Source organism: Nannobrachium achirus (assembly GCF_963921795.1).
Source record: "Nannobrachium achirus genome assembly, chromosome: 5".
Taxonomy (NCBI): Eukaryota; Metazoa; Chordata; class Actinopteri; order Myctophiformes; family Myctophidae; genus Nannobrachium; species Nannobrachium achirus.
In genome coordinates, this window is record NC_137814.1 from 58574345 (window position 1) to 58646433 (window position 72089).

The 72089-nt window shown below is 44.1% G+C and overlaps 5 protein-coding genes across 5 annotated transcripts in view; 3 read left to right on the plus strand and 2 right to left on the minus strand.

Annotated features, from left to right (window-relative positions):
* Window positions 1-10117: 10117 nt before the first annotated feature.
* Window positions 10118-19033, minus strand: LOC308285215 (E3 ubiquitin-protein ligase TRIM65-like; the record flags this gene model as incomplete). The annotated part of the gene is made up of 3 exons (XM_080725933.1): window positions 10118-11546; window positions 14336-15576; window positions 18812-19033. 3 exons carry the CDS (start codon window positions 19031-19033, stop codon window positions 10118-10120), a joined length of 2892 nt encoding a protein of 963 aa, XP_080582059.1.
* Window positions 17498-18574, minus strand: LOC308286114 (protein arginine N-methyltransferase 1-like; the record flags this gene model as incomplete). Its single annotated transcript, XM_080727071.1, has 1 exon — window positions 17498-18574. The coding sequence occupies one exon, from the start codon at window positions 18572-18574 to the stop codon at window positions 17498-17500; it is 1077 nt and encodes a 358-aa protein (XP_080583197.1).
* Window positions 19034-20917: 1884 nt separating the features above from the next.
* LOC308285524 (protein phosphatase 1A-like) lies at window positions 20918-21967 on the plus strand (the record flags this gene model as incomplete). Its single annotated transcript, XM_080726306.1, has 1 exon — window positions 20918-21967. One exon carries the CDS (start codon window positions 20918-20920, stop codon window positions 21965-21967), a length of 1050 nt encoding a protein of 349 aa, XP_080582432.1.
* A 6148-nt stretch (window positions 21968-28115) lies between these two features.
* LOC308285216 (solute carrier family 25 member 35-like) lies at window positions 28116-29003 on the plus strand (the record flags this gene model as incomplete). The annotated part of the gene is made up of 1 exon (XM_080725934.1): window positions 28116-29003. The coding sequence occupies one exon, from the start codon at window positions 28116-28118 to the stop codon at window positions 29001-29003; it is 888 nt and encodes a 295-aa protein (XP_080582060.1).
* Window positions 29004-71307: 42304 nt separating this feature from the next.
* The window catches only part of tmeff1a (transmembrane protein with EGF-like and two follistatin-like domains 1a), a gene marked incomplete at both ends in the record, with an annotated part of 134576 nt that continues 133794 nt past the window's right edge, over window positions 71308-72089 (plus strand). Inside the window, one exon of the mRNA XM_080725935.1 lies at window positions 71308-71452. Coding sequence (XP_080582061.1) covers window positions 71308-71452 — 145 coding nt within the window. The remainder of the gene's footprint in view (window positions 71453-72089) is intronic.

Genomic DNA, 72089 nt, shown 5'->3' on the forward strand with positions numbered 1-72089 from the left:
GTCCCGGGCCGGACCAATCAGCGGCAGCTATGGGCGGGCTCTGAGCGGCTCTGAGCCAATAGAGTCTGATTGCAGACCACGTGGAAACCCAGGAGGCGGATTCTGGGTGCAACGTCATGCAGACAGGCCAATATGAGTGGTTGGAGTTGGCACGGCCATATCCAATCACCTGCTTTAGAATTTGAAAAAATGGCCCGCCCCTTACATCGGTTGTGCTGGACCGAGCCCAGATGGTAAAGCAGAGCGTTATGCAGGCATACGCAATGCTGCAAACCATCTGGCGAAAGTCAGGTTACCAGTTGAGGCATCACGTTGAGGCATTACGTTTAGTTTGACTCAGTTCCACGGATAAACATACTGTACAGTTCCCCAGTTAATTTCATGCAAGCTCACAGTGCCTCGCGTTGTGAGCTTGATGTTTGCCTCTCTTATATTATTTAGCAATTTGGCCAATGTTGCATTTGTGTACGTGTGTGTGTTTGTGTGTGCGTGCGTGCGTGCGTGTGTGTGCGCGTGTGTGCGTGCATGTACGTGCACGAAGTGTGAGTGTAAAAGGTATGAATGTGAAGCACTTTGGATAAAGGAGCTGGGTGAGGAGCTCTAGACATTTGCAGAGGATATACATGGAGAGATGTCACATTTGAAACGATCTGACCTTATTTCTCTAACCATACCCTCATTGAACCTATAGCGTTTGTGGGGAGAACATTTGTCAAGCATAACAATATCGCGGTGCAACGTGTTGTGATCGGCTATTATCGCCAAATAGATTGGGAAAAGGAGTGGATTAAGTATAGAGCCCTGGAGGGTCTAGTACTGTAAGTATGGATTTAAGAGGTTCAAAGAGTTTAATTAAAAGGATCAAAAGAAAATCATTATCTATTAATTACACTGGAAACTACCGGATGGAAAATAATTTATAGTAAGTAAGTAAGTAAGTAAGAGTTGTAATTTTGGGCAAAGCTGAGATGATAAATGCTTCACCTCTGTGTACTCATATACTGTCTTCAAATAATACTGAAATATGGTGAAATAAATATTGTGATCAAATCACGTGACGGCATCAGGGTGGTGAGTTTCTCATGACTTCTTCTCTGGACTGGTCTTTCATAAAGCGTCGCTGTCAGGTGGAAACCTTGCATGTCCAATACCATTATATTTCAGGAAGTGGGGGAAAAAAGTACCTTTATTCCAAATGGATCTAATGCATGTTATGCCCTGTGCAACTTCAAAGCCAAACAGAAACGTCATTTGTATATCGTCGTTATCGGGTGGAAACCTAGTATGTCAATAACCGTTCTTTTTGTATTTATCATTTTTAAAATGATCTAAACTAGTGAAAACAGCTGATCTACAAGCATACAACGCCTTGCGTTGTGAGGCGTTGTGTGCTTGTAGATCAGCTGTTTTATGCCATTTTCACTGTCTTGTATGGTGAAGCAGGGCTTTACTTACGAAAGGAACGTATACAAATTTGAAACCGTAGATACGAGGTGTCTGCCCGACAGTGACAATATGCTCCAGCGTTCAGCGACAAAAACACAATTAAACCGTTAATCGCAATTATTTGTGTGGCAATTAATCGTCAAGTAAAATGTCATAATGGTGACAGCCCTAACTGTACTCTGATCAAAAGTAGGACGTTCAGTTAACGGGGAACACACAAAGAGCCAGACAGCAACGTGTTGTTTAGCACAAAACACTTTGAATCCAGGCTGGTGGCGTCATGCCCTACTGGCTGACCAATCGGGCAGCAAGAAGGGTTATTGCCAAAAAGGGAAAAAAAAGGAAAAGAAAGGAAAAAGAGAGAGAGAGAAAAAAAAGGAGGATTTTTTCCTCGTGGCTGGTTCACCTATACACAAGGTCAAACTATCGGTCAGTCTGTCTGTCTGCATTTCTGTGTGTGTGTGTGTGTGTGTGTGTGTGTGTGTGTGTGTGTGTGTGTGTGTGTGAAATGGTTGTGTGTGTTCACGTACATACAGTATATATGCATGCATGCGATGCGAGTGTGCGTGTGTGTGTGTGTGTGCGTGTGTGTGTGAGTGTCTGTGTGTGTGCGTGTGTGTGTGTGTGGGCTGTAAGTGGTGAAGGTGCCCGCTGCATATCACTTCTTCCTGCCTCTGACGGGCTTATGGGTAAAAATGAACATACAAAACGTCTGAGCTCAGGTCTGCATGTTTGGCCTTAAAGGAGTAGTTCACCCCCAAAATGACTTATTTTTTATTGATTACTCATGCCATGGAGACTTGAGTTCAATAATATTTTGGTTGTATTTGTCGAATTCCTAAGACAAAAAATCTATTATAGTAAATGTACCCCCATTGATTCCGGATAGGGACCCAAATGCATTCGGTTCCCCATCCGGAATCAATGGGGGTAGATTTATTGTAATCACATTATTGTCTTAGGAATGCGACAAAAAACTAAAATATTACTGAACTCAAGTCTCCATGGCATGAGTAATCAATAGAACATTTTTCATTTTGGGGGTGAACTACTCCTTTAATCCCCCCTCCTACGCGCACGCACGCACGCACGCACGCACGCACGCGAGCACACACACACACGCACACACACATACTGACAAACCCCCACCGCAAGAGGGGCTGGGTCCTTTCCAATGTGCGTCAGAACCAGATGGAGAAGGAGGGACCCCCCCAAATTGATAATTATGTATTTGGCAGCAGAATCCCATCTAAAAATATGTTGACACCCATACAAGTTGTGTGTTAAAATCTGTCAAAGATATTCCAAATGTTTCACATTATTCAAGATTTTGTTTTATTTTAAATAGCAGTATATTTTGGAGTAGATTTATATTATTAATACCAAACCTACATTAATTGATAATTTGTGGACTGAAGTAATATTATACTGTAGATAAATGTACCCAGCTGTCATGTATTGTCAGGTTCGTACCTTTATTGTGTAGTGATGTCCTAGTGTGTCCTGTTTTACCTAACTGTTACCTGTCTTGTTACACATCACTGATTAGTAGGGGTGTAACGATATAGTAACTGCATCGAAATATCGTTTTTAATTAAAGAAATCGAGGTATATCGAAAATGAAAACAGCCAAAATCGAATTGTATCGTTTGATTTTGTATCGTATCAAATCGGTAGTGCAAAGAATCGATTGTATCGATACTACCTACTTGGGCATTATATTTAGCATTTTTAAGAAGAAAAAATGAAAAAGAGGGGTTTAATTACTTTTCCTTTCCATATAGCTACACTGGTCTATTGATAAATGTGTGTAATCTCTGGATCTCTGGGTTCATGTCAAGGTGCAGGTTTGTCCATATGTGTTCAAATACAATGTCCATGTATTTGCCAGATAAATCACTGTGTTTACTTATTTATATCCATAATAATACATGTTTCCCTTAAAAACCTGCACTATCCACACTTTTCACACAGATTTAATGTCTTTGCTAAATTGTTACTATATTTCGATTTTAAAGCGTTGAATCGAATCGTATCGTATCGCCATGAATGAACCAATATCGTCCATGTATCGTATCGTCAACCATGTATCGTGATATGTATCGAATCGCTATTAAAATGTATCGTTACACCCCTACTGATTAGTCATGTTTACAACCTGTGTATTGTTAGTCTTTCAGCCAATCATGTCTAGTCAGTGTCTATTTAAACCTCCCTGTGTTCAGTGTTCCCTTGTTGGGTTATAGTCAGTGTTACTGTGTTCCTGCCTTTGTTTAGCCTGCTGTAAGCCTTGTGAGTGTGTCTTAATTTCCCCTAGTTTAGTATTTCCCAGTATAGTTAGTGTCCCAGTCTACTTCCCTGTGTTTGCTGTTTAATGTTAATAAATACTGGACTTGATCTTCCTGCCTGCCGTGATCTGCTTCTGGGTCCTCCACTTCTGCCTCACACCGACACCAGCAGCACATAAAGTAATTAAAACCATGTTTTAAAAATCATGTTGTGCTACAGTAGACTGTGCTATACTGTCCATTAGCACCTCTTCCACCAAAGAGATCACTGTTCTCTGGCAGAAATCTTGTATATCCATTTACTTTTTAAAATCTTTATCCCATGATTTTTGTTACCCATTTTTTCACCCAGTGCCAATTGTGGGCCTATAAATCCTGCTACTCTCCCTCTGCCAACCTGGGGAGAGCAACAGACTGAGCGTGTGCTTCCTTCTATGCATGAGGAGTACAAGCCACTTCTTTTCACCTGACAGGGGGGAGTTTCCCCAGTAGGACATAGCGCGTGGAAGGAACATGTTATTCCAGCCAGTTCCTTTGCCCACCATCAGGCGCCCCGGCTTGCCAGGGGGAGGCAGTATATAGAGACCAGGATTACTACATTTTTGTGAGGGTATCTACTCTAGGGGACACGGGCAGAACATGCAAACTCCACACAGAAATGCCCTTTTGCCAACCCCACCTAGGATATGGGCGCTGATGACGCGGAGGAGAGAACACGCCCACAACATCCCCAGTGGGAATCAAACGTCTAGCTGTGAGGCACATATTTTAACTTTTTAAGATTTTTTTTTTTCTATACATAAATGAATGGCCTTCTTTGTTGTACAAGAGGGTTACACGATACACAAAAGTAGTGAAAATAGCCGATCTACAAGCTTGTATCCTTTATTCTGGAATAGACACAAGTTCTGTTTTAGTAGCCTACAACGGTGAGGTTTTTGGGGTGGTGACACCAGCTCACCATGCAGCCTCTCACCGTCCGTACGTTAGAAATTCATGAGCTTCATGTCTTTCTCACGTGAAAGAAAAAAATGAGCACTGTCAACTGGCTGCTGTTATACAGATGCATACTTTTCAAGCAGACTGGTTGGTTCTTAACTCATGTTGTTTCAACTTTAAGGACTGCATTTCTCCTTGTGTGACACTCAACACAGGATTTAAGAATCCCAGGGCTTAATTAGTACCACAACCAATCATTATTATAATATTGGTGGACGGTGGTATAAGAGCAGCAACAGCATTAATTAATTCTTTTTCTAGTTGTTTTTATATCGCACTGACCTTTGGACACTGTATTAGGTTGTGTTAGTCGTTTTGAGTATTTTTGCTTGTGTTTGACAGGGTGAGATACAGGGTTATACTACTGTACTATATTGATAGTTGTGCCTAAGGACACTTTATGTATATATATTATTATTCGTTCCCTTTCTTGACGTACTTTGCTCTTACTGTACTCTGTTCTTGTTTGGTTTTTTTAATCTTTTTTCTTACTTCTCTGTAACTTTGTAAATAACCTTATACTGCGTGCTGCCTCTGGGAAACTGATTTTCTCCCCTGGGATAATAAAGGTATCTATCTATCTATCTATCTATCTAATACAGTATATCTGAACTGACGCTGGAGTAGCAGGAACGCCGCCGCCGCCCCCGCAATGCTGTGACCCTTGGCTTTGGTACCCCAGTAGGCATAATTCGGCCCTTGGGGAAAACTAATAGGGGAACCCTGCTTTAAAGTATCAATGCTGTCAGAATGTACTGACTGAAAGTGCCATGAATCCAGATCCTGTCCTCATACACGTACACAGACTCCTATCACTGTCAGGGTGTTCTGAAGGTCAGACTGTCTGTCTGACAGCCAGCTGCTGCTGCTGCCAAGATGTTTACCCTGAGGGCTGAGGGCAACACCAGGCCAAGGCATCGTGCACTGAAAGCTTCATAAAACTGCTTCTTTTTCTTTTCTTGTAAAATTTAGAGAAGACAATAATTTTGACCCCTTTTATCCTCCACAATTTTAGTCATTATACCAAACGATTCCTCCCCACAACGTTTTACTGGGGTTAGGTAGGGTTAGAGAATTTCATATCAAACATATAATTTTCCAAAAGTCTGTCTGTCTGTCTGAGTGTCTGAAACTCAGTGGCTGCATGGAGCAATTGATCTGAAATCGCATCACCATTAGCATAACTGTGGATGGGGGGGGGGGGGTCAGGCCCTGTTACAGATGTTGTCCAAAAATCAGTACACAGTATCTCATTAAATGAAACGGGTATTTCTTACATTGATGCTCCTACATTTTATCATGTAAGCACCAGTTAAAGTTACTTTCCATCCCTCATATACTGTGTGCACAGTGCACACCCCATAACCCACACACTGCACATCATTTCAGAGCTCATATCTTTGAACGGGTAAGGGCTAGTAAATTATAAATAGGGAATGTGTGCTTTCGCCTTCTTGTCTTTAAAGAAGAATCTGTAATTATGCTTTAGGTTGATTAAAATATTCTGGACATCGTAACAATGCTGCGCACCCACATTTCCTTTTTTTGTTCTTTTGGGGAGTGACATGCAGCAAAGGCCGTCGGGATTGGAACTCGAACCCGCGTCAAGCTCTTAGGCTACACAGGAGCCAAGGTGCCTGGACTGCTGCACCAGCAGCCCATCAGGCCCCCCACGCACATTTCTGTGTTGTTACTATAGAGCACAATTATGTTAAGACTCGAACAAAGCCATCCAGGATGGCAGTGAATCATGAACATGAGACCTTTTCTATGAAAACAAAGGGTATTTATTAAATGTAGTATATCAAATAATGTAATATTAAAATAATGTTTTCACATAGGATCAAAGGTTGTATGGTCATAAACCACCTCCGCTGTGATGCTCTATACATACTATAATAAGCATGCAGACACACGCAAACACACACACACACACACACACACACACACACACACACACACACACACACACACACACATACACACATACACACAAACACAAACACAGGGGCGGCAGTGGCTCAGAGGTAGAGTTGCCGTCTTAGATCTATGTAAAGCGCCTTGGATAAATGCACTATGAATGGACCATTTACCACACACACACACACACACACAAACACACGACAACTGATCGACCCGCTGTGTTGGTTCAAAAGATCAAAGCTTACTAACGCAACTTGTATTGATCTGACCTCTGACCTCATACACGTTATCACTGCTGAGTCACCGGAAAACTCTTCATTCACTGAACAGCATAAGGTGCCCTCCACACTACAGGCGGTTGCCGTCGGGGCTGCCGTTAGGATCAGCGGTGGCCGCACCGTGGTGAGACACAAAAGACACTCGTTCAGTGATTAAACGCTGCGCGGTATTTCACAAAGATGAACACAATCCATCTCTCACCGCCCGCGTACGCATGCACAAACGAGCGCGCTCGCGGGGGATTTCACGGGGCCGCGCCCGCTCGCCTCGCCGCCCCAAAACTTCGCTGCACGGCTGAAAAAGCCGCCCGGCGCCCGCCTCCCATTGAAAATGAATTGCTAGGAGGCGGTGACCGCGCCTAGTGTGGAACCCCCTTATGTCATCATAAAACATAATAGAAACCTCTTAATTCACTGAAGAGTATGTCATCATCACACATAATAGAAACCTCTTCATTCACTGAACAGAACATCAAGCAGGGACGTGCAGAGAATGTTTGAGAGGCAGGGGCTGAATTTCTAAAATGGCCCCAAGCTCACAACGCGCCGCGGTTAGAGGTTGGCGATTTTCAGTGCGTGATACCACACTGAACTAAGCATTATCAAGTGAATACCGGAGATGTGGCGTAACGCCATGGATTTCTACACAGAGAGGGCAATTCTTTCAGCATAAGATGCTGAAAGTGTGTTTGTTGGTTATAGGATGAGACATTCACAGGTTAGGTTTAGAGGTAAGGGAAAAAAAATAGCTGTTGAAAGCTTGAGTTGTGAGCTTGTAGATCTGGCATTTTCCGGCTATTGTTCGGCTATTTCTCAGCAACTCTTAAAGAGTCTGTTTGGTTTCATTTTACGCTGTCTAGAGTCCATTTGGTTAGCAACTCTCCATCATTTAGCCGGGGACCACCTGTAACCCCCTCAAGGACCACTGGCGGTCCCCAGACCAACTGTTTGATGAAAACCACTGCTATACAGGAGACTGAACTTCCAATGTCACAACTTTATCGTTCTGTCTAATGTCACGTTTAACGAGCTGACATTTTCGATTGCTACATTAAACTGATTAACGTGGCATTTATGTATTTTTTTATGGTTGGTAAATTTTATGAACTTACATGTCTTATTCATTTTTTTCTTCTTTTACAGTGCATCGGCCACAAGGGCAAGCGATGCACAGGGTCTTGTGCACGCATGTGTGTGTGTGTGTGTGTGTGTGTGTGTGTGTGTGTGTGTGTGTGTGTGTGTGTGTGTGTGTGTGTGTGTGTGTGTGTGTGTGTGTGTGTGTGTGTGTGTGTGTGTGTGTGTGTGTGTGTGTGTGTGTTTGTGCGCGTGCCCGCTGTGCGCTGTGGGGTTGGGGTTGCTTGTTCCTGGGTTATTAAACGTTATTACAGTCATTTGTCTATGTCAACTGTACTGTATAAAATGTACTGTATAAAATGGCTCCCTCGCCACTGAACTGCAGTTTTCAATAGAACAATATTATTGGATATTTATTTATACAGTAGTGTAAAGTACATTCGCTCAAGTAAAGAAGTGCAATTTCAAGGTATTTTTTATTTTTTTTACTAAACTTGAGTATTTCCTTTAAAAAAACACTTGAACCTCAGGGGGGTCCAGGGGAAAAATCTGCCTAAAATGCATGCCCAAATTGGAACAGTTGTGGACACAAAACTACAATGATTGTGGCTACTCTTGACCCACCAAATGTACCCTGAAAATTCACAAATGCATTGTAGAACATCACATTTCTCTTGGCAAATTGTAATGCTGTGATCACTTACTAGGGAAAAGAGGATTGAAAAAGACCTCCGCCTATGGAAAATTTGCATTCTGAATAGTGAAAAAGACTCAAGACCTCATTGGAGACATATATAGTGAGAGTAGTGCTGTAATATTAATAATGTAAAAGTATAGGGTGAAAAATGATAAAGACGTGTAGAAATAATGTGTAATAATAATGTAATATGAGTAATGCATGGATGAAAAATACAATGGCAGCTGATTATATGTGCTGTAGGGCCCCTGTAGCAGAATCAACATTGAAATTGTAATTTGATTTTGTCTCAATTGATTTATTGACCAATAACTGAACAAAAACAGTTGTGTTCAGTCTCAGAGGCCAGTTTTACTTTCAACTCGAATAGACTCATTTGACAGCTTTAGTTAGTTACATCGTAGATTTAGATCAGTGGTTTTCAACCAGTGGTCCGGGGACCACCAGTGGTCCCTGGGGGGTTCCAGGTGGTCCGCAGCTAAATGATGGAGAGTCGATAACCACATGAGCCCTTATTGATCTTTAACTCTTGAGAGCTGTACGGGTTCATTTGGTTTCATTTTATGCTCCTGAGTTAAATTATTGTTAAACATTGTCATTACTTACACAATTAGAGAAGGTAGAATAATTTTATATTTTGATCAACGTTTGCCTGTTTTATCTCTCCTATGGTACCACATCAATACCGCATGAAATGGAACTGTTGACAAAATCTTATCCAACGACAACAAAAATATTTTTTTAATCCGAGGCACCCCTACATTATAATTTTCACTCCCAGCACCTTATATTTATAGCATATCGTCGTTGTCGGATGGAAACCTTGTATGTCCAAAACCGTTCGTTTTGTATTTATCATCTATATAATGTACTAAACTAGTGAAAACAGCAGATCTACAAGCACACAACGCCTCGCATCGCGAGGCGTTGCGTGCTTGTAGATCGGCTGTTTTCACTAGTTTTGTGCGATAGAGGTTTCTGCCTGACAGTGACGATATTTTTGTGATTATGTTGCGAGGAAAACATTGAGATAACAGCCATTTTGGTTAGAACTGACTGAAAATAACTTTGTACTAAATATTTTTTCAAGTGTCCAAATAAATTCCAAATATTATCAAATGATTTCGCGGCACCCCTGGACTGCCGTCGCGGCACCCCAGGGTGCCCCGTCACCCACTTTGAAAACCCCTGCCATACACACACATAAAGAACGCTGCTCCTCATTGGCTAAGGGCCCTGCTTTTGTACTGTCGGTCATTTGTTTTAGGAGAATAAAGTCCTAATAAAGTTTTGGTATAACATACTGGTCTCACCTTTCAGCGAGCCCAAAGATGTCATGTGGGCGTTGTTGGGTGTTGAAGCTGAGCGTGTTGTCCTTGAGAAGAAAACCAACAAAAAAATGGACATTCAAATTATTGTGGAGTCATGAGACGAAGAAACCCAAAGTCACACACCTCAGCGGTGCTATCGTAGCCTAACCAAAACCCAGCATAGAGGGTCTGGGTGAACGTGGTGTGGACTCTGTGGAGGAGAGTCATGGTGTCAGAGACACTGTACCAGGACAGAGTCCCTGCGCTGTGATCCAGGTACACTCCCACCCTGGAGGACACGCGACCTTGGATTTTAACATCAACGCCTCTGTGTCTGAAAACGTAACATCCATTACAACACAGCGAAGACCAAGATTTGTCGTTGTATCCAAACCTGCTCATGTCGTTGCTCGTGCCGTTTCTGCTGATGTCCTTATATGAGACCGCTATGTCGACGTGGTGCCCGCTCCACTCCACCTCCCAGTAGCAGCGTCCCGTCAGGGACTGGCTGCTAAGAACCTGATGGAATGCGGAGAATCTCTCCGGGTGGCGAGGATACGAGTGCGGTTTGTTCATCCACGTTACCTTCCTGTTCCGCTGAGACAGGGACAGGTATTCGTGCGCCGTGTTTGGATCCAGCGTGATTGGACACGAATACTGCAAGAACTCAGCTCTGGTCTTGGGCTCCGGCAGTGCCGACAGCAAAACGTCAATTGTGTTCACTTTCTCCGAGACGTTTTCCCCTTCCTCTTTGAGAATCCCCTCCAGTTTATCCCTCATCCTGGACACGATCACGGGCACATCTTCAAAGTATCTCAGAGGACGCGCGTTGCTGCCGAGCGGGTGACGTGTGGATTCGCCGGTCCTGGAGAGGCAGGCGGTGGAAGGCAGAAAGTGGACGTGATCCTCTATGTTGGAGAGTTTCTCCTGCCTCCTTCTCAGGTCGGTGACCTCCTGCTCCACGCACCTCCTAAGTTCCTCGGCGCGACTCACTTTGCGCTTCTGCTGGTCTCTGATCAGCTCCCGCACCTCGGACCGCCTTCTCTCAATGGAGCCGATGAGCTCGGTGAAGATGGTGTCGCTGTGGTCCACCGCTCTGTCAGCGCAGTGGTTGATGGACCCGACCTCCTGGTGAAGTACCCTCACGTCTTTCTCCCTCTCCTGGATTCTCTGCTGGATGCAGATGTTTTCCTGGAGCTCATTGGAGGCTTTGACCAGCTTGTGGTTCTTGAAGGCAGGAGACTGATAGTGGGGCTCCAGGTGAGTGCCACAGTAAGAGACCAGACACTGAAGACAGGTCTTCACGGATTTCTGTTTTCTCCCGGTGCAGAAATCACAGGCCACGTCTGGGGGTCCAGCATAGCAGTGATCAGGAGAAGGAACTTGTAGCTCTGTCGTCTTCAAGCTCTCCACCACCTCAGCCAACATGTTGTTTTTGGTCAGAACAGGTCTTGGGTTGAACGTCTGTCTGCACTGTGGACAGCTGAATCTCCCTCTTTGATCATCCTGATCCCAGTATCCCTCAATACACCTACTGCAGTAGTTGTGTCCACAGGGAATGCTCACTGGATCCTTCAGTAGATCCAGACAGATAGAACAACAGAAATGTTCCTGGTCCAGTTGAACCCCTTGCTGTGCCATCTTACAGATCACTTTGTCTGATAATAAACCTTTAATAATTGAAACTTAGAAAAGTTCATTGAAATGTTATAGGCAGGCATAACTTATACTTAGTTTTTTGATGATTCACCTTAAAGGGCAATTTGGTTGTGATGACATTGCTTGATGGTGTCATTAAGTCGTATCCTTCCATGTATTACGTCTAAAACTCTGCATCAACCAATTATTTTGACTAAACATACGTCATGTCCTAGTATGAGCGAATTGGGCAAGCAAATCAACGTCGCGTGATTCCCTTGTTTGGCCCGGAAATAATCACACCTAGTATGAAGTCAGTGGTGCTATTTATGAGTTCATAAGCATCCCGCTAGCCAATCACATCATGTCCTGCAAAGCTTGGCTAATGGGACCCTGGGCGTACAACAACCTTTGAGCCAAGATATAGGCCATATCAGCCCGTGCTGCACTTCGGACTTGCTTTCAGCATCATCCCTGAAACGCGCTGGGATGGTTTCTGTGTCTATCTGTGGAAGCAGAGGGAGTGTCTTAGCATGCATGCTCTGACACATGTTTACTCAAATATGTAACTACCGTTAGTGGGAATCGAACCCGGGCCTTAGTGATCGTAGCCATGCTACCCTACCGACTGAGCTAGCCAGCTGCCGACCAAACAACCTTTTATTTGTGTTTTTATCTTTGACAATGTGGATACTAACGCAACGTGGACACTACCGCAGTACAGTCCCTTTGAGCCGCATTCGGACGCAAAAGCAGTCCCCTGGTCAAAATGTACTATTCTGTCCATAACGGCACATAACTCGGTGACTGCGCGAAGTCGGGTGATGCGCCGGTCGCACCGTTCGTCACGGCGACTTGCTCGCTACCACTCGCTCGGCGGTGACTCACAGGGCTCATCGGTGCCTGAGACGGCACGCCTCCGCCGTGGATAGTGGCGTGAGCAGGAGCGTCGGGTGGCTGGTAAACCCTACGGTTTTGAATCCCACTAGGGGAACGTTTTTTTTTCTCTTAGACCACTGGGCATACCCGAAGCGTCCCCTACTTGAAGCAGTAGGCATACCTGTGGCGTCCCCTACTTGAAGCAGCAGGGTACTTGACTGGGCGTCAGGTATCTGACACCTTGGGGGTGAGAATGTGTTGGCCATATCTAGGCCACACTTCAGTTTGCTTTAGGGTAGAGACATTTTTTAACAAAATAAGAAGTGAACTAATTAAGTGTGTAAATGTTCTCAATATGCTGGCAAGTATACAAGCCCTTTTCAGACTGGAGACTTGCAAGCATACATAAATGACGGGCATCTAGTACGGATGCCCCCGAGTGCCTTCCTAGGAAGGTCCTCGATGCATACACTGGGAGGAGACCCCGTGGCAGACCAAAGACCAGATGGAAGGATTATATCTCCAAACTGGCTTGGGAACGCCTCGGTATACTCCCTGAGGGAGTGGAGGAAGTTGCTCTGGATAAAGAAATCTGGAAGTCTCAGTTGGAACTGCTACCCCCGCGACCCGATTCCGGATAAGCGGTTGAAGATGGATGGATGGATGAAATATCCAGGAAGACACGCCCAAGCAGTGTTTTGATATAAAGGAATTATACTACAAAAGTGAGCTATTGTGTTTCAGCAAGCATGATGATTTCCTCTATGTTCTATAATAATTGATATCCTAAAATGTTCTATATGCATTCCTATATATAATTTAGATTCTATGAATTCCACAAATCCTTGTGTGTCTATGTCTGTCTGTGCTTCGCTTTTGTTTAAATATGCCCCTAAATGGAAACTCCAAACATGGAGTTCATAAACTTTCGTCAAGATAAAGCACTTCATTTAAATTATATTGCATTCATTTTGGCGGCGTGAGTCTCTGTTGCTGTGATGCTCTGAGATTACTATCTGAGATCACTAGCCTAAGACAGAGATATAATGAACCTTTGAACATTGAACCCTTCAAGGTTATATGTTACAGGATACTGACATAACATCATACAATCCCCAGAATCATAATCTAACACTGAAGAACTAAATGCCACAAGGATGAGGCTGAGAAGTGGAGAGAGTTTGATCACTGTCAAGTACCGTGACCTATGCTTTTGTATGAAGAGTGTAGAGTGAACTGCATGTATCAGGGCGGTAAGAATGCCCTGCTACAAACTTGTATATATTATATATTGTGTTAACCGTGATAAAATAATCAAAAAGTGTTGCTACTTGAACGATAGAAGGTTCAAGGAGGTCTCTATTGTTATGACCTGGGTACAGGAAGGAACATAAAGGTACAAATTATTTGTTTTCTTTCAGATCCTCCGACATTGTAGCAGCATTAGTATTTTATTTTCATCAGCGTAGCAGTTTATTCGTTTTTATCGTAACATGATATTGGTCCGACCACCTAAACCTAACCTTAACCGTAAACTGGTGAAATTCCAACCCGCCAACGCTGGTCAATGCTAACCCGCCGACACATGTTAACCTGGTCGGACCAACGGGAGGTCTAACCAAGACTCCGTCCCCGTTTTTAGAAGCGGAGAATGTTGTCATTGAGGGATCAAAAAAAAGAAAAACACCTAATCATAAAGAAATTATCGTGGAGTAGAGACGAACAAAAGTCCCGAAGAACTAAAGTCCCAAAGTCCGATCTGCTTGACGTCATCGCAACTCAACGGTGCTGTCATAACCCAACCAAAACCCGGCATAGACGGTCTGGGTGAACGTGGTCCGGACACTGTGGAGGAGGGTCATGGGGTCGGAGACGCTGTAGAAGGACAGAGTACCGGCGCTCTGATCCAGGTACACGGCCGCTCTGGAGGACACGCGGCCCGGGATTATAGTATTAACGTTTCTGTGGTTGAACACATAATATCCTTTACAACACCGCAAAGACCAGGACTTGTCGTTGTGTCCAAATCTGCTGTCGTTATTTACCGCCGTCCTGCTGATCTCTCTATATGAGAGCGCTATGTCGACGCTGAAGCCCCCCCACTCCACCTCCCAGTAGCAGCGTCCGGTCAGACCTTCCTTAGAAAGAACCTGGTGAAACGTAATGAACCTCTCTGGGTGATGAGAATACGATTGTGGTTTGTTCATCCATGTTACCTTTTTGTTCTCTTTAGACAGAGACAGGTGCTGATGTACTGTGTTTGGATCCAGCGTGATCGGACACGAATATTGTAAGAACTCAGCTCTGGTCTTGGGTTCAGCCGTTTCTGTCAGTAAAACGGCCACTCTGTTCACTGTCTCCGAGATGTTTGTCCCTTCCTCTTTGAGAATGACCTCTAGTTTGTCCCTCATCTTTGATACAAAGACGCTCACGTTCTCAAAGTATTTCGCATCACTGCTGACTTTGTGCGCAGAATCGTTGATCTTCGAGAAGGACCTTAAACTGTGTAAAAACTTGGTCTGTTCCTCGGTGTACGAGAGCTTCTCCAACTCGGCGAGTCTCTTCTTCAGGTCGGTGACCTCCTGCTCCATTTGCTTCCTCTGTTCTTCTGCACAACTCACTTCACGTTTCTGCTGGTCTCGGATAAGCTCCCTCACCCCAGATCGTCTTCGCTCGATGGAAGAGCTGAGCTCAGTAAAGACGGCCTCACTGTCCTTCACTGCTCTGTCGGCGCAGCGATTTATGGAATCGACCTCCTCGCGAAGCACCTTCACGTCTGTCTCTCTCTCCTGGATTGACTGCACGATGAAGATGTTTTCCTGGATCTCTTTGGATGCCGTGACCAGCTTGTGGTTCTTAAAAGCAGGAGACTGATAGTGAGGCCGGAGGTGAGCGTCGCAGTAAGAGACCAGGCACTGAAGACACGTCTTCACAGCTTTCTCTTTTCTCCCAGTGCAGAAATCACAGGCCACGTCTCCAGGTCCAGCATTGCAGTGATCCAAAGGACCAACTTGGAGCCCTGTCTTTTTCAGGCTCTCCACCACCTCATCCAGTACATTATTCGTCTTCAGAACAGGTCTTGAGCTGAATGTCTGGCAGCACTGCGGACAGCTAAAAATCATTTTTAGATCCTCCCTATTCCAGTGTTTCTCAATGCACTTACGGCAGTAGTTGTGACCACAAGGAACAGTCACTGGATCCTTCAGGAGATCTAGACAGATGGAACAAGAGAAATGCTCCTGGTCCAGTTCTATTGCTTGCTGCGCCATATTCTGCAGCGGACTGTGTGGCAAAATGTGTTACTGAACAACTCTCATCAAAACACAAATGTTCATTACATGCTCAATGACATTTTGTTTATTTGAAGATTCACTTTAAGGAACAATTTGCTTGTGATGATATCACATGTGACGTCATTGCATGATAATGTCATTAAAGTCCAATACACCCTCTGAAGGAAGGTGTCGGAAAACGAAACCGTTCGGACAGGCTTTTGGAACCGTCTGATATGACGTAAATTTGCAGTTACTAGCGGTTGTACAGAACAACCGATCCAGCTGTCCGATATAGAGTTATAGCTGATCCTCACAGGCTCACACCGCCGATTTATGGGCGGCCACACAGTAGCTGAATGGTTAGTGAGCCTGCCCTGGAACTCCAGAGGTCCCAGGTACGATTCCAGCTCTCAGCAATGTGTTGAAGTGGTTGACAACATTTTATTTCACAAGATTTCTTGTTACTTAGGGGAGGCCATGGGGCTGGCTGTCTGTCGTCTTCTCCCCCTTACTGACATCGGCTTAAGCAGGGTTTGAACCACTCACCTTCTGCATGAAGGGCATATGCATTACCACTACACCAACGTTGCGCCCCAAGCACTCAGCTGGGTGAAGCTTAAAACTGAAATTCCCCCATGGGATAAGATAGGTATGTAAAATAAATGTAAAGCTTTGTCAGAGTACCCGTCTATCCGTGTCCCCTTTATGTCCATACGGTATATGGAGATCTCTGTATCTGTCAGTCCTTAGCTCTTTTATACCCCCATATCCATATGGTTTGTTTGTGGTTATGTCGTCGTAGTTACGTGGCCGGGTTTGTTTATGTTGTTGTAGGGGCTGTGACATCAGAGCTCAGCAAGGATTTTGTCAATTTTGATGGACTCCATCGAGCACTGCTCTCTTCACTCTAGGTGTGTTTTTTTTTAATGTATGCGTTTATTGCGACCATAGATAACATTTAGTATGAAAACCTGCAGATCATGTCCATACAACATATGACATCACTAGACAAACATGATGCTACGCACACACATTTTACTATGGCAAACCGCTGAGGAAAAAGGCTACAGACACACGCACAGCCACTTATAGGAGCGGTTTGCACCGCTCAAAAAATATGAATAATACAAAAGTGGAAAAAAAGAAAATGCTGAATGATGAACCAACTGTCCGCAGCCCTCCTCTGAGTCACACCATTTCATCATAAGCATTCGTGAGGACCAATTATATGAAGATAGGTTGAACATGGGCGAAGTCTTACTATAAATACTTAAATACCGTGAACCAGTGTTCACTGTTTCTCAAAGTTGGGTTCAGGGACCACCAGGGGTCCAAATGGACCCTTATGGGACTGAAACTCTGAGGGCCCTATCTTGGGCCTAAACATTTTATTATTTTGAAAAACATTTTAAAATGTATGGCCTACTTGTGTTGTTATTTATATCAGGTCGCACTTGGCGCAAACACAAACAGTTACGCAACCGAACACAGTACTTGCAGTACTTACAGTACTTGCGCACAAACAACAGACACCAATTCACCAATGACATTCTGGACAAACATTTGACGTGGGACAAACAGACAAAACCAGATGTCGGCACCGCTCAAAAATAACACAATATGGGGGTCCACAGCCTGATGCAAATCAAACTGGGTTTACTTGAAATCCAGAGGGTTCTGGATCACTGCACTAGCGCATCCTGTATTCGGAGGTCTTGGACACCTCGCAAAGCCGGCCCTTGAAGTCGATGTCTATGGCGAAGTCCAGGTCCCTGTTGTTCTTGACGTTCGGCTTCACGCCGAAGGTGCCAAAGATCTCCTCCCCGGCCCTGACCGGCAGGTAGTCGTCCAGGTAGAAGACCGTCTGCTTCCAGTGGGTGTAGGGCGACTCGGGCCCTGTGGAGAAGCCCGTCCTCTTGTGGCAGAGCGTGAACTCCACGTTGAAGTAGGCGACCAGGGCGTGCACGTAGTCGCTCCGCTTCGCCCGCAGGCGGAACGGCGCGGCGAACGACAGCTCGTCGGCGGTCACGGTGTAGACGTCCACCTCCTTGACGAGGCACGTGCCGCTCACCAGCTGCTTGGGGTCCACCACGTCCACCAGGGGCTCACGGATGGCCGTCTCCTTGATGCAGGACATGTCGAAGCCGTACACGTTCTCCCACCAGCCAAACTTGTAGTCCCGGTACTGACGGTCCTCCACGGCCGCCACGTAGAGCGAGGCCCTGTCGGGGAAGATGGTGCCGCCCGGCTTGAGCCACTTGTCGCGGGCGTAGATGACCGTGTTGAGCATGGACTCGTAGAAGAGGCAGTAGCCCATCCACTCGGAGACGATGACGTCGACGCTGTCCACGGGCAGCTCCACCTCCTCCACCTTGCCCTTGACGATGGTCACCACGTCGTCCAGCTGGTTGGCCCGAACGATCCTGGCGGCGTAGTCCGAGATGCTGCTGCACTCCACGCCGATGACCCGCTTGGCACCGGCCCTGGCGGCAAACATGCAAAGGATGCCCGTGCCACTGCCCACGTCCAGCACCACCTTGTCCCTGAACAGGTGTTTGTTGTGGAACATGGCGTTGCGGTAGGTCAGCGTGCGCACCTCGTCCTTCAGCATCTCCTCATGGATGCCGAAGTGAGCGTAGGAGTCGAAGTAGTAGTCCTTGGAGGTCATGTCCTCTGCGGCGGCGGCGGAGGGCTTGGCCGAGCTCTCCCCGTGGGGAGCCTTGTGTGCCGACAGCGGACATGTGCCCGGCGTTGTCGTCTCCGCCATTCCGGCGGTCCGGTGTGTGTGCTGCGCGTGTGCCGGCTGGTGTGTCTTCTTGAAGGCGGGACATTGATATTGAGGCTGGAGGTGAGCGTCGCAGTACGACACCTGACACTGAAGACAAGTCTCTGCGGATTTCCGTTTTTTTCGGGTGCAGACGTCGCAGGCCACGTCTCCGGGTCCAGCGTGGCAGTGATCGGGAGGGACAGCTTGGGGTCCCTTTCCCCTCAGGCTCTCCACCACCTCGGCCAACATGCTGTTGTTCTTCAGAACGGGCCTGGGGTTAAAGGTCTCTCTGCACTGTGGACAGCTGTATTGGCCTCTTTGGTCATCCTGATCCCAGTATCCCTCGATACAACTACTGCAGTAGTTGTGTCCACAGGGAACGCTCACCGGATCCTCCAGTAGATCCAGACAGATAGAACAACAGAACTTCTCCCGGGCCAGTTGAACCTGTTGTGCCATACCTCAGCTGATCGTTGGGTTGTTGTTGTTAACTAATTGTCATCAACTTACATCGAATCAGCTACAGGCAGGCCTAAATTATGTTTTGTTAATTTCACGATTCACTTTAAGGACAATTCACTTGTGGTAATGACTTTGTGACGTCATCGCGCAATGATGTCAATAAGTTAAATTGTGTCCTGGGCTGCCACCTAGGCTGCTAATCCTGTGTCATTCACTCCCAATCGCTCTCTTCCCATTTCCTGTCAGACTACTTACTGTTCACCATCAATAAAGGCATAAAAGCCCCCAAAATATTGTAAAAAAAGGGTAAATTGCACTATAATAACGTCCATAATCTACGTGTACATACAGTATATGTCCTTCCGTCAGTATCACGATACCGTACAAAATGTATATTAAAATTGCCTTGTGGATGGGTTGAAGGTTGTACGATGGGTGGGAATTACAAACATCCGTATTTGATTGGCCTACAGATGTCACAAACATAACATGCTGATTTGATTGGCCAAGCTTCACCAGATCAGTAGTGCTGCGTACAGCGCACTGAACGTCTAGTATGAAAAAAGGTAGGCCTATATGAAAAATCACACCCCATGTGAAGTGAGTGGTGGTTGTGCTTGCATAACGTCTTCAGACTAGGATTTGAGTCTAGGATGTACAGGCTATGCTACACACACACGTTTTACTATGGCAAAACGCTGAGGAAAAAGGCTACAGACACACACACAGCCACTCTATGGAGCGGTTTACCACCGCTCAAAAAGGTGAGTTACAATACAATATGAAACAATAGTCCATGTGAAAACGGCAAATATACCTTGCACAAACCTATTTGTGCAACTTGAAGTAGGACAATGACCCCTTCTTTAGGATGTTCAGTCAGCAAATTATAAGAAACACCATGGTAGCAATTCTTCATTTAAGCCTTTGGGGTATTGGGACTGTAAGCAATGCTTTCACAAAGCTTGTCTCTGTACAGTGCTCTGTCTCTGTCACCAGTGCTGTGTAAAGGCCACCTCTATATGCTGGAAGCTCGAGGATAAAACACTCATCATGTGCTTCTATATCAATGTGTCTCGCCACTGGGGACTTCTCATCCTTGTTTCTGATGTTAACTTTTATGTACGATATCCTCGTAGAAACGCAAATAGATAAGAATGCTTGGGAGTGTAATTAAGTTCACTCAGTGCTCCACCCATAACAATGCTTCTACATAATCTGTAATTGTGTAGACCGTTGGTAAGCAATGTAGGTGTTTAACAATAATTTAAGTCATGAGAGCGTAAAAAGAAACAGATTTTACGCTCTCAAGAAGAGTTAAATATCTATAAGGGTCCATTTGGTTACCAACTCTCCATTATCCACCTGGAACCATTAAGGACCACTGGTGGAAAATTAAGGTGAACAGACAGAGATTGCTCTAGATGGGTCTTCAACAGTTGGTTTGGGCCTGCTTTCAAATGTGTGTGTTATGTGGTTAAAATAATTAACAAACCACCCCCGATATTTTGGCAGGTATATGTGACTGATTTGACAATTTCTGGAACATAGTTCTTATATGATGCGATCATTCCCCTATGGTATTTTCAAGAGAAATAACTACGCTGTGACGCAGTGATGTCAGACTTCGGTGCTCTATATAAAGAGACATCCCATATTCCACTATACAAACTCCACGGATCTGCACTTGTCTCCTGTGGAGACACCTTTAAGATCCTCTATTTCATAGTAGTCTTGTACATCTACTGTCCCTGTTCGGGCCCCCCAGGCATGATGATGCCCATATCGAGCAAATTCCGCTCTCCGTTTTTGGACCGGCCAAAGACGGAGAAGCTGAAGGCTCACGGCGAAGGCAACAACCTGCACTACGGCGTGTGCAGCATGCAGGGCTGGAGGTCCGAGATGGAGGACGCGCACGCGGCCGCCATCGGCCTGCCCCACGGCCTCGACCGCTGGTCTTTCTTCGCCGTCTACGACGGCCACGGCGGCTCCCTGGCGGCCACGTACTGCAGCGAGCACCTGCTGGAGCACATCGCCGGCGACCCGGACTTTCAGGACGCCCTGAGAGAGGAGGGGGAGACGACCTCCGTGGAGAGGGTGAAGGAGGGGATCCGCGCCGGCTTCCTGCGCTTCGACGAACACATGCGCGCCGCCTCGGAGAAGAAGCACAGCACGGTGGACCGCAGCGGCTCCACAGCCGTGGCCGTGCTGGTCTCCCCCGGCCACGTCTACTTCATCAACTGCGGCGACTCGCGGGGCCTCCTGGCGCGGGCCGGGAGCGTGCACTTCCACACGCAGGACCACAAGCCCAGCAACCCGCTGGAGAAGAAGAGGATCCAGAAGGCCCGCGGCTCGGCCACGTTCCAGCGGGTCAACGCGTCCCTGGCCGTGTCCCGGGCCCTGGGCGACTTCCACTTCAAGTGCGCGCCGGGGAAGGAGCCCGCCGAGCAGCTGGTCTCGCCGGAGCCCGAGGTGAATGCACTGGAGAGGTCTGTGGTGGACGACGAGTTTGTGGTGATGGCCGGCGACGGCGTCTGGGACGTCATGGCCAACGAGGAGCTGTGCCAGTTCGTCAGGGCCAGGCTGGAGGTGACGAGCGACCTCGAGAGGGTGTGCGGCGAGATCGTCGACACCTGCCTGTACAAGGGGAGTCAGGACAACATGACTGTGGCGCTGATCCGCTTCTCGGGGGCGCCGATGGTTTGCCCCGTGGCCGTGAAGCGCGAGGCGGAGCTGGATAAACACCTGGAGAGAAGGGTAGCAGAGATCCTGAAGCGACAAGAGGACCAAGGGGACGAAGGGGATCTGGTCTACGTGATGCAGACGCTGGCGTCCGAGAGCGTCCCCAACCTCCCTCCTGGAGGAGGGCTGGCGAGCAAGCGAAGCGTTATTGAATCGGCGTACAACAAACTGAACCCCATACAGAAGTGATAAGTCGGACTCAACATCCACAGATGACAATTGGTAACACAAAGAACAACATTCTCTGCCGCCTAAGGCTGGGAGGCCCTCTTAAATTGCACCCGTGCACGGTAACACAGAGGGGGCAAGGGAGCTGCAAATATAGCCTGAGCACAGGCTATTACAATAATAAACTAGAAAGATAAGTGATACAGTAAGCTAACTGTCATGTGAAGCTCGACCAATTGATTCCCTATTGATTCCCACTCCCATTGATTCCCTATTGATTCCCTATTCTAGCCATTTCCAATGGCAGCGGAAAAGCTACCCTAGAGGTCTCTAAACAGTTACCCTAGAAGTCTATAAGGTTTCCCTAGGACTAGGCCCTGTTAGGCAACCACACTAACTAGAAATACCGTTCCTACGAAACAGTGTGGGATCGCTGCTCCCTCATTGGCTAAAGGCCCTGCCTTTGTACTGTCGCACAGTTTTTTGAGGTGAATAACCTTAGTATATAAGATTTGAGAGAACATAATATGCTTTCAGCGAGCCCACAAATCTTTACTACATGAAGATTTGGGAGAACATACTACAAACGATTTCATGTGGGTGTTGTTGTTATTTATATCAGGTTGCACTTGTTGGTGGTGATGTCACCAAGAACACTACTCCCACATTGGCTAAAGGCCCTGCTTTTGTACTGTCGTTCATTTTTGTTAGGAGATTAATCTTGACATATAAGGTTTTGGTATAACCAGTGTTGGGTGTAGCGGTGTTACAACTAACGTGTTATAACTAACGGCGCTACGTAACAGTGTTAGCCTTTGCTGTAACGGAGTAACCTAACGACTCAACGAGTTACTTTTACAATTTAGCAGGATCGTTATAAGTTACATTTTCAAAAAATAACGGTGTTTTGGTGTTTTGGTGGCGAGCGGCAACAAGGGGGGACTACCTGTGCTCGTGTCTTGTTTACATATCATTTACAGTCGTGCATGGCAGGGCTTGAGAGACAGAGATGTTGCGTTTTAGTAAGGCTGTGGAAGTATTCACACTATTTGGGGATTTACTGGTGAAAGCAAGGAGGTTCAACGTCAATGCAAATCGCCATGGTGAAGTCCAGCAGTCCACTACACTCCGGTAGGCTGTTTTATGTTTACCAAACGTCCTCGCAACAGAATCTTGTTTTGGCCCGATTTGGAAGTTAATTGATAAAAGAGCTGTAGTGGATATTGTCTATTGTGTATATCATTCTTGTTTTTAACAGCAGAGTTCATTAATATGGGCCATAGATAAGGCCACCCAATGACGTTAGGCAGTAATGCAATGTAACCAACTCGCGCAAGGATTTGAAAATGTGTTTTAATTGTCGGTAACGGAAAAGGTAGCTCGCTAAGTTACTTTTCTCATTGGGTAGTGGAGTAACATAACGGATTAGTTTTTCAAGAGTTACTTCAAAATGCAACGATACCCAACACTGGGTATAACATACTGGTCTCGCCTTTCAGCGAGCCCACAATCGCCTTTCAGTGAGCCCACGTGTTGTTGTTATTTATATCAGGTCGCACTTGTTGGTGATGATGTCACCAAGAATGCTGCTCCCTCATTGGCTAAAGGCCATGCTTTTGTACTGTCGGACATTTTTTTGAGGAGAATAAACTTGACCTATAAAGTTTTGGTATAACATACTGGTCTCGCATTTCAGCGAGCCCACGACTAGAAAGGTGCAATTCTGGAAAACGCGAGGATGATGGTACACAAAATAACTGACGCGAGTCGCGAGGAATCTCCTTGTGTTTACATGTAACCTTAAATTCAGCTATTGTCCCCAAGCATGTTATTATAATAATTTCGCGAGCGCTTAATTTTTTATGCAACCATTCATTTATCAACCACTTTCAACGTGGCATATCCCCTATTTTTGGGGATGTCATTATAGGTGAACATTTTCAACGCATAGGTTGCTTAACACCTACAGGAGTTAATCAGATAATTAATCAGATATCAGATAATGGTCTATTGATATGCATGCAGGCTCGTCCCTTTATTAAATCAATCTGCTGTGAAACTAAACGTTGTGGAGGTGTGAACTTGGGGGTCGATGCACACCTGTGCTGTGCGCGTGAGAGGCGCGACACTGGTCAGAAAAGATACGGGACGCCATGTAGGGGCGTGACAGGACCAATGCAACACTCGGAGATCTGCGAGGCCCCTCGTTGCGAAGGTGGCAGAGCAAGGTCCTTTTTGCATGGTAACGCGACAGGAAACAGGAAAAGGATTGGCCAAGCGACGCGCTGAGAGCTTTTCTGCTATTTTAGAGTGTGGTAGCAATATACTGTCAATATATATATGTATTATTGTGTATTTGTCAATCTTATTATATGCTAGCTCACCATTTTCCACAACAATTTAACTTTAAAGACTTGACAGCAGATGTTCATCTTAACTGCTCTGACGGATGCTTACTCCTACCTCGCCAGTCAGCATAATCTATATAGTCATCTATAGTCATAATATATGGAAGACTTCTGTAAACACCAAACTTTCCTAATGTATGACTCTGTCCACTAACCACGTCTCCAGTTTTTTGTGTTCTCTTGTTTATATAAAGAGGGCACAGGCTTGCAATCCGGAGCTGCATGTGCATGTTGCAGCCTCCAAGAGCTCTTGTTTTTTTGTATAATAAATTCATTGTTTCATTCCACTCTACCCTTATTGGAATATCATTTTATACTGAAGTAAGGTTTATAATTTCCATCATTAGAGGCTATGGCAGGGCGTATGGTAAGTTATTTCTTGCCACCCGCTATGTGACTATGTCTTTCTGAAATTACGCCTCCGACAGGGGAGCGTTTCGCTGTTACTATGTGTCATCTGTTCGATACCCAACTCTAACCCTTACCCTAACCCTAACCTCCGTGGGGTGAGTCGCTAACCCTTCCGACGCTCCTTTGTCGAATGGACGGTCGGCCGAAAGAGCGATATTTCCCCCTCCGACAGTGGCATACACACAGATGACTTCTCCTCAGCAGCCGTCAGCAGATATCTGTTTAGTTTTAGTCTTTTGAATGATGTTCCATGTAGTTTTATAGTCACATTTTAGTCATTTGAAATGTTTTAGGCTTAGTCTAGTTGACTAAATATCATCAGAGTTGATTTTGGCGACTAAATCAATGACGAAAAATGTTTGTCGACTGTGTTTTTTTCACTGACGAAAACTAAATTAAAAACTAAGCTGCGATGACTTAAACTAAGACTAAATATATTGACAATTTTGTCAACAAAATAAAAACTAGACTAAAAGGTTAGGGAGGGACTAGTGGAGAAGAGAGTCATTTTATGTTTGGTTGCTCTCAGGTGTTGCGTGCTGAAAATAGCAGATCTACAAGCTCACAATGTGTCGCAGCACGACACATTGTGATCTGCTATTTTCAGCACGCAACCAAGTTTTAAATCAGTCATTACAATGCCATCAAGGCCTGCCAAAATATATTTTAGTTGACTAAATAAACTGTAGATTTAGTCGCCTATAAAATCTTATGATATTTAGTCGACTAAATTTAGACAAAAACTAATACTTTTCAAGCGACTAAATTATGACTAAAACTAAATGACATTTTATTCAAAAGACTATGACTAAAACTAAATCAAAATTTGCAGTCAAAAACAACACTGAATATCATATGGTTTTAGTCAACTAAATCTGAGTAAGATGTATGCATGTTGGCAGGTCGCGATGGCATCGCCTGATTTATACTGCATGGCAAGAATAGCAGATCTACAAGCTCTCAAACACATTGTTTTTCCGATGCATGACTCAAGCACACAGCCAAGCATAAAATGACTTGTCTTTTAGTTCTACTGGATCTCTACTTCACTGGTCACTCCCTAACATTTTAGTCTAGTTACGTGTGCCTGCAGAGCGTGCAAATACTGCGCTCGGCTGCATAATATGTAGGTTGGTAGGTATGTAGCTGTGTGTGTTTAAGCCCGAAGCCCAGGAACCAGCATTTCTTGCAATATATAGGCCTGAAGTTGTTAATGTATGTTTTGTAATAATAATCAATCTACAAAGTAACTAGTGACTAAAGTTTTCAGCTAATTGTATTGGAGTAAAATTGTACATGAGTACACTTGAGTAAATGCACTTAGTTACTCTCCCCCACTGGGTTCAAGACAGAGTGCAGCTTGAAGTGGTCGGGACAGAAAGCATGTGGTCGTACGCTGCAGTCAACCAGAGTAAACACTGTTATTGTGTTTGTTGCTCACGAGTCCAATTGATTCGTTACGGTGGATTTCTTTTCTTCTTTTTTTTGCAGTGTAAAACGGGGTTGATGAGAGACATGAGGTGATTAACGAGGGCACGCACACGCACACACACACACACACACACACACACACACACACACACACACACACACACACACACACACACACACACAGACAGAGCCCTCCAGCAATGATGTGGATTATTGCGAATCTGGCAGTGTGTGTGTGTGTGTGTGTGTGTGTGTGTGTGTGTGTGTGTGTGTGTGCGTGTGTGCGTGTGTGCGTGCGTGCGTGCGTGCGTGCGTGCGTGCGTGCGTGCGTGCGTGTGTGTACAGATGGAGAGGTGAATTAGTGCTATGAAGATGGATAAGACATTATGTCCTTCTCACCCCTCCCCCTCCCTCTCCAACACCCTCTCTGTCTGTCTGTCTCTTCAGTTACGTACCCCCTTTTTTCCCCATTCAATTCAATGGGGAAAATTAATTCACAAATTGTGGCCATATATGGGGATCTCTGTGTCAGTCCTTGTCCCTTTTATGCCCATATATGGAGATCCCTGATGTCATCAATATTAAGCCCAGAATCTTGGAATGCCCATATATGGAACATACTGGTTCAATCGGCATTTTCCCATTCGAGTCAATGGTGAAAAATTAGCTAGGTCTACCAGTATCAGCATGGGTGTCTCGTGTGGTCTATATGATGTCAAACATTGATGTCAGTCATCTCCATATTTGAGAAAGGTTTTTGCATTTTCCGATTCAAGTCAATGGAGAAAATGAATTCACAAATAAATTGGTTGTTGGTATTGATTTGTAAATTGTGTACCATTTTTGTATAGTGTCAAATGAATGAAGAGATGACATTTTAATCGTGTTTGTTTTCACTCTGCATGTTCCATAACAAAACCTTTGTTTGTTCTCACCTTATTAAAACATTTAACAACTGATCCATCATGTTCTGCCATGATGACACCAAACTAATATCTCTGTTTACACTTTAGTAAACAATAGGCTATATGCACCGTAGCCATATTGGAGAGAAGTTGGGTCGCTTCTCACTTCCTTCAAAGGTGTTACCAATGATACTAATCAAGGCTCTGTTCCATTTCATGTAGTACAGTGGTTCTCAAACCTGTTGATTTCAAGGACCCCCAGAACTCTGAGTTACACACCATTTTAAGAGGTCATTTAGAACCCCAAGGAACCACTTTGAAGCCCACTGGTGTAGCAGAGTGTTTCCAGTGAGCCAACATACAACATACACCCTGACTCTGTTTGACCTGAATGGAACAGAGCCTTCATTAGTATCTATCTTTTCTTGGTGTCTCTCTACTGCCACAACAGGACCAGTCACGTGCACACATAGACATCAAAGGGGGCTTGAGCCCCTGTCCTTTTATCCGTCTGTAAAAAGTGCCCTCTCCAGACCATGAATGTTGTTTTTACTATGGTGACAGAAATGGAAAATGCCCCCCTTTTCATGCCACATACCTGAGGGCAGCATTAAAGATTGTTGTTGCGACCGTATGTCCCTTCTTGGCTGTAAAGTGCTTGGCTGTGACATCTCACTGATGTCACGATAAGTCAGCTATGTCCATATGGAGTTCTACATTAGACTGATGTCAGCACCAGATGTCTTTGCTGGCTCCATACATGGAGTTAAAGATCGTCCTGGTCCAAATATGGAGATGCGTATGACATCACGCCATCCTATCATCTCAGATTATTATGTATATATCCAGTCAATTTATGTTTTGTCAGAGAGACAACCATTGAACCTATACTTTGTCTTGTCTTATTTCTTTGTGGATTGTTCTGTGTCCATGGGAATAAGATTTGAGTCTATTTAAAAGACAGTATATCCAATAAGCTTAAGGACAGCAGAGAGAGAACCTTGATCCGTTGCGATGGACTTCGTCCTCAGCGGTACGGCTGCGTGCGGCGCGTGCCTGTTCACCAACCCGCTGGAGGTGGTGAAGACACGCATGCAGCTGCAGGGCGAACTCAAAAGCCCGGGCACGTACCCCGTCCACTACAGGAACGTCTTCCACGCCTTCTACACCATCGGAAGGGTGGAGGGACTGAGCGGCTTGCAGAAGGGCCTGGTGCCCGGACTCGTGTACCAGTTCTTCATGAACGGAGCGAGGCTGGGCGCCTTTTCGATATTGGAATCCCGCGGGTACACCCACACCGACGGGAGGGTCAGCGCCGCCAAAAGCATCCTGGCGGGGGCGGCTGCCGGGGCCGTGGGTGCCGTGGTTGGCAGTCCCCTGTATTTGGTGAAGACCCATCTTCAGAGCCAGGCGACCGAGTCCATCGCAGTCGGACACCAGTATAAACACCAGGGAATGGTCCACGCTCTGGTGGCCATCCACAGGGAACACGGCGTCCTGGGACTGTGGAGGGGCGCCACCGCCGCCGTGCCCAGGGTCAGCGTGGGCTCGGCGGCTCAGCTCTCCACGTTCGCCGCCTCCAAGGAGCTCCTGATTGACCTGCAGGTGTTTCCAAGAGACAGCTGGCTCGTGGCGTTGGGCGCAAGCATGGTCAGCAGCGTGGTCGTGGTGCTGGCTATGACGCCCTTTGATGTGTTGAGCACGCGACTCTATAACCAGCCTGTGGGCAGCGGTCAACTCTACAGAGGATTCTTTGACTGTTTCTCAAAAACACTGAAGAAGGAGGGCTTGACGGGACTCTATAAAGGCTTGGGAGCCTCCTATTTCCGCGTGGGTCCACACGTCATTCTGTCTTTGCTCTTCTGGGACGAACTGCGAAAGCTCTACAAGCAGTACAAATAGCACCAGAGGGACGAAGTTGAACATGAAATGGATTACACTTGACTCATCGGATGCCGTGGACGAGGTTGGGCAGTGACTCTTTGAGGTCCCGTGTGTCCGGGTAGCTCAGTCGGGAGAGCTCTCGCCTTTGGACCACAAGGTCATGGGTTCGATCCCGGGCACCACCACCTCAGTGTATGAGTAGCGCGGCTAGGGTGCGTCAAGTCGTGCGGCAAGTACTGGGAGCTGATGGTAGGTGTGGCGCTCCACCTCAGCAATACATCTCCTAGCGCATTATACCGGGGACAGACTCCCGCGCGTTACCGGCTGATACCGACATTAAGCCACTCCTGACCAACTTTTGCCGTCGGCGAGTTTGAAGAATGTGATAGGGTTTTATATTAAACCTTAGCTTGCTGTCTGTGGCAGCCACGGCTGATGAGAAAAACTCAAATTCCCACAATGCAACGGGAGATAACTCAATCAGGAAATCTGGTTTTCCATACAGGCCAGTGTTGATGAGATTCACAAAAGTGGATTTATCTCGCAATCTAACTCCAGATCACGCTCATGTTTCAAACAAGCCCTTCTCTACCGACCATTTACAAAAGCACTGATGGCCGCGATTGTAATTTCTCTGTCCTGGGTGAAAGAAAATACGATCAATACGGAAAAACAGAAAAACTCAGATTACATCTTTTACTTCTGTGTTGACTAAAACTGGAGGATTGATTTGGGGGTTTGACTTGCAAAGTACTCTGTGATAATGTCTCTCCTCTCCTCTCCTCTCCTCTCTCCTCTCCTCTCCTCTCCTCTCCTCTCCTCTCCTCTCCTCTCCTCCAGAACAACACATCGATATTAATTACGCCGGGTCGTTTATTCCTGCTAACGAGGAGGAAGATGGTCCTGATTAACGACCGTCAGAAAGATTATCAGCTCCTGATTGGCGCTGAAGACTTTGTTATACTGCCGCCCTACCCTTTTATTAGCGATCACAGTGCATCCTCAACCCATTACACAGGAACAGGGACGTGCAGAGAATGTTAGAGAGGCAGGGGCTGACATTTCTAAAAGGGCCTTTTGGTGAAAATATCCAAAATAGCAGACCTCACAACGCTCACAACGCGTTGTGAGATTGGAGGTCTGCTATTTTCGATGCTTGATTGATTGACAGAGAGGGCAATTCTTTCAACATAAGACGCTGCATTCAAGTTCAGGGGAGTTTGGATAAGGCAATTCTCTTGAATGCTGCCTTCAGGTATGGCATGGAAAGAGGGCGTTTTCATTTCTTTCACCATGGTAAAAACTGCATTCATGTTCTGGAGAGGGCACTTTTTACGGGTGGATGAAAGGGCACGTGCCTGCACAGTAATATCTATTCATCTTACAAGACAGAAACTCTCTCTGTCCGTCTGTCTGTCTGTCCGTCCATCCATCCGTCCGTCAGTCCATCCAACTCAAATTGCATACAGGCGTTGGGCCATTGGCATATGCAAATCAAATCAAATCAAACTTTATTTATAAAGCACATTAACAACAACTGAAATTGTCCAAAGTGCACGTACAACAGAACACAAAACCATCACCAACAATAATGTAAACAAAGACAAGGTTAAAAACAATAAAGACAAAATTACACGTCAGAAACAGCAAACAGATCAGACATGAGTTTAAGTGTGACTAAAAGCTATAAAGAATAAAAGTGTGCTTTAAGCCGGGATCTAAAAGTCTCAATGGAGTTTGCACTTCTAATAGAGAAGGGCAAGCTGTTCCAGAGCCACACCAAATGATGGGCCCTGGGTACAAGGATTCACTGTGGGCCCCCCATGAATGTTCTTCATAGGGGGAGGGGGTTTACCCCTTTTAGACTGGGAACGCATTATTTTGTGCTTTAACTATTGAACATTTGCAGATATACAAGCTTGTAGATCTGCCATTTTTGAAAAATCTATGTTTCTATGTCAGTGGTGCTCAAACTTTTTCATGAGAAGGACCTCCAAAATGAAATGAAAATTTGTTCCAGGGACCCCCCAGAAGCCAGGTTTTACAAATGTTTGCCTAAACTAGACCAGGTCAACCTGGTTGTGCCAGACCCCCTGTCTGTCATCATCATTTATGACATCATGCCTTTTGTAGGCATGTCATCATCATGTCATCATCATATATACCCTTTATATAGAAAACCCGGACAGACCGACATTTGCTTATGTAGGCCTACCCATTTCATGGGTCTGGCAAAAATATGTATATTCCAAGACTTGCACACATTTTCAAAAATTGCAGATCTATAAGCTTGTATATCTGTTATTTTTAATAGCTAATATAACATAATTCCAGGCCTATCCAGATCCACCTTGGGCCCTAGTAACCCAGTCCCATTTCCCCCCCCCCTTGTGATGCCCCTGGGTGGCTGAGGCAAAGGCGCGGTCTCCCCTACTTCTCAGCCCCTTGGGCCTATTTGGAACTTCTAAGAGCTGCTGGTTGGCTGACCTCAGTGCTCTGGTTGGGACGTAGGGTTCCACAAGTTCTGACAGGTATAAGGGGGCCAGGCTGTGCAGGGATTTGTAAGTGAATAAAAGAATCTTAAAAATCAATTCTAAAATTGACAGGGAGCCAGTGCAGTGCAGTGCCGCTAAAATTAGGGTTATGTGCTTCTGCTTTTTTGTGCCAGTATAAGAAGGCAAGCAGCCACGTTCTGCACTAGCTGCAGGCGCCGGAGTGAGGACTGATCAATGCCGGAGAGGAGAGAGTTGCAGTAGTCCAATCTAGAAGATATAAAAGCATGGATTGCCATCTCCAGCTGTTTTGGTGGGAGGTATGCAGGGAGTGAGGGACGTGCAGAGAATGTTAGAGAGGCTGATTTCTGAAAGGGAACTTTTGGTGAAAATATCGTCGCGCTGCGACGCGTTGTGAGCTTGGAGGTCGGCTATTTTCGGTGCTTGATACCACACTGAACTAAGCATTATCAAGTCAATACATGGAAAGAGGGCGTTTGCATTTCTTTCACCATAGTAAAAAGCTGCATTCATGGTCTGGAGAGTGCACTTTTTGAGCAGGGCCTGAAGCCCTCTTTGATGTCTATGTGTGCACGTGCCTGGTGAGGAAGTTGTGATGGCCCGAATGTGGTAAAATCTCGATGTTTCCATTAGTCCGACTAAGGGTCAGGGTTAGGTTTTAAGGTTAGGTTTAGGCATAGTTTTACCAAGGTTACGGTAAGGGTTATAGGGTTAGGTTTAGAAATAGTACATTCACCAGGTTAACATTCACCAGCGTTGACAGGTTAGCATTCACCAGGTTAGCATTCACCAGCGTCGGACGAATATGTAGTCGAACTATCATTATCGTCACTACCGTAATAACACTACGCTCCCCCGAATGTAGCTTTCTGCTCCCTCTGAGAATGAATAAATTAAACCAGTAGTTCTCATAAACTCTTACAGGACCCACCCAACTTGATATCTCATGTAATGTAATACATGTTGCACCATTCTCCCTCATTAGCTGCCAATAACATTGTTTGCTGTCATTTGGAGATGACAGACTCCCGGAGGCCGCCGCAAACCCAGTAAACCCTATTACACATGAAGCTATCATGGGAGGTAATGGAATTAGCATTATAGCTGATTCAACATCTCTCTCTCTCTCCATCTCTGACTATCCGTTTAGTGGCCCTGGAATCCAGCAAGGCCTCCTCTCCTCTCCTCTCCTCTCCTCTCCTCTCCTCTCCTCTCCTCTCCTCTCCTCTCCTCTCCTCTCCTCTCCTCTCCTCTCACACACAGTTGCGTGTGTGTGCGTGCGTACGTGTGTGCGTGCGTGCGTGTGTGGCTGTATGTAAAACAGCTATATGAGCGGACACCCCTCTCTCCTCCCGTACCCCAATCGATGCCGGTCGCCATGGTTACAATACCTCTGAGAGTTGTTGTGTGTGTGTGTGTGTGTGTGTGTGTGTGTGTGTGTGTGTGTGTGTGTGTGTGTGTGTGTGTGTGTGTGTGTGTGTGTGTGTGCACTGTAGCCATTGTGTTGTTTATTTAGCTTTGTTCCACTGCCAGAGACAACAGAAATATACTCACAGTACCAAATAAAGGTACCATGCAGATCTGTCGAAAACTGCCGATCTACAAGCTCACAAACACGCCCGGTCGGTAATTTTTCAATTGGTCGACTTTGACCAAGTCCATGCACTGCAGCAGGACTGTCTGTGTGACTAGACACTGCTGCTTCTACTGCCTGACTGGTATTCTTTTTTTTTTTATGTATGTTTCCTGACCTCAATTACACACAAAAAAAACTGTGAACTCAACATTCTGTGAACTGTGAACTCAACATTCACTGTAATCTGTCGTTTTTTGAAGCGGTGAAAACCGCTTCCTATGAGTGGCTTTGTGTGTCCCACGCCCATGGTCATTTCAGTCCAGAATGAACAGGTTTTTTCAAAAACAGAATGTCCGTTTAATTACCATATATGGTGATCTCAGTCCAGAATGAACAGGGTTTTTCAAAAACACAATGTATGTCACCTCATGTCCATATATGGTCACTCCAGGCCAGAATGAACAGGTTTTTTCTGTCCCGTACGTCCAGAATATCAGTCCAGAATGAATAGGCTTTTTCAAAAAGCAAAATGCGTGTCCCATGTCCATATATGGCCATTTCAGTTCAGAATGAACAGGTTTTATCTGTCCCGTCCGTCCGTCCGTCCGTCCGTCCGTCCGTCCGTACGTACGTACGTACGTACGTCCGTCCATACGTACGTATGTGTGTAGTGTCCGTCCCGGTCTGATGATTGGATACTTTGAGGATTGGTCAAGCTTCACATGACAATTCGGCCCTCCAGATATAATTATTCATTCATTCAGAATATAAAGAATGTATAGATCACAGAGTTCATAACTCTAGAACACATAGAATAAAAGTTCACCGCATCACTTCGAACCGAGGTTTGATTGCCAGACCCATGAAATGGGTAGGCCTACATAAGCAAATGTCGGTCTGTCCGGGTTTTCTATATAAAGGGTATATATGATGATGACATGATGATGACATGCCTACAAAAGGCATGATGTCATAAATGATGATGACAGACAGGGGGTCTGGCACAACCAGGTTGACCTGGTCTAGTTTTTTAATTACTAGGCTCAGAAAAGTGAGTTCATTGGCCTCTGGAGTACGTATCATCGTCCAGGGGAGGATGTGGTTGGTTGTATCATCTTTGCTGTATCACCGGAGCTTTTCAACATCACATCACTGCTCCATACATACAGGGGCGTCAATTGGGTATGGCAAGGGGTATGCAGCTGCCATATACCCTGGGTCCAGGGGGGAGAATACATAAATCCATGAATGTCTCATTGTCTATCTGCTGGTTATGTTGTTAAATTACATTAAAATAACTACAAATGCAAAATTTAACAAGGTATTATAATTATATTCTCCACACTTGTATTATCCCCATCTTGACAGAATGGTATATTCCCAGGTTCCGCAGGCCAGCTGCACAGGTGCAATTGGGCTTGCAAAGCTGGTGTCATACTGGGATGCCCCTCCCCCGGCAGCCATTTTGAGAGGGTCGGGGGATATATACTGGCTATAGTAGCAGGGCTTGAAGTTAACTTTTTGAGGCACAGTGTCATCTGGACAGTCTTTTTTTCTTCTTTTTTTTTTTTTTTTTTTTTTACAAATAAATTGGCCCCCTCCTCTCCACAGTCCATAGTCTGCATACAGCACAAAGCTGCGAGGAGCATCACAGAAAAAGTGAAACCAAAAGCCACAGCTATAGTAGCAGGGATTGACATTAACTTTTTGAGGCAGAGTGTCCTCTGGACAAGTACATTTCCCTTTCACTTGTCCAGGCACAAAAGTCACTTTGTTAATTTGCAATTTCACAGTATTTTGTATTTTATTTCTTTGGACAAATAAATAAGACCCCCTTGGCCCCCTTCACTCCACAGTCCATAGTCTATACAGCACAAAGCTGCTAGGAGCTTCACAGAAAAAGTGAAACCAAAAGCCACAAGTATTTAAAAATGTTCCTTATAGCTACTACGCTTGCATTGAGGCTCAACTTTATTTTTTATTTGATTTTTTTGCGCTGCAGAAAGGCTCATAGACATTAGGCTTAGCCTGTTGTCCGGGACAACTATAAATCCTTATGAACAAGTTAATTAAACATGTACTTGACCCTGGGTGAAAAATGGGTTACAAAATTGTGGGATAAAGATTTAAGAGTAATTAAATATACTTGTGGCTTTTGGTTTCACTTTTGCTGTGATGCTCCTAGCAGGACTGTGGAGTGGAGGGGGCCAAGGAGGTCCTATTTATTTGTCCCAAAAAAAAGGGGAAAAAAAGTGACTGAAATGGCAAATTGACCAGTTACTTTTGGTGCCTGGACAAGTGAATGGGAAATGTACTTGTCCAGATGACACTGTGCCTCAAAAAGTTAATGTCAAGCCCTGCTACTATAGCTAGTATATATCCCCCGACCCTCTCAAAATGGCTGCCGGGGGAGGGGCATCCCAGTATGACACCAGCTTTGCAAGCCCAATTCATTATTGCCATATCCAGCCCAAGAAACCACAGACATTTTGTGGGGAAAAAATTTGAATGTACTTCTTAAAATAAATATATCATGCCTGTTGCTAAGGTATGGCAATATGACTGGTGTCTTGCACGCGCGCGAAGTCATGTTGCCATACCTTACCTTTTTCTGAACTGACGCCACTGCATACATAATAATGAGGGGAGGTGCGGGGTGTTTGGAGAAGGTGGAAGGGCCAGGGCTTTGGGAGGACGGAGCAGAAGTGACGATTGACATGAGACATTCTCTGAACTACGCCATCTCTGGTGACTACTAGGGATATTATCTTTGCTACTCAAAAGGCCACAGAACACAGAGAGAAAAGGAAAACCTGTCATGGCTCCCTGGAGTGGAGTTTTCAGTTTTAACATTTTAATACACGTTTTAACCCTTTCCAAGCCACGGGGAGCCCCTTAATATTAAAATCAGAATATACCGGACATCTGAGCAAGGAGTCTCAGCCGCGCCGTCTTTTACCGTACTGGGTCATTAAAAACGAAATAAATGATTTTTATCCGAAAATCGGCGATTGTCTAACCTTCCCTAGTCACCACGCGTCCATCGATAGCGCATGGCTCGTCTGACATGAAGCAGAAGTGACGTCAGGTCCATTCCTTCTTCAGGCTTCCTTGCAGCCGTCCGTTTACTGTTTAGAGGATAACTTTAGCATAGCTGGAGTGCTAAGGGCTAAGCTAGCCAAAATGGTCACATCGACTGTTCAGTCATTCTTGGATTATATGCTTGGATTATTATGCGCACGGATCGCGCACGCGAAATGCACGGGGAGCAGATGCCTCGGCCAAAACTGCCACTCTATCCCAATGGAGATCCAGATAATCACGGTGAGCTAACGACCTGGGAAAAAAAAAAAGAAAAAACAACGGCACGGTCCAAGAAGGAGGGGTGGCGGGCTCATGTTTATAAACATAATATTATGTCTCAGATCACAATACAATAATAGAAATTCCACGGCTAATCTATCAACAGCCATTCTATTTCGGCTAGCAAAGTGTTAAGGACCAGGATAAAGACCTTTATGATTGGTAAAAAACAGCATGTCATAATTCCTTTAAGCATCCGATCCTTCAGGTGAGAATATATTCTATACTCTATTTGGACTTTATACCTGTAATATAGTATGTGTGGGACTGTCAGCCCAATATTGAGAAAAAGAAATCCTTAAAAAAAAGGTTCTCAAAATAATCTGACAGGCCAGAAATTAATTATGCATCCCTGGAATTCCCACAACGGCCTAATTCCCACCTGATGTCGTGTGGGAGTCCCGACTGCTCCAGACCGTACTCCATAACTGCTAGTTTGCATAACGTCTTGAGACTAGGATTCAAGTCTATGATGTCTAAGGAGTCTTTATAGACAGCAGAAACGCCAGAGTTGTTGATGTGAAAGTAATATCTGTATCGGACAAAGATGATACGTTCTCCCACCTTGCAACAGCACTTCATATGAAGGGAACTTGAACACTTCCCCTTGGGCTGAAGCTCCTCCCAGGAGAAAGTCTCTGGATTGAATTTCCACAGATCACTTCCATCATTCATGTATGAGCCCCAATATCCACCAAATATGTACAGTTCTCCATTGTAAGCAAAGGCTGAATGACCCCAGCGTCCTTTTGGAAGAAGCTGTGCTGAAGGCGTGCTCAACCAGCAGTTGGTCTGCATGTCAAACACTCTGAAGTCGTTGCAGCAGTTTTCCTCTCTATACGATATATCAGCTCTAAAGCCACCAAATACGAACATCTTTGTCCCGATGATGGTGGCAGAGTGACCTCCTGTAGCAAGTCCCGGATTGCCCCTGGTGTCAATTAAAGACCAGGTCATTGTGTTGGTGTCCAACTCGTACAAGTCATTGATGAATCCAGTCAGCTGCTTGTATCCTCCATAGACATACATGACCTTCTCCAAGACACAGGCTGAGTGATGCTCCCTCCCCTCTGGAACTGTCCCAGAAACCGCAGGCTTGAACCATGTGTGGGTGTCAACATCAAATCCATAAACCACATTGCAGTACTCCCATGGCTTTCCATTGTTGTATTCACGATTACGTCCCCCCCAGAGGTAGGTTATATTTTCTATCAGCACAACTGTGTGGCCAGAACGATAGGAAGGAACCTCTGGGTTCAAATGTATCCAATCTCTCCGTCTTTTATATGTTAACGTCATCCAGCGTAAAGACACCGTGTTGATGATTTTCACCTCAATCTGATGATCTTCTCGCCATCCAAATGAGTACACCTTTTCCCCGACTGCAACAACGACGCGTACAGCTATGGTCATTCCTCCTTCCTGATGCTCGACCCATCGCAACATTTCAGACAAAAGCAACGACAAGAGAAATATGTCTTCTGAAAAATAACTGAGATATGTTGCATGATCTACCACTTACCGGTATATGGTATCTGAACAATCGTCACTGTGAAGCTTGGCCAATCCGTGAAGCCGATCGTTTAGGTCAGCCAACCAGGAAAACACATTCGTCTGTTGATTTTCCTAATTGATCTGGCATCTTTCCGCCAGTCATCAAATTATTGGCTTAGGAATGCGAACACAATTTAAAAAATCTCCTTGAATTCAAGGGATGTAAAATAAGATGTATTTTGTGTGAACCGCTCTTTTAACGTTTTATTGCAACCGTCAGGCCGCAAGTTACAATGAAAACCTCCACTGGCAGTCCCTCCGTCTGTCCGTCACGTCACGTCACACTTTTGGCCCTACTCTTATCTCCGGTACCGTTGCCCTATCCATGCCAACATTTGCACACATACTCCTTGGCTGGAAAATCACAACTCCACCCTTGTTTTCTCACATGCCCCTCTTCTAGCGCCACCATGAGGTTGCCAACCTGAGGTCACTTACTGTCTTACTGGTTAGGTAGGACAGGTGATGTGTGAAGCCTTGACTGCGCGCGGTGCGTTGACAATAGCCAACTCTCTAAATATAAATAAATATAAACTAGAAAATGAAGTTCATACAGAAACTGTGTGAGCTCGCTGAAAACACACACAAAGTATCAGTGGTGTGATATTGATTTTAGAAGTGTGGGTCCTCTAAATTCATGACGTCATGCGCGCACGCTGTTTTTATTGTTAATTATTGTGTGCATATGAGGCGCGCGTGCGTGCAGCAAAATGCCCATGGCATCTCACCCCTGCAAAGTATATTACAGTATCTACTGTTGAAAATGTACAGACAAGAGTAAGAGTACATATGAGTAAGCACAGCAGTACATACCTATATATTGGCATTCTGATTTAACTTACAGAAAAGCTTACAGGATAGGCCATTTGCACTCAATGGACTTTTGGGGTTTGGGGTTTGCAAACAAGGTTAGAGGAAAAAGGTCCATTTAACTCAAATGGAACTTTTCTGTGGAAATGGACCTGTAAGGGTCCATTTGGTTTAATTTTACACTCTCAAGAGTTAAATTAATGTTAAACATCTGCATTACTTATATACATCTACACAATTAGAGAATGTAAAAAGTAGTTGTAATTTGTATTAATGTTTCCTGCTATCTCTCTATGGCACCATATCAACACAGCATGGAATTGTGGACAAAATCTTCGCAATAAAAAATGTAAAACAAGAAAGGAAAATAATCTATGTTTTGGGTCTGAGAGGCTAAATCTCATCTAATGGTGGTCCGTGGCTCAAATGCTGAATAAATAATGGAGCTTGATATGAAAAAGGTTGAAAACCACTGGTGTACTTGTTCCACCAACTCCCAACTGCTCCCTTGTGCCCTCGTCTGAGCTTATTATAGTAGAGTTCTGAATATTTCATTATTGTCTTTTATTTATTTTGACGTTATGTGTGCAATGTAATCTTAGCTTTAATTAGTTTTAAAAGTGAGTTTGCTAGTTTAGTTAACTTTCTTCTTCTTCTTCTTCTTCTTCTTCTTCTTCTTCCTCTTCTTCTTCTTGTTCTTCTAGTCTGGGGTGAGAAGCAAAAAGGATACAAAATGTAATATAAAATATAGCATAAATGTATTGCTGCCACAGCTAAGAAATTGGAAGATATAGATTTCATACCCACAGTATATATAAGACAGCCAAGGTTGAAAAGCGACCTTGCCATGAAGGGCATTCACAGATATGGGCTTATGGGTGCTTAGTACTTATGAAATATTGACTATTACGGTATGAACTAAAGGCTAAAACTTTAGAATAAGACTAAAGAAATGTCCCCTATGATTTTAGTTAGGTTTATAGTTTTGTAAACACACAAAACATTTGGTTTTATTCTACTTTATTTTGATGGTTCTAGTCATATAACCTTTCATTGCACAAGTTGACAGCGCTTAACTGCTGACTGCTGCCCCCCTGTGGTTCATTTGAGCATCACACTGCTGGGTTACCTGTCACAGTAATTGCCCCTTGGGGGCGGTTGCTCAAATCCCCTTTCATTATGCATGTCATTCATCTGATTGATTGATTGATTGATTGATTGATTGATTGATTGATTGATTGATTGATTAGAAGTTTGCAATAGAAAAAAGTACAGTTTCATGACAGTACAAATCACTGGTACAAGGTCAACTAAAAGGAGATCCTAGAAAGCCGAGGCTTATTTCCACAGGAACCACACTTTAAGTATCTCATATAACATTGAAAGACAGACAGATAGAACATGGTACTTTATCTAGGATAATATCAGTTTCAAGAGCATAACATCAAATACAAAGGCAGAAAAAAAAAGAAAAAAGGGGGGGGGGGGGAAGGGCGTTGGAAGGGCGTTGGAAGGGCGTTCCACATGTTGATGGTATAGCAGGAGAACGAGTTAGAGCCTTGTTTAGTGTTAAATCTACATTGATGATGATTAGTGGAGCTGCCTCTGGTGTTGTGATCGTGAACATCCTTGACCTTTAAGAAGTAGTTTGTCAGGTACATGGGTATCTTGGAGGTGTAGTGTATCTTGTACACCAGGCCCATTGCAAGATGCTGTACTCTGTCAGCTACTTTGAGCCACCCCACGCTTTCGTGGTGATGATCGGTAAGGTGGGTCTGAGGAGGAAGACCAAGCACAACCCTAATTAGTTTGTTCTGGGCTGTTTGGAGCTTTAACTTTAAGGCAGCTGGGGCGTCGCGATACCAGACAAGGACTCCGTAATCAATGAGGGGCCCAATAAGAGCACCTCCTAGTGTCTTTCGAGATTTAATATTGATCAGCGGGGCAACCCTTTGCAAGAAACAAATTCGTTGGTTGACTTTATTGATTACCTTGGTAGTCATTTTTTCACTGGATAGGTTAGCCTCCAGGATGCAACCCAGGTAGCAGATGTGTTTTTCTTTCTATCACAGTGTCACCTACTTTAATTGTGAAGTTCTCAACTAGGCTAAGTTTCTGACTAGATCCAAAGAGGATACATTCAGTTTTACCTAGGTGAATTGAGAGTCCTATGTCATTGAGCCAGGTGCAGATCATGTTGAGTTCACAGTTAAGGGCCTTTTCAACCTGCAATATGTCTCTGCCTGAGACTAGGAGAGCCGAGTCATCCGCGAACAGAAACAGATTGCAGTCACAAGCAGATGACATGTCGTTTATGTATATTAAGAACAACAGTGGTCCTAGTATACTCCCTTGAGGTACTCCACAGTTTACTGGGAGGGGGGGGGGGGACAGGGTTCCGTTGACTTCCACCATCTGTTCCCTCCCCACCAAGTAAGAGTGCATCCATCTCACTGCTGTGCTGTCAAGACCAATAGCTTTGAGTTTTTCAATCAGAATAGAATGATCGACGGTGTCAAATGCCTTCTGGAGGTCCAGCATGACCATGCCGCAATATTTGCCATCGTGAATTTCACGTTTGATGTAATCATTCAAATAGATGAGGCATGTATCTAATGGGACTCTCTGAAGCCAGACTGGAACTCGTAGATCAGTTTATTCTCTTCAAGATATTTAGCCACCTGTTCATAGACAAATTTTTCCATTACCTTAGAGATGGAACTAAGGATTGAGATTGCCTACTTTGCCTTCAATTCAATTCAATTCAATTCAATTCAATTCAATTCAATTCAATTCAATTCAATTCAATTCAAATTGGCATTATTGGCATGAGAAAGCTTACTGTACACTTCAGGTACATTGCCAAAACATGTCAAAACATAATCAAAACATAATTTAAGAAGATAATTATGGTGAAAGTATGTGTCGGAGGGTACGGCATGAGTACAGCATTGCAACGTTATGCAAGGGTGTAAAGGTTTTTGAAATGAATTGCTGCAATGTTTCAAGATTTTGCAGTCACTTTCGGGACAAACTCTGCATTTTGAAAATAGTAGCCTATTTAAAAGGTCTCCGATTTCAAACAAGTTTAAAGGTATTAGCTCTGTTGATAATGTGCAGTAGGTCTATGTCAGAGGTCCGCTCGGTACAGATAGTGTATTAGTGTTTATATGTGCAGTAGGTCTATCTATAGCCCCTTTTTGACTGCAGCTTTAGCACCACACTACACTACACAACACTACACCGCACCAGACATTTGTACGAGTCCCTCTGATCCGAGTCCAAGTCAAGTAGCAAGTCATTTGGTCCAAGTCTCAAGCAAGTCTCAAGTTTTTCTGTTGTGGGCAAGTCAAGTCGAGTCGAGTCACAAGGTTATGTCAAGTCGAGTCGAGTCACAAGGTTATGTCAAGCCAAGTCGAGTCGAGTCACAAGGTTATGTCGAGTCATGTCGAGTCTCAAGTTGTTTGCCCTCAAGTCCGAGTCGAGTTGCAAGTCGTCAAATTTGCGACTCGACTCCGACTCGAGTCGAGTCTCTATGACTCGAGTCCAATTGTCTGCACCGCACCACATAAAAATACATTTTCCATTACTCAAAAGTACCCCTATCGCTAACAAACAAATTGACCCTTTTAACTGTGATTATAATACAATATAAATGTATATTATATCCTAATTAATTATAATAAAATGCACCATAATGGATTATAACGCTCTGACATCACGCTCTGTCATCACTGTGATGTCATCCAAATCCCTTTTATTGCCATGTATGGAGATCCATGTGATGCCAGCGGAACCAAATCCCTTTTATGCCAAGATATGGAGACCCCTGATGTCATCAATATTAAGCCCATATCTGTGAATGCCAATATATAATAACTGTGATGTCAGGGGAACCAAATCCCTTTTATTGCCTTATATGGAGATCCCTGTGGTGCCAGGGGAACCAAATCCCATTGGCCAGATGGCCAAGACATGGCTTTTCGCCCTCAGGCCTCTTACTGGTATTATATCGTTGCTGTCAAGAAAAACGTCTTATCTCCATATATAGTCCATATCTTAAAGGTGATTTAAAAAGTATTTATGTCATATTGTTTATGTCCCAAAAACGTTTTTCAAAAGGTTTGAGGCTAAATTACCACTCCTGAATAGAGAGCCTCTCTCATTTTTGAATGGCTCTCAGAGCATTTCAGCTGCAGTACCACCTTTGGCCTGAACTGCCCCCCCCCCATTTTTTTATGATGACGTCACAATCGGCAGATGACGTCACAATCGGCAGCAAATCTGGATAGCCTGTTTTGAGAACCCTTGGGATACTTTTAACCTTCGCCTTCTCAAAACCAGAGAAAGACACAACGGTCTGAAATGGTACTTTGTGCGGATAGAAGGTGTTAGTGGGACCCCAAAAAAAGGTTTTAAAATAGGAAAAGTGAAATTTCATGGTGTATCACCTTTAACTTTATTGTTTTTTCCCCCACTGTAAATCTATCTATCTAGTTTTTCAATCTATCAACACACACAGAGCTGTTGATACAGACCTGTGTTTGTTGCACTAATGTACGGGTATAATTCATTTGGTGCTATAGAATCCCTGTCAGGACTGACCTTGAATGCACACAGCACCTCCGGTGGTTTGTCTTAGTAGGACATCGGTCCCCACAGACCAACGCTGCTTTGTACCAGCACATAAAGTACATACCTGTAGATCAGGGGTGGGCGACGTTGATGATGGAGAGGACCACTATATTTTCACACTCGCTCCAGAGGGCCACAATGCCAACACAATCAAACATAGCCAATCTACAAGCTCAAAACGTGTCGCATTGCGACGCATTTTGAGCTTGTAGGTCTACAATGTTTGCTATGTTTTATTATTTTTGAATTAGAATATTGAAAAGAAAATGTCGTATTTAATTTCAAATGCATTTATATGTTCTTAACTTTATGAACTTAAGTACGAATACATTGGACATAAAAAGGACTAGTACTAGTATTTGTTACGGTTTGGTTTGTTACAAATGTCAAAAGAAGCCGCAGGGGTCATCATCAATATTTCTGTACATGGACAAATGTGTCTGTGGCAAGGCTTGTCCTTTGATTTTAAAATAATAGTTTTTGACATAACATGATAATGTTCTAATTGTGATAATAAGACCCAATTGCTGTGTCATGTTTTCATTTTCAGAATATGTGTGACACTGACTGATTTGCTGCCAGTCCACCAGTACAGTGTTTCTCAAGCGTTTTATTTAGGGGCGAGGGGTCCGTAGGAAGAACTGGGACGTGCCTTCCGGTTACCACTCAAACGTTTAGGGATGGAGGGGGATACATACTGTAGCCTATATACATTATCGTCACTGTCGGGCAGAAACCTCGTATCTCCAAGTTTCAAGTTTGTACGTTTTTTCACCAAGTAAAGCCCTGCTTCATCAAACAAGGCCATCGCACGAAAGTAGTGAAAACAGCCGATCTACAAGCACACAACGCCTCGCACCGCGAGGCGTTGTGTGCTTGTAGATCGGCTGTTTTCACAAGTTTAGTTCATTTTTAAAATGATAAACACAAACCGGACGGTCTTGGACATACAAGGTTTCCACCCGACAACGACGATATATACAGTATAGGATAGATTAATGTGGAGGTCTCTAACCTTGTTGGGTGGCCAATCAGAGGAGATGTTGTTGTTGTTGTTGTTGTGGGTGATTTAGAACACGAGCCAGAGAGCTCAGCGGGGGCTGCCCGACTGGGGAAGCCCCCCGGAGAGAGCTCATACTCACCAGCCTGGAACCAAGCGTGTCAGACTGCACTGCCGGGACCACTGTAGTCACTGCTCTCTCTCTCTCTCGCACACACGCACACACTAGGGCGTTCACGAATAGTGATTTTTAGTATTTGATTTGTTCGACCTCAAAGTATTCGAAATAGTCGAATATTCGACAGGACTGGCCAAACTGTCAAATATTAAGAAAGCAAGAGGCGAACGTTGTGAAAATAGCCGATCTACATGCATGTAGATCGGCTATTTTCACAATATTTATCTGTGGAACCGAGTCACGTTAAATTTAATACCTACACAGGCGTTGACACTAAGGCTTGCCCACCTGCCCTCGGCAGGTAAATAAAACTTGCGGGCAGGTGGAGTTTGCTTTCAGGTTGCCCGACCGGGCAAGTGCTCATTTGAGAGGGGAGGCAACCGAGATATGTAAACACAACAGGAGATACAGTATCTGTCTAAACACCTGAATGTGGCCAGCGTGCTCTGTTTTCTGGTCTGTGGAATGTAAAATAAGAGCACTGTTTACCTATAATGTGCTGTTTTTACTGTTGCTATACTTGAAAATATAAAATAAGTGTGAAACCATAGACATATTCAATCATAGCTATGTAGGTATTTGTTATTTGGATTTGGAGGTATAGAGGTATGAAATATTTTTTCGCAAAGCCCCAGAAAGTAAAGAAATAAGTGTTAAATTGAACGGTAATTAAAATCGTAACATTTTATAATGGACGATTCACTTTTCGGTCAAGTGGGCATGACCTTTGGGCAAGTAGAACATGACCTATACTTGCCCAGTGGGCAAGTGCCTCTGAGACCTTTGTGTCAACCCCTGCCTACAATTCCAAGTGCTTGTCAGGGTGGGGGTCCCCAGTTCAAATATGTTTATTTAAAAAGGTTTGAGAACCCCTGGTATAGAGCATTGCTAAGAGGATTTAACCCCAAGGAAGCACTATGGCTTGTTTCCAGTGGGGTCCTTTGTACTCATTTCATTGAAACATTAAATTAAATGACAGACAAATACAGTATAACAACACTAGGCAAAACATCATATAACAGTCGGAAATCAGAAATATAATATAGGCCTACAGTAGATCAGATATGTTTCGGTGCACGACAGTGGCACGCAACTAAGCATATATCACATTTGACTCTAATTCCAACCTCTAAACCTGACCTATGAATATCGGATCCTAATCTTAACCCCAACCTGAATCTTTTTCTGATTGTAAACCTATCTACGATATTTTATACCACAAAACGACCCTTTTTCTTGCAAGGACCAGGAAAACGGTCATCACAACTTTATGCGTGAGGATGTTTGTGTACCCGTTGTAGCTTTTATCTCTCTGCGTTGTGTTGAAGTATAGACAGACCCAGAACTCTCTTTGGAGCCAATGCTTCTTTTAATTCTGACAAAACACAGAAAACACACGTCTCCAAGTGAGTGGTTTTAGCGCACAATGGCTCCTTTGGCACGTGCACACATAGACATCAAAGGGGGCTTGAACCCCTGCCTTTATCTGTCTGTAAAAAGTGCCCTCTCCAGACCATGAATGCAGTTTTTACTAAGGTGAAAGAAATGTAAATTCCCTCCTTTCCATGCCATACTTGAAGGCAGCATTTAAGAGAATCACCTCGTCCAAACTCTCTTGAACTTGAACGCAGCATCTTATGTTGAAAGAATTGCCCTCTCCGTGCAGTTACGCCACATGTCCAGCACTTACTTGATTATACTTAGTTTAATGTGGTTTCGAGTACCTAAAATAGCCGACCTCCAAGCTCACATTGGGGCTTGGAGGTCTGCTATTTTCGATATTTCCACCAAAAGGCCCTTTTAGACATTTGAGCCCCTGCCTCTCTAACATTCTTTGCACGTCCCTGCTCCTTTCTCTCTCATTCAATGCGCAAATACAGAAGCAAGAGGTGGAGGTGTGGCAGGGCATTTATACAGTGGACAGTAGGAGAGGGCTTAAAGGAGCTGTGACCACTGATACACTATACAGTACATATTGGAGAATCTAATCTAATTTAATGGAGAATAGGTACGGTATAACCACTTATTTGTGTAATATTTTGTGTAATTATACACACTTATAATTAATACTGTTACATTTGGACTCACAAGCACACACGTATAGTAGCACACAAACACACGCACGCATGCACGCACGCGCGCACACACACACACACACACACACACACACACACACACACACACACACACACAAACACACACACACACACACACACACACACACACACACACACACACACACACACACACACCAATTTAGGACAGTACATTATTATTATTATTATTATTATTATTATTTTAATGAATGGCATTTAAAAAAAATTGTTGCCGAGCTTATCTCGCGGTGAACATAAATGTAAGTATTAGTTTACTGAGATCACAGAGCGTTCGAGTGGGTTTTAAAGCAGCCTAACGGCTGAAAGCTGCGCATTAATTATATCGTAGTGGTATTATTGATCGTGTTAAAGCCGCTGCTGCCGCTGCAAATCCATACCTTGCTGATATTGTGGTTGTATCCGTCATGTACGCTGCTGTGTGAAGTCATGCATCAATGATTCTGCACTTCTATTGAGCATGTGTAGTAGGCTGTACGAGAACCATGCTGCAGTCCTATTGAGCACCGGACTCACTCAACAGTCTCCCTCTAGAGTCTCCTATATCGACCCATGACCCGGTCATCAAGTTATTGGCTCGGGAAATAAGACAAAAACAACAACAACAACAACAACAACAGAATCTCAGTGAATTAAAGGCTTCATGGGGTGTGTAATCGATAGGAAAATAAGTCGTGTTGCCATGCAACCCTTGGGGGTCCTCAGAGTTACTACAGGGGGTCCTCCAAATCTTTGTGTGATATAAACTTTTTTCTCCTTTTTTATATTAACTACTTGAATCCTAGCGTCCATTTAAGCCAAAAATAGCAGATCTACAAGCTCACAACGCCTCGCAGCGCAAGGTGTTGTGAGCTTGTAGATCTACGTCCCGGTTTTCAACCCAAATCTATTTTCGGGAAAAGAGATTTGGTGTAGAGGGGATAAAGAATGTCAAGTTTATTAAGTATTGACGGTTCAAGTATATCTGAAAAGTATCTGAAAACACAAATTGACATGAATCCAAAATACACTGATGATTGTTGCTGTCAAACAATGCAACTATACGGAATCTACGGAAAAGGTTGCAGGGGTCCCTGCTTCATCTCTCTCTCAACTAAGGGGTCCTTGGCCTGAAAACGTTGACGACCCCTGCCATAGAGTCTCTAGGAATAATGTCTCAATGAACTGACTGAGTACAAAGGACCTCAATGTCAACAAGCCATAGTGATTTCTTTGGTAGACCTTGTATCTGAACTGTACTGTCCTGTGCTGTGTTTTACAGTATATGCAAACTTCTAATCAATCAATCAATCAAAGAGGAAACTAGAACTGCACTCTGTCGAGGTGCCAACTTGCGCCTTGGGCACAAGTAGGCCATGTATGGCCTACTTGTGCACCAGCAGAGTGCACCATGAGGTGCTCTCACCACTGGCATCACCATGAATGCTGGTCCCTCATTGGCTGTTAATGATGTAGCCAGAATTGCTCGTCCCTGATTGGGCTACGGGCTTAAACACACACAGCTACCTACCTACCTACCTACATACATACCTACATACGTACCGGTAGCTGAACGCAGTACTTGCACGCTCTTCTGGCGCAAGTAACTAGAGGGTGGACTGCCCCGCCCCCAGCTATTCATTTCATTGTTAGTTTCTTGCTGGCGCTTGAAGCACCCGGAAGAGCGCTCTACTTCCTTCCGCATTTGGGCACCTAATTTTGGGTGCCCAAATGCGGAAGTCGTAAGCACCGAGAAGGCGCGACACTTATACGCAGTAGCATTAGCACTAGCACACGCACGCGCAGTACAGTAAATGTTAAACGCTATCCCAGATTTGACCACCATGCAGGCGACGGCTGCTTCACTGTTCTACTGTGGTTTCGGGGCTTGGTGGACACTCGGATGGTGGCAGGGGTGTCGCACCAAATTATGGGCCCTGGGTACAAGGATTCGTTTCAATTATTTTGTGCTTTAACTACGGAGAAATAGCAGATACATTATACTTGTATATCTGCTATTTTTCAATAGCTAAAGTATATAAAATAATTAAGGGACCTAGTAACTTAGTCCCACTTTTCCCCCCCTTGTGACGCCCCTGGATGGTGGCGTTCCAGGCTGTATGAGATGGTGGCGGTGCAGCCTGTGTGTTGGTGCTGGGCCAGACCAGTGCAGGCGGTGGGTCCTCCTCACAGCATGGGTGGTGTGACTCATGTTGTGACCCGTGCTGCTTGGAGCCGTTAGCCTGTGTGTGTGCTATAGCGTAGACGCTTACAGTGGCAGTTGGATTAAGGCCTCTCTGGACCCCCCAAATGGCTTTGGACCGAACGCTGCCAACGCCCAACGTCTTCCCATCTGTCCCCTTTCACGTGTCTCCTTTTTCTCCTGAGTCTCCCTCTACAACCTCTCTCTCTCCTCCTCCCTCTCTCTCTCTCTCGCTCTCTCTTTCCCATTTCTGTAGGAAATAAATACATACAGATATGGGTGGGTGACGTGACGTAACGTTTTCGCTGTCCTCGGTGTCAAACATGTATAAATAAAAAATATATTTGTCAAAAACCTTCTGAATATTGTGCAGGACATTAAGCTTTATGTGAACTTACTCAAGATTAAAACATTTCATTCCTCATTTCTTCAGAATTTTCAACCAAACATGGCAAAACTCATATGGTGTGACTGTCCTGACCTTGTTTCTCAAAGTGGGAACTTGAATAAAACTAAGAAAAAGAATTGCTAAAAATCATTTGAAAATGAATTTAGGCTAAAAAAATGTCTATTTGTGAGCCTATATCTTTTCAAAGTCAAAGCATAATGTTTTCAGTCATTTCTGATCAAAAACATTTTGTCCCCCAAACCAAAATCATTTGGTGTGACACTAGTTTGGACAAATTAAACAGGCAATTATTTGGACACCTATTGGCTAGAGAGGTCCTTCTTCTGTAAGGCTATTCAGCACTCCCAGCACAACTGCAAGACAGGTGTCTGAGGTGAGTTATGATTTTAACATTTTCATGAAATGCCATCTTGTTGAAACTTTGACAAACTCACCACTTTGGATGTCTGTTGGTGTGACACCTTTTCATTAAAAAAAGCTTAAGTTATTTGAAGTTTTGGTCATATTTCCATGTAGATCTAGGTTGCTTTGTTATAGCTAGCATGCTGTTAGCATGCTAATGTGTACATAGTAGCCTCAAGGTAAACCTAAATGCAGAAAACGTAATATGGTGTGACACTTAATCATAATGGTGTGACATGTCTGCTTGTCACGCCATATGACTTGATTGTCACACCATATGATTTATACTGTATTTAACTACAGATATAACAATAAATAACAAAGTTCCATGTTTCTTTTGTACATTTAAACATTTGTTTTAAACATTTTTACATAAAATGTAATTTAGCTTCATTCAGTGATACTTCAAATTCATCAGACAGAGCAGAAACCCCTTCACAGAAACCTTAACATATTGTTTCAATCTAAACAATATTTTCTCTTTGTCTTAAACTATACATTCCATTTTCTTTTGTCAGCTGGAAAATGACAAGTGCTGAGAGAACGAGAAAGTACAGGGAGAAACTAAACAATGACCCAGCAAGGAGAGAGGAGCCAAAGGGGCGAGACTGCATTTTCTACGAAGAGCAGGAGGTTGTCTGTGGCATAGCAGAACCGCAACAAGGCAGCCGGTTTGCTACCCTCACCAAATACGACTGGCTGATGTACAATACAGTCTAAATGTATAATCTAATCTGATCCAATACTTTTGTACTTTCACTCACTGGACTGGACAGTGGACAGTGTTAAGGTAGGACCCGAGACAAAACTAGCGAAAATAGCTGATCTACAAGCTCTCAACACGTTGTGCTGCGAGAGCTTGTAGATCAGCTATTTTCGGAGTTGCGCAACCCAGCACTCTTTAGCTAGTGGAGATGTGGTGTAATGTCATGATTCCTAATTACATTTGTTCAACACAAAATGCTGTGTTCAAGTTCAGGAGACTTCGGAAAAAAGCAATTTACCTGAATGCTGAGTTCTGTTTCCACTAATTGGTGTTAATAAAATGTTGCCTTGGCTCCAAGTGTGGCTATGCGCCTTATTGTCTCTTTAGGATCCTTCTGCCGTGGGCCGGCAGAAGACTTAGGTGTGCGTAGCATTCCTGTGCACATCCTCATCATCCATCTACTACTACAATTCTTTCTTATCCCATGTTAAAGCCCTACAATAATATCCTGTTCAGAAATATTAAGGCCATGTTATCCTGGGTAATTGTTTAATCAATCAGTAAAGTTCAGTACTCACTAATAGGTAGGTTAAACACAGTTTGCTTTGACACATGAAGATATGATCATACGGTGTGACACTAAATCATTTGGTGTGACATTCCAAATAGTGAGAAATCATACCTTTATTAATGATTAAACCAAAAAAATGTTTATGGATTACATAGAGAATATTATCAGGAAGAGTCACAAATATTTGTGTAATTTTAGAGAAAGTTTTGACAGAATACATTTAAAATATGTTGTAAGATCATGAACATGGGCCTCACACAGAGTGTCGATTATGAAAAAAATATACAGATATAATTAATTTTCAAAAAACTATAGTGGATCACTGGTTAGTTATGATAAAGGACTTTGATAAAGTGAGTAACTTAAGAAAGATGTACTCCATTTTCATTTTATGAACAATTATTTTCATGTCACACCATATGACGATTTTAGGCACAAGTACAACAAACTGCTGAATAAAGTCTGATTCCAATAAAATATCTAAAAACAAAATGTATTTCCATAAGGTTGAGAGTGAGTAGAACAAAAGTAAATAACTTTTATGCCTGCAATTTAAAGTTTTTTTAAAAACAAATTTTTTGGGGCGTCACGTCACTGACCCATATACAGTATATTACAGGCCCGGCGGCACGAGGGGGGCTGCTGGGGCCGAGCCCCATCACGAGGACCCCCCGGCCCCATCAGTGAAACCGGCAAATACTCGAAGACAAAGGTGAAACACTAATTTGCATAGTGGTCGCAACTTTCGCCGGGACTGAGTATATATATATATATATATATATATATATATATATATATATATATATATATATATATTAACTTGGTATAAAACCTTAGCGACAAGTAGCAGCAGTATATTCAGATGAAATTGAATTAACTCCCAGCACATGGGGAGGGATGTCTTCTTTTGTTCACAGAGTTACAGGTTGGGGAGGTTATTTAACCTGGCGAGTCAAGGGCTATGGGTGTTTAATAATGAACTGTTATCTCTCTCTCTCTCTCATGCGCTTGAAGAACAATGTAAAGAATGTAAAGGAAATGGGGTTAAGATAGGGTGACCATATATTCAGCTGCTCAAACCGGGACGCGAACCACTGTTCCCTAAAACCGGGAACCTCAAAGCAATGCACACATTCTCCGCACACGAGCACGCCCATCTCTAATGTTCTTACACATGCACAAACACACCGTAGGCCTACATAGGGGTTATACATGCAGGCAATGACTGATTGACAAACAACCTCAGCATTGAATTCAGATATACACAATGCATTTGTTCATGTTTTCTGATGAAAAGGTGATCATCTTTCATGAAAAAAACATGACAAATGTCTATGCAACCACTGAAAACAACACTATGATTTTAATTCTGGCAAAAACCGGAAGAAATGTGTAGTGAATGTTGAAAACCAGGACATAATAGTGTTTTAGAGAGATTTGTCGGGACTCAGGACACGCAGCTTGAAACAGGGACATCCATCCATCTTTCACCTGCTTATCCGTTATCGGGTCGTCTGGGTTAACAGTTCCAACTGGGATTTCCAGAGTTCCCTATCCTGAGCAACTTCCTCCACTCCTTCTGGGAATATACCGTGCATGGCGTTCCCATGCCAATGTGGAGATATCCCGGCCAAATCAAGACGTCTGGTCACCCTAGGTTAAGAAGAACACGAAACTAGCATTTGTTTCCCCCATTATACGGAATAGTGTGAAGAGAGAAAGGTGGGAGGAAATACTTATAAACAACATTTGGTATCTACTGTATGTACTCTAGCTTTGTAGATGTTGATCCAGCTCAAATTGTCTTGTAGATTTTGACGTAGATACAAAGGTTGGGTGTGGCTTTATCTTGATGTAGCTATAGCTCAATTTAAATGATTGAATGAAAGTAGCATGTAGCTTTGTAACTGCCTGTGTGAACACAGCATGAGGGTCATCATAGACCACACCCACAACAGCCTGTTCACCCTACTGTCACCTCCAGGGAAGACATGCAGGATCCTGGGTACCAGCAGAAATAGCTTCCTCCAGGCCATGACTGCTAAATAAACAGTGATCACCTGCAGTACCTTTTGGTGTACCTATTTATTACCTTCTGTACAATTACTGCTCTTGATTTGACATTTCTTTCTTTTTTTTCTTTTTTCTTTTTTTTTTTTTTACTTCTATTCATCATTTTTAGGACTTTATGCTATATATTTGTGTGTTATGGCATAAAACTAACACTGGACAGGACTGGATGGATGGGTTTTGGGTCACTGAAAAAAAATAAAGAAATATCAAGAGAACTTCAGAAATCTGTCTCTATCAGATCATGTGTCACTCCTACACTGTGTCTCTCACCTCACTACTGTAGTCTGTAAAACAGAATGCAGTGATGTCAACACATTCCTCCTGTTAGACAGGTATGTTTGCATGTTTTGTGTGTGTGTGTGTGTGTGTGTGTGTGTGTGTGTGTGTGTGTGTGTGAGAGAGAGGGGGAGGGGAGAGAGAAAAAAAAGAGAGTGAGAGTGAATTTAATGGAGGTTTATTTATTAATTCATCATGAGAGTAAAACTACTGACTCCTGAGTGAATATTTCTATCAATGAAATCACTGAAACAGACACTGCTCCTTTAAAGACACCACTCCCACACGCACGCACGCACGCACACACACACACACACACACACACACACACACACACACACACACACACACACACACACACACACACAGAAACCAGGTAGAACCTCCCCCGCATTGTCATGTGATCTCTGAAGAATGAGGAAGGTAACTTTTTGAGGAAGCCACACTCAAAGACAAACAGTCAACTCAGTCGGTCTGTGTGTGTCACAATCAATTCAAAGGAGCTTTTAATCCACAATCACACACTCTGTGAGCTGAAGACATGGCGGTGGCCCGCAGTGAGAAGCTGCCCCAGAGGCAGCAGGTGCTGCTGGACGAGGATAAGTTCCAGTGCTCCATCTGTCTGGACCTGATGAAGTTCCCGGTGTCGGTGCCCTGCGGACACAACTACTGCAGCCGCTGCATCGAGAGCTACTGGGACAAGAACGAGCAGACGCCGCGGGTCCGATGCCCGCAGTGCAGGCAGACCTTCGACCCCAGGCCCGAGCTCAAGAAGAACCTGATGCTGAACGAGGTGGTGGCCATACTCAAGAAGACCGCACTAGAAGGTAACTAATCCGGTTGTTTAATTTCTGCCCTTTTGTTTGACATTTAGACACTTCCCTATACATAAATTAGTACTGTGTTCTATCCGTCTGTCTTTCAATGTTGTATGAGACAGACAGGCTACTAAAGTGGTTCCTGTGTAAACAAGGCAAGCCGAAAAGCTTACTTGTACCGGTGATTTGTGCTGTCACGAAACTGTACCTTTTCCTATTGCAAACTTCGAATACATTCTTCAATCAATTAACCCAGTGGTCTAAACGGCAACAGTCCGCCATTCCGAAACACCGCTATTCCGAAGCAGGGTTAGGGTTAGGTTTAGGGTTAGGGTTAGGGTTAGGGGTAGGGTTAGGGGTAGGGTTAGGGTTAGTTAGGGTTAGGGTAAGGGTTAGGGTTAGGGGTAGGGTTAGGGTTAGAAGTCAACGTTCGGAATAGCGGTGTTTCGGAATGGCGGGGTGTAACCGGTGTAAACTGTAAAGCAGTGGTTCCCAAGGGACCGTGTAAACTGTAAAGCAGTGGTTCCCAAGGGACCGTACCTATGTTCCCCATCAATGTTCCCCAGGTTCTATCTGTTCCCCATTTACCACCCTAACCTAACCTTAACTCTAACCCTAACCTCAGTAAAACTATGCCCAAACCTAACCTTAACCCTAACCTCAGGAAAACTAACGCTGGTGAATGCTAACCTGGTGCATTTTAACCTGTGGGGAACATAGAATCTGGGGAACAGAGTGGGCCCCGTTCCCAAACCTTTTAGCCTGTGACCCAAAAGAGAGTGTAACTCACAACACGTGAGCTTGTAGATCTGCTTAAAAGGGATATTCCACTTAAAAAGAAAAACGTTTGGTCATTGTATCGTGTACTACTCAGATTTTTGTGAGAGTTTTCAATTTGCTTGATTCAATATTTAGATATTTGATATTCATTCACATTTAGACACTCCACAAGAGGGCCCATTCTAGTCCACTTTAAATATGTCCAAACATGAAAGGTTCGTTCAAATTTTCGGGGGATTTTTGAAAACTATATATTTTTAGAAACTTCAGAGTATAACAAATCAGAAAATCCATGATTCCATTTGCAAATCCGTAGGGGAATTTTTGGCTGGTGCTGAAAGTTTGTCTCATTCATTTCACTTATTATACTATAAAGGAAAAAATACCCCCCAAAACATCTGCTTTAAGTATCATGTGAGGGGTGAAACTAGGGGTTTTTAATGATTCTGAATCCAATGCAAGCATTTGTTTTGCATGAAAAACATCCCTTGGGCTAATGCAGTATTCAGTGAACGTGAACGAAATGATTCGCTCAGTGAAACAGGGTTCCCACGGTCATGAAATTCCTGGAAATATTTTGAAATTAGAAAAATATTTTTCCAGTACTGGAAAAGTTTTGGAATTGAAGGGTCCTGGAAGGTCCTGGAAAAAAATAACTATGCATTGTCTTTGGTTATACCTCTGAAATGACAAATTAAACATTGGCCAAATTGTCAAATATTAGAGGCAGAAATTGTGAAAATAGCAATTCTAAAAGTAGCATGTAGACTGGCTATTTTCACAATAAAACCGTGTTATACAAAATTCCTCAACTCTCGTCAAATATGATTATTTTGGGGGGTCACAGCCTGAAAAGGTTGAGAAGAGGTTTAGGGTTGGCCAATCAGGGTTGTATGCTTGGGGCACGTGGTTTATGTAGGCTTGAGGATAGAGGCTGGCAACGCCAGGCAATTTGGGCATTGCACATAGGAGTACGCGACTCGTTATTGAGCTGAATTATTGTTATATAGTCCTGGAAATCGGGTTAAATATTCTGGAAAAGTTTTGGAAATTAATTGGTAAAGATGTGTGGGAACCCTGGTGAAATGAACGGGATTGCCCATCACTAGTGGAGGGAACAAGGGGGTCGTCACAGTCCTTTTGATATTCATTGTATTTCAATGTCTTGACTCATATGCATGCATTTAACACATCTGGTGCCAACCCCGAGTTTCCCGAGTTTGGGCCGTTTTTGAAAAAAAATAAATAATTTTTTTCAATTTATTTTTTTCAAAAACATTTTTTGGACCTCCAGAAATGTATTAGGCATGATCGCGATCGCGAAATTGCATGTTTAACCCCCATACCAACCCATTCTTTCAAACATGGCAGCCATGTTTGTTTACATCTGAAGAAAACATAATGGCCCATAAATCATGAATGCCTGAACGGATTTCCAAGCGGATTTTTTTGTTTGAAAGCTGTGAACAGCATCTACACACGTGGTGCATCATCTAGGCATGGGCGTGCACTTTTTACACAATTGCACAATTCTATGGTAACCATGGCAACACGAGACATTGAAGAGAAAAAATCATTGCAACATAAGTGTTAAGAAAGACTGTGACATTACTGTGGCCCGGACAAGTGACTTTTGTGCCCGAACAAGTGAATGGGAAATGTACTTGTCAAGTGCCTCAAAAATGTTAACGTCAAGCCCTGCAGTATTGATACTTTTTACTTAAGTCTCTAACATCTGAGTACTTTTTCCACCAACTCGTAGGTATCATCCCCGAGCGCTGCTACGCGGGTCCCAAGGACGTGGGCTGTGACGTCTGCGACGGGAGGAAACAGAAGGCCGTGCTGACCTGCCTCCAGTGCCTGGTCTCGTACTGCGAGCCCCACGTCCAGCCCCACCACCTGTCCCCCGCCTTCAAGAACCACAAGCTGGTCAAGGTCTCCACCCATCTCCAGGAGAACCTGGGCGTCACGGAGAGGATCCAACAGAGGGTGGAGGAGGGGAAGCTGCTTCACCTGGAGGTGAGGAGATGAGATGCACTACACTAGCCTTATTTAGGCCTAGAATTATTGAATGCTTTAACCAGTGAAAAATAGCAGATATACAAGCTCACAGCGCGGCACCGAGTGCCGCGCTGCGAGCTTGTAGATCTGCTATTTTTGAAAAAGTCGTGAAAATGTGTGCAAATCTTTGAATATATGTATTTTCAAAGCGAACGTTTGTAACTCAAATTTTGCTTCTGGGTGGTCCCTGGAACTAGATATTTTGAGATGGGGGGTCCGTGGCCAAATAAATATCATTTTGGGGGTCCTTCACATGAAAAGGTTTGAGAACCACTGACATAGTAGTTTCTCAAGAACAGACTAACTGAGCTCCAGTTAAGTGAAAAGGACCTTTTCTTTGACGATGGCTGGCCAGATTGTTGACATACAAACATCGGTTTTTCAAAAAATCTTAGAAGGATTCAAAAGACACTTATGTAATCGGGTCAAAAATCGAATTTTCACGATTTTTCAAAAATAGCAGATCTAGCGCTGTGAGCTTGTATATCTGCTATTTTTCAATAGTTAAAGCATAAAATATTGCGTCATAATGTGTTCAGGCCTAAATGGGTTAAGACCCTCGTAGCATGTATGACGCATTACGTCGCTACGAGAGAGTCTTAGTGAGTTATCAGACAGTCTTGCTGGTCTTGCTGGATGGTCGGCAAAACTGTGCTAGTGGCTCTACACACGCACACACATGCAAAATATAGACACCGGAGTGGTTCTGCCAACAGTTAGCGACGATGCAGGAAGCCTTGCACAATGTATTAGTCTGTTGTTTTAAATAAAAAATAGTTCTTTACCAAGTGTGTGTTGGAGCGTCACTGCTTTTCCACTTTTAATGTCGGTTAAACATAGCCGCACATATCACGTGACATTGATCCCTTCCCCTCATCGCTCATACAAGGACATGACATGTGTAGACAGAAGAATGCACAGTAATGCCTCCCAAGCCACCAACGAGGCGCTGTTGCAACCCACATTGTGGCGAACGAGGAAAAGCAGTGACACTTGGTAAAAACTATTTTTATTCAAAACAACAGACTAATACAGGGGTCTTCAATGTTTTCAGCCCAAGGACCCCTTAGCTAAGAGAGAGATGAAGCAGGGGCCCCCAAAACCTTTTCATGGATTCCATATACAGTAGTTTCATCGTTTGACAGCACAATCATCAGTGTATTTTGAATTCATGTCAATGTGCGTTTTCAGATATTTAACCTCTTGAACCGTCAATACTTAATAATCTTGACATTTCACTCTGTACTTGGTCTGTTCTTTTTCCCCTCTACACCAATCCTCTTTGCAGAAAATAGCCGATCTAGCTTGTAAATCGGCTATTTTTGGCAAGAGTTCTCAGAATATGGACACTAGGGTTCACGTGGTTAATATAACATTTTTTTCTATCAAAAAAGATTTGGAGGACCCCCTGTATTAACTCTGAAGACCCCCTAGAGGTCCCGGACCCCCTGTTGAAGACCCCTGGACTAATACATTGTGCAAGGCTTTCTGCATTGTCGCTAACAGTTGGCAGAAGCACTCTGGTGTCCTATATTTTGCGTATTTTGTGTGCATGTGTAGAGCCACTAGGACAGTTTTGCCGACCGTCCAGCCAGACTGTCTGATAACTCACTAAGACTCTCTTGTAGCTACGTAATACGTCAAACTGTACATGCTACAAGGGTCTTAATCTAAGGCTAGCACTACACCAGTGGTTCTGAACCTGTGGGTCGGGACCCCCAGGGCCCAGGGGCGTTGTGAGCATGTAGATCTGCTATTTTCACAATAGAACCGTGTTATACAAAATGTCCACAGTTAAAATATGATTATTTTGGGATTTGCGCCCTGAAAAGGTTGAGAACCACTGCACTACACCACTAAGATACCCCATTAAGTTCACCCCCAAAATAACTTTTTTTTCTATTGATTACTCATGCCATGGAGATTTGAGTTCAATAATTATTTTCTTTTTTGTATTTGTCTCTTTCCTAAGCCAATAATTTGATTACAATAAATTTACCCCAATTGATTCCGGATCGTCACTTTTTAGTTGAACTTGAACCAGTGAACTGTACTGTCATGAAACTGTACCTTTTTCCTATGCAAACTTCTAATAAAATTCTTCAATCAATCAATCAATCAGACGGAGACCATCAACGACTCTGCGGACAAAGCGGCGAGGAACAGCGACACCGCCTTCGCCGAGCTCATCTCCACCATCGAGAGGAGACGGTCTCAGGTGAGCACACATAGACATAAAGGGGGCTTGAGCCCCTGCCCTTTTATCCTTCTGTAAAAAGTGCCCTTTCCAGACCATAAATGCATTTTTTGTTATGGTGAAAGAAATGCCCCCTCCTTTCCATGCCATACCTGAAGGCAGCATTCAAGAGAATTGCCTTGTCCAAACTCTCCTGAACTTGAATGCAGCATCTTAGGTTGAGTGTCATCATTTCGACATAACATTTGTTCGACGTCCCATTTTTTTCCCGACACGGGTGAATGTTAACCTGGTGAAATGCTAACCTGCCGACGCTGGTGAATGCTAACCTGGTGAATGTTAACCACTATGCCTAAAACTAGCACAAACCTCAGTAAAACTATGCCTAAACTTAACCCTAAAGGTGTCTCCACACCAAACAGCCTACAGGAGACTACTTCTGACTGTACACAGACTGCAAAGAACTGCAAAAAACTAAGCACTTTTATTTTTTCAGACGACGCCGACTCTAGTTACTGTATGGCAGTGGTGCCAGGTCTGCTCGTTATAAGCAACGTTGATCCTGTTTTCCTATAATGTTGCTAGTTGTGGGTTGCTTTTGTTTGGGCTTGTTTCTGAATTGTAGTTGCTTATTTGGCCTTGCTTTCAACATTATTTTATAAAATAACTAATGTAATAGAGCTCAGAGGTGAAACTGGTCGCTGCTTTTGGGCTTATTTTCATAGACCTGGTCGCTTATTTCACTCACAGAATCTGGCAACCATACCCGGAGGCACTGTGTGTTCTCCGTGCAGAGGAGAAGGGGGAAAAAAGAACAACAACAACACGGGGAGCTGCTGCACTATTTACTAGCTTTGCTTTGGATCAGATTGGAATAGGAACTGAGAGTTGAGATTGAGAATATGGTATTTAGTAAAAAATATGCGACGGGCAAATGTCTCTGGCTTATTTTGGCTTGGTTTTGCAACAGTAGCAAACTATTCTACAACTCCCTCAATCTTACCGACGGCCAGGGGCGACTGAACAAAACTGAGCAAGTCCAGTTTTCCAGTTTTCGGTCGATAACGTTCCCGACCCGCTGCCGAAAACCTGACGATAAGCTCCCGTTCGGCAACCGACGCTATCCGCCGCCTTCCGCCGCCGATTCGCGGCCGAATCGGTTTGGTTAAAAGTGCCCTTAACCCTTAGTCGAAATGATGGGACGTCGAAATAGCGAGGACTGAAATAATTGCCCTCTGTGTGTTGTTACGCCACATCTCCAGTATTGACTTGATAATGCTTAGTTCAGTGTTGTATCAACTAGGGATGTCCCGATACCACTTTTTTGCTGACCAAGTACGAGTAAAATTTGAGTACTTGCCGATACCGAAGTTAGGTTTCTGTACTTAACTCATTTTGTGCTCCTGAAATTAACGGAGTAAAATGTCCAGCGTGCCTCTCGCTTTCTCCATAAGCGGCCAGTCTCTTATTTTGAAGGCCAGAAGTCGATTGCGTAAACACTTCCGGTTTGACGTCATCACGTCATTCACCGGAATCGCTCGTCGTCAACATGCCGTTGTGTAATGGCGGATCGTTGCTTTTCAACATGTGTTTTATTAGCGAGAATCTACTGCCATCCTCCCCTTTGAAAGTGTTGTTTGGAGATAATGGACATTGAAGATGAGATTCCCCGTCTGCCTCAATGTTATGGGATTACTATTTTGTGCTCGTGGATCCGTGATGATGATGAATCGGCGAGGGCGATTGTGCCAGGACCTTCCGCGCAGGGGAACAGGGTACAGCTACAGGGTAGAACCGCCGTTACAGTAATATAGTACTTTTCACGAGTATACTCGGGATCGGCACCATATGATACTCGAGTATTTTTCACGAGTATTCTCGGGATTGGCTACAAATGAGTTAAGTGCTTAAATAGTGTGTGGCGCTCCAAAATAAAATGCTTTAAATAATGATGTTGTCATGCCTAGAGTGAGAGAAGGTGAAAACACTGTTCATTAGTTGAACTAACATACAAAACTGTCTTAGGACTTTTGATATGTTGTTACCAACATATCTATGAAACAAAATGGTATCGGGCGCTGCCTTGAGCAATATCGGACGAGTACGAGTAGAGCAAAATAGGCCGGTATCGGGGCGAGTAGCGATTCTGGAATCGGTATCTATCGGGACATCCCTAGTCTCAACTATCAAGCACCGAAAATAGTCTGCTATTTTTTGTATGGTAACTATATTCTATAAGTGTCTTTTGAATCCTTCTAAGACTTTTTGAAAAACACATGTTTCTATGTCAGCAATCTGGCCAGCCATCGTCAAAGAAAAGGTCCTTTTCACTTAACTGGAGCTCAGTTAGTCTGTTCTTGAGAGACTTCTATGTCAGTGGTGCTCAAACCTTTTCATGTGAAGGACCCCCAAAATGATATGTATTTGGCCATGGACCCCCATCTCAAAATATTTAGTTCCAGGGACCACCCAGAAGCAAAATTTGAGTTACAAACGTACGCTTTAAAAATACATATATCCAAAGATTTGCACACATTTTCCCGACTTTATCAAAAATAGCAGATCTACAAGCTCGCAGCGCGGCACTCGGTGCCGCGCTGTGAGCTTGTAGATCTGCTATTTTTCACTGGTTAAAGCATTCAATAATTCTAGGCCTAAATGGGTTATAAGTAAAGAATGTGAGTACTTTTTCCCACTACCGCAGGTGAGGGAGCTGATCAGGGAGCAGCAGAGGCTGGAGGCGAATCGCGCAGAGCAGCAGAAGAAGCGGGTGGAGGCGGCGGCGGTCGAGCTGCGGCGGGGCCACGCCGAGCTGGAGCAGCTGCACCGCGCGGACGCGCTGCACGTCAAGCACAGCTACAACTCCCTCAACAGGATCCAGGTGACCGCGCACCTGCGGACCCGCGCCGACCGGCCCCTCAGGCACTTCGACGACGTGGCCGTCGCCGTGCAGAGGCTGCGGGGCAAGATGGAGGCCGCCCTCGAAGGTATAGGGATGTTTAACGATGAATCTGTAATCGATGAATTGCCGTTAAAGGACAACTTTGTTGTTTTACAACGAGGGTTCATATTTTAGATGGTCATTAGAGAGAAGAAAAGATGATTGTCAGAATGTTTTCATTTACTTTCTTTCTGTCGTTTTAGTGATTTTTAGAATTTTGATTTGCATGCATGCCCCCAGGTCGGGGGCAATCTTTCATGGGCAGATGTGACTTATGGGGGCTGGTGTAAATAGTAACAAAGAGTGTCGGCTTGTGCCGGCTTATTGTGTCTAAAAATACATATTTAGCCACTTGTACGCATGCCCCCACACACTGAAATCGAAATAATAAAATCGCTAAAACAACAGAAAGCAGTAAATGAAAACATTTTAACACTCTCTAATTACAATCTAAAATATGAACCCCTTTTTGTAAAAAAAAACTCCAGCGTCCAGTGTCCAGCTGAAGCTCGTTGACGCGTGTGAAGGGTATATACATAGTGGCAATTGTGTTTCTGCACTCATTTTCGTTTTCGGGACAAGAACTTTCCATTCAGTCTTATCAATTAATCGGTTAATCAATCGATAAGGTTATCAACCATCACTTAATGAATTAGTCGATAATTTTGCATCCCTTACTCGAAGGGGAAGCGGCGAAGATCCACGCGGCGGTGAGGAGGCCGGACGTCCTGCTGTCGACGCTGGAGCCCAGGACGCGAGCGGAGTTCGTGAAGTACGGCATCAACCTCTGGCTGGATCCCAACACGCACCACCAGCACCTGGTCATGGCCCTGGGCAACCTGAGCGTGGAGAACACCAACGTGGTGAACCCCCACCCGCACCACCCGGACAGGTAGGGCTGTCACGATTATGACATTTTACTTGACGATTAATTTTCACTCAAATAATTGCGATTAACGATTTAATTGTGTTTTTTGTAGTTGACAATTACATTTCTGTTTGGCTTTTAGGCTTTGAAGTTGCACGTGGCAGATATGACACATGACCTAAATATACAAAGAAATTACTGACATATTTGACAACTTTATACTTAAAAAAAGAACATTGATAGTGGAAATAGCCGATCTACAAGCTCACAACGCGTCGCATCGCGACGCGTTGTGAGCTTGTTGATCTGCTATTTCCACTATTTTTTTAAAAATAATATATGAAAACTTTGCAACATGGAAACGATTATGACGATTATGAAAAATAATCGCGATTATGTCAAATAATCGCGATTAGACGATGATGTAATAACTGTGACGGCCCTACGGAACAGGTTCTCTGAGTGCTGGCAGTGCCTGGCCACGGAGCCGCTGACCGGCCGCCACTACTGGGAGGTGCAGTGGGGCGGCGATTACGTGGACGTGGCGGTGGCGTACCCGGACATCGCCCGGAACGGCGACATGGAGCGCCGGTTCGGGTTGAACGCCAAGACGTGGTGTCTGCAGTGCTGGCACGAAGGCTGCTACTTCAGACACAAGGAGAGCGGCCACGAGATCAACATGCCCGTGAGCCAGCGGGTGGGCGTGTACCTGGATCACAACGCCGGCGTCCTGTGCTGGTTCAGCATCACGGACACCATGACCCTCCTCAAGAGGGTGGAGACCACCTTCACGCGGCCCCTCCTCCCTGGGTTCTGGTGCTCCGATCACTCCAGCATGACCATGGTTCATGACGTCAAGTAGATCTCGTGGGAAGTAATAGTCGGGGGCGTTAGGGAGATGACATGGTAATGTTGTGCTAATCAGTCTAAAAGCGCCAAATTTTGCACAGATGTAGCCCAGGGCATGCTCTAATGATTTAGCTAGGGCGCCCGAGTCGGCGACCTTCGGGGTCGCCACAGCTCCAGAAAACACCCACAAAACTCTGAAAAGTGATGACTCGTCACTTTTCATCACTAAACCATCGTTTTCTGGGACCCCGAAGGTCGCAGACTCGGGCGCCCTAGCTAAATCATTAGAGCATGCCCTGAGCTACATCTGTGCAAAATTTTGCACTTTTAGACTGATTAGTGCGAAATATCCATAACACCCCCGACTATAACCCAAGTATGAACTCAAGTACAGTACTTGGGTCGAATTTGGAGGTATATATTTTTCGTTTTATTTTTATTTTGAGAATTTCCAATTTCTTTTCTATACCTTTTTACTTCTGCTGCACTACATCTCAGGTAAATGTACTTTTCACTACACTCAGGACTTTGAGTTGTAACAGGGACCATTATTTTATGCCAAGTGCCGCGCTGCGAGCTTGTGGATCTGCTATTTATTTTTTTAATCGTGAAATCTTTTGCAAATCTTTTGAGTATATCTTTTTAAAAGCAAACATTTGTAGCTCAAATATTTGGTTCTGGGGGGGGTCCCTGGAACAACATATTTTGAGATGGGGGTCTGCGGACTGGACAAATACATGTAATTTTGGGGGTCCTTGACATCAAAAGGTTTGAGAACCACTGATTCTAGAAGAAGGATTTAGAAGACATTTATTGTGACCGAAGGTTGCATTTTAGTATGTGAAACGGCACATGCTGACTCCGTCTCGACGTGTAGACCAGGGGTGCCCAAAAGGTAGATCCTCATCTACCAGTAGATCACAAAGGCTGTGGAGGTAGACCACATGACATAAAAATATATATCACAATATTCACAAACCCCCTTTTTCTTTTGATATGTCACTTGAGGGCCTGTCAGCTCCCTTTATGGCTTCTAAAGTAGGCAAACCCCCAATGTAATACCTTGTTTTCAAGAGTCAGTAGCATTACAAAGAACCCGAAAATTACCACTTCCATACAGAATGGGATGAAGACTTTTCCCCCCACAATTCCCCTATTTTTTCCCTACTATTTAAGCGAGTTTGTCTTATATGTAATACAGTGCCGCTATTCCAAAGATCCCCTCAGGTACATTGTTTTTGGGTGGGTAGATCATGTTGAGCTTGTCATTTTAAAATGAGCTCTCAAGTCAAAAAAGTGTGGGCACCCCTGGTGTAGACATTTTTACAGTCTATGGGATCACGTGCTGGCTTCACTGTGATGTCACACTAACACAATCCCTTTTATGCCCATATATGGAGTTCCCTGATGTCATCAATATTAAGCCCATATCTAACAGGACTTCATATGGGAATGCCCATATATGGAGGCGACATCGGCCACATACCACACTAACAGAATCCATATATGGCCATCTCCATATATGGGCATAAAAGTATGATGTCAGATGTCATAGACATCATTGGACTTTCACATAACGAATAACTGAGTAAGCATGTTTGGGCTCTCACAGCATATCTTCATCTACTGTACATGGATCTCCATATATGGGTACCAGGGGTCTCCATATATGGGTAACTGATCCGATATACAGCACTGGCCACTAGATGGCCAAGACATGGCGCGACCTCACCCTTTAGGGGCGCTTGTTGCCCCGAGGTGTCTTACTAGTAGAACCGGATCAAAAGACTGGCACACATTTTCACGATTTTTCAAAAATAGAAGATCTACAAGCTCACAGTGCGGCACTCTGTGCCGTGCTGTGAGCTTGTATATCTATTTTTAATGGTTAAAGCATAAGAAATGGTTAAAGTAATAATGCATTCCAAACCTGTAGTTGTCCTTCCATCAATGAGTGAATCAGACTGTGTCTCTCTTGTGATGCAATCATTTTTCCATGGCCTTGTTGTTTATTTCTCTCAAGGTCAACTTTCTCATAATTCATAAACTGTTCTGTCCATGTAGATGAAACTGTCAAATGATTTAGTTGACCTCTGAAATCAGTAGTGTTGTTGCTAAGCTTGGAAAAGAAGAAAAATCAAACACACACACACACACACACACACACACACACACACACACGATTCCTGTTTATTTTGTCTGTTGAGAAGCTATGCATGTCATTACTTTTTTTTACTCTTTTCTGTTCTTGTATTCATTCGATTGATTTGATGGAGAAATTGTGGCTTTCAGGGGTAATTTGTTAGGGTACCATTTTGTCTAGCCTAGAAACCAGCCAAATTGTCTTATGAAGTAATCATCATTTTGTGGATTTGATATTCCATGCAAAATAACATTCAATGATAACGATGTGCCGTATTTTAAATTCAACGATTGCACAAAACGTAATGTCATACATAGTAACCGGCATGATAATACTATTATTTCAATAAAGGTTTGTGTACGATTACACGTGTATTGTGATTTTGTTATCATTAGTGTACCTTTTAGGGTGCGTCCACACACAGTACGATACAGAGGCATTAAAGGAGTAGTTCACCCCCAAAATGACCTTTTTTCTATTGATTACTCATGCCATAGAGACTCGAGTTCAATAATATATTTTTGTAAAAATGTCATAGTAAATTTACCCCCATTGATTCCGGATGGGGACCCAAATGCATGGCACTGGATGGGGAAACCATCAGGGTAAATTATATCGATATCGGCCACTGTTTAGATCCTCAATAAAATGATGTACTGTGCACATCGAATAGCGAGTGATTGTAAAAGTACCTGTGATTAGGTCTTCTTTTACATTCCAGAAGCGATTATATGACAAAGGTCTCAGTCTTTCATAAATAGTGTTTCTAGCCGGTGTGAGTTTTGGCACCCATGGTGAGCGGCATGGCCGGTCATGGCCGCACGTTTTTCCCTTCATTCTATTTTTAACTTCCTTGGTGTATCATCAGGCATGTATCATCAGACATCAAAGTGGGCTTGAGCCCCTGCCCTTTTATCCCTTTGTAAAAGGTGCCCTCTTCAGACCATCATGAATGCAGTTTTTACTATGGTGAAAGAAATAGAAATGCCCTCTTTCCATGCCATACCTGAAGGCAGCATTCAAGAGAATTGCCTTGTCCAAACTCTCCTGAACTTGAATGCAGCATCTTATGTTTAAAGAATTTCCCTCTCTGTGTAGAAATCCACGCTGTACGCCACATCTCCAGTATTTCCTTTGTTATGCTTAGTTTAGTGTGGTATCAAGTACTGAAAAAAGCCGACCTCCAAGCTCACAACGCGTCGCAGTGCGACACGTTGTGAGCTTGGAGGTCGGCTTTTTTCAGTATTTTCACCAAAAGGCCCTTTTAGAATGTCAGCCCTTGCCTCTCTAACATTCTGTGTACGTCCCTGTGAATCATCTTCAGATGTCACGCAGCAGACACGCCCTTAACTCAGGTTCCAAATCAAAGAGGTCTCTGAAGGTGGTCTGCAGTGGGGGGAAAAGTACTCAATTTTTTTACTTAAAAGTACCAATCCTGCAATGTAGAAATACTCTGTGGGTGCCCTCACACCAAAATACCTAGAGTGAAATCCGCCAATGCATTTCAATGAGAATGGAGCGTATTTTGCCAGTAGAGGATTTCTGCAAAATACGCTCCATTCTCATTGAAATGCATTGGCGGATTCCACTCTAGGTATTTTGGTGTGTGGGCAGACTGGGCACCCTTACAAGTAAAAGTCTGGAATTCAAAATGTACTTGAGTGAAAGTACAAAAGTATTGGTATCAAAATGTACGTTGAGTGCAAAAGTATAGTATAAGTAGCCTACTCATTATGCAGAATGCCTTGTTTCACAAAAATGTGTAAAAGTCTTTCGAAAATAGCCGATCTACAAGCTCACAAAGTAGTGTTACTATAACTAAAGTTGTCAAATCATTCTTGTGGCGTAAAAGTACAACGTCTGCCTCTGAGATGTAGTGGAATAGAGGTAAAACTACTGGAAATTGGAAATACTCCATACAAATACCTCAAAATTGTGCTTAAATACAGTACTTAACTTAAGTAAATGTACTTAGTTACTTTACGTCACCGGTGGTCCGTACATGGGACAGGTGGTGATTATGTGGTCTGGGACCAGGACAATGTAGTGTAAAATAGAGTGTAAGCAGTGTTGCCAGATGGGAGATGTTGAATTATCATAGCGGAGGCTTAGAATTATCATATTTGAAAGAAAACTGTCGTACACAGGCTCAGCCAAGAAAGAGAAACCACCCGTGTAAATAAGTAATTTCACACAAACAACTGCGCATTTAGTGTAAGAAACAGGGACGTGCAGAGAATATTAGAGAGGCAGGAGCTGACATTTCAGAAATGGCAGACTGCGACGCGTTGTGAGCTTGGAGGTCTGCTATTTTCAGTGTGTGATACCACACTGAACTAAGTATAATCGAGTCAATACTGGAGATATAACATAACGGCATGGATTTCTGCACAGAAAGGGTAATTCTATCATCATAAGATGCTGATTTCAAGTTCAGGAGAGTTTGGACAAGGCAATTCTCTTGAATGCTTCCTTCAGGTATGGCAGGGAAAGGGGGCATTCGCATTTCTTTCACCATAGTAAAAACTGCATTCATGGTCTGGAGAGGGCACTTTTTACACCTTGTTTGAGACTCATATGTGACAAAAAGAAAAACACATCACAATATGCTGTGTGGAGAGAGGCAGGCAACCTACTGGACTTGATGCAAATGAAAGCCTAAAGCTGGACTGGTAAGATGCTGTGTTTTCAATGCCTCCAAGTACAGATTTAAGGTCAGATTGACTGATTTCCTGACTTACTTTGAGAAGCCTAACTGGATCCCGAATCAGCAGCCAGGGAATTTAGTAAATTCACACTCTTTTTTTTGTGATATGGTGATATCTTACATTTGGGCATTTCTTTTAAAATTATTTATCATACAGAGGGTCAAATGATTGTACAAACATGATAATTATCGTACATCTGGCTGTGTAAGTGAATGTGATTTATGGAGGGTTGACAATGATCTAAGTTACAGTAGTAGACTTGTGAACGAATCGAGTGACATTTAAGATAAATCGTAGATCAATAGTTTGATATCATGTTTGTGATGTAGCTCGAAAACTCTTTTGTTCAAAACATATACTTTTTGGGATTCAATCAAAAATAGCAAAAATAGCAGATCTACAAGCTCAAAACAGGGATCATCGCCTCTATTTTTGCGGGCATGAGCGGGCAATGATATTATACCGGAAACACAAAGAGCTATTGCCTTAAATTACCTTTACAGGTCTGTAACTCTTGAGTGAACAAATGGAACCAAATGAACCCTACGGGCCTAAGTGCCTAAGTGTCATGGTAAATCTAGTGTCATTTAACATATTCTGAAGAAAACACAGAGACTGATATCCAATCACTGATGACCAGGGACATGCTGGGCCCCTGATTCAGCCCGGGAAAAAGAGTTGGAGAGGCCCTCATTGCGTGCTATAGAGAGAGATCTCTCTCTATAGCGCCGCTAGTGCTACTCAAAGATTTGCCATTTCAGATCATGACAAGTGACAAGCCAGTGGGCCAATTACTGTACATGAGTTATATTTCGTCGTTGTCGGGTGGAAACCTTGTATGTCCAAAACCGTTTGTTTTGTATTTATCATTTTAAAAATGATTAAAACTAGTGAAAACAGAAATCTACAAGCACACAACGCCTCGCGCCTTGCTTGTAGATCTGCTGTTTTCACTACATTTGTGCAGCGGCCTTGTATTTTGAAGCAGGGCTTTGCTTTGCGAAAAAATGTATACATTTGAAACAAGGTTTCTGCCCGACAGTGACGATTTACTTTGTTGGCCGCCCAGCCCCCAAAATGGAACGAAGGCCGACATTTTATTTTTAATTATTTCGTAATGGCCGGCCTGGACCGGCCAGGAATGTACCGGCCGTTCTGGAGTTGTCCCACTTTTCCCAATGGCCAGCACGTCCCTGCTGATCATCCTTTGTATCTTCTTCCACCTCATGCCATACAGAACCCTGAAGTAGCACAGAGGCCACACACACACACACACACACACACACACACACACACACACACACACACACACACACACACACACACACACACACACACACACACACACACACACACACACACAGAAACTTAGGTTCAGGCCAATACAAGCCAAGGCACAAGACATGTTTTTGTGCTCGTGCGCGCGCGCGTGTGTGTCTTGGCGTGTGTGCAGACTGTGCACGCACTGTGTGGTGCGTCCTTGATGTCACGTGACCATCCCTGTGGCTCCAGTCAACATCTCTTTGTTGTCGCCCGTCAGATACTGCAGCGAGCGAGAGAGAGAGAGAGAGAGAGAGAGAGAGAGAGAGAGAGAGAGAGAGAGAGAGAGAGAGAGAGAGACAGACACACACACCCCCCACACACACAGAGGGAGAGGGAGAGACTAGAGAGAGCGACACACAGAGGGAGAGATACACACGCACACACATAGAGAACCGCTGCTCTCCAGTCCACAGCACACACACAGTTCCATAGCCTGGTTCGCGCCCGGGTCTCCTCTCCAGTCCAGGCCGGGTCTAGTGCTGTGTTCCCGGGCTTCCTCTGCTGCGTTCCTCCGCTCCTCTCTCCGGGTTGTTCAACCCTCCAGGAATATATCTGTCTTCAACGGGAATAAATTAAACACTCCTGCTACCAGGGCTGTTTGGGTTGTGGTGGTTCCATTCAAAGCCTCACGGACGGACTAGCTGGAGGAGGTTGTTTGGTTTTGAGGGAGTCACAAGTTGAAGAAGGGATCTGCTCTCTAGCTGCTGGGGGTCCGGGCGGTTCTGGTTCTACTGGGGGGGTCGGGGGGCTTCTATATCGTCTGTGAGCGTTAATTACGAGGAGGTAATTATAAGTAATAACCACGGACCACCAGGAATACATAAAGGACTGGCGAGGATGAAGATGAAGCCTCGTACTCAACAACACACCGCCGCCTCATCATCTTCATAGCAGGACTGGGTTCTACAGGGATTCTAACGGTTATAACGGCCGCTTCTGGTTTTGGATTCTACTGGACATAATCGCTGCCTTTATCTTTCACGTTCACGGACGGTGCGTGTGTGCGCCCCCAGGCCAGCCCCCCGGGCCGGGCTTGAATGAAGTGAAGCCCCCCTCCCCAACCTACAGCCCTATAATACAGACCGACCGACCGACCGCGTCCATTCAAGCGGCCAAATCCAATATTTCCACGTTATTATCATAAACGGGGTGAAGTGCAGTGCGAGTGCATGCAGCAAACACCGCGCTAGAACAGATCTCCCTCTGCCTGCCTGCCTGCCTGCCTGTTTGGTTTCTAGTAGTTGTGTGTTGTGCACGGACCGGTGCACCAGCATGGCCATGGTTCGAACCCCGGCCAGGCTGGGCTCTCTGCTGCCCGTGTGCGCGCTGCTGCTGCTGGGGCTGCAGCCCGGCAGGCTGGCCGCCTCCTACCAACACAGCTCTGGAGAGCTCTGTAAAGGCAAGAAGGACTGCACAGGTAAGAAGATGCGTGTGTGTGTACCTACTCAGAGACTGTGTGTGTGTGTGTGTGTGTGTGTGTGTGTGTGTGTGTGTGTGTGTGTGTGTGTGTGTGTGTGTGTGTGTGTGTGTGTGTGTGTGTGTGCGTGTTGGGGGGGGGGTCTTAGTTTTGTGCAAGATCTATCTATCTATCTATCTATCTATCTATCTATCTAGGAATATCAATCTTTTTTTTCTAGATTGATATTCCTATGCCTTGTTATATTGTTGTTGATGTGCTGACATATTATCTTGCTTGTTATATTGATGTATTTATCTGCTTATTGTAAGTCGCTTTGGATTAAAAGCGTCTGCTAAATGCCTAAATTGTAAATTCTATCTATCTATCTATCTATCTATCTATCTATCTATCTATATCTATCATGATTGATTGTTTGATTGTATACTTTATTAGCAGTTCACATAGGAAAAGCACAAGACAGTACAGTTCAGACACAAGGTCTACTAATAGGATTTAAACACAGCCCTGTGGCTTGTTTACATCGGGGTTACTTATTTCATCCATCGATCGTGGATATCTATCTATCTATCTATCTATCTATCTATCTATCTATCTATCTATCTATCTATCTATCTATGGGATGACGAGGCCTTTC